Source organism: Helianthus annuus, chromosome 2, assembly GCF_002127325.2.
Source record: "Helianthus annuus cultivar XRQ/B chromosome 2, HanXRQr2.0-SUNRISE, whole genome shotgun sequence".
In the NCBI taxonomy this organism is placed as follows: Eukaryota; Viridiplantae; Streptophyta; class Magnoliopsida; order Asterales; family Asteraceae; genus Helianthus; species Helianthus annuus.
In genome coordinates this window covers 108,357,384-108,429,472 of record NC_035434.2, presented here as the reverse complement: position 1 = coordinate 108,429,472, position 72,089 = coordinate 108,357,384, and the positions used below count along the sequence as shown (strand labels likewise).

The window sequence follows — 72,089 nt, the reverse complement described above, 5'->3', positions numbered from 1 at the left end:
ACCGGAATCGAGAGAAATCTGAGAAAAGGTGAAGAACACGAGTTGGTCGGTCAGAGGATTTCCAAAAGTGGAAATGATGACAATGACAGGGGTATTTATAGAGTTCCAAATGAGGAAAGTGTTGTCCGATCGGCCAGGCAGCTCGATCGGGCAGCCTGTCCAATCGGACAGCAGTCCGATCGGCCGGTTGGTCGATCGGCTGGTAGCCTGATCGATCAGTTGCCTGATTCGAGTGTTCGGTGCCACGATTTTTGATATTTTGATTTCGATTGCGCGCGTTGCTATGTGATAGAGTTTCCTATTCAAATTACTTTTAATCCCAACTACTCATATTGTAGGACCGGTTTTGACTGCGAAACGAACGTATGACGTGTGGAATCCGTACACGAACGCGACCTAACACACACGATGTAATATAAACGTGATTCTATATAAGATTTGATAAAGTACAGCACCTTGAATCACTTTCTCTCTCTAGATTAGAGCTCTCCTAAACACAAATGAGCCAAAAGTCTAAATTCTAATACTAAAGCCCTTATTTATAGGCCAAGGGGAATTAATGAGATTTCTCATTAATTATAGAACTGCCACCTTGCCTTTTGACTAGCTATCTCTAATATTTCAATATAAAGCTCGTTTTGAACGGTTTCTCGCTACGGCTCGGATTGACGAAGGCGATAGACATAAATGCACTAACAGACTCCCCCTTGGATATTGCCGCAGTCAATCTTGTAGCGTCTTGTCTTTCTCTCTCTCTCTTTGAGTCTTCTTGAAGCTTTAACACGTTTTCATCAACGTAGACTCTCTCTTGCTTGAACAAAATCCCCGAGGATCTGTCTTCAGCTTCAGCTTCTCCTTTCTGTAGACTCTTTTCTTCATCAGGCTCCCCTTTTCGTCAAGCTTCCATGCTTTGGGATCGACACCTTGCTTTCCGTATACAATGTCACACCCCTTTCTACGGCGGAAGCACGAGGTGTGATCATGAAAGGTTCTCATTGCATACGAAAGGTAAACATACTACATGCTCAAAAATAACTTCAAACATTACATTACTGAAAACATAAGTCAAGTGTTTACAACACGTGATAGCATATTGTCTTAACAGTTACAACTTTATTCAAAGATAAACAAAAGCGACATCCAAGAGCATGAGTAAAACCGCGCGCACATCCATCTTAGTTACCTGAAATACATGTGAGTTTTTGGAAAAAACGTCAACATAATGTTGGTGTGAATTCATGCAGTTTATGTATTGAACGTTTGTATACTTTGTATGAAAAACATGGTATGTATTTTGTTTCGAGTCACGTATTCATGTATGAGTCAAGTATCTCTATATGTATCAAGTGTTAATGGGTTGCAAAGCCATTAACACGTGACATGACATAGGAAGTCACCAAACCATAGGCATTTTTCTATAGTCGATTCACGACTGAGACACAAAAACACTGCTTGGTTCTAGTTGTCACCAAGAGTGGGGCTGCCCTAGAACCCATTAGATCTAACCTTTTGTTCTGCGGTCTTAGTATGTACACGATTAATGGTGCTTATGGTACCCTACTCGTGACACGATTTCTCGTATCAATTCTTGGCACTAGTTTTTGCCAAGAGTACTTCTCGTTTCAGTACACAACATACCAATTTGTAAATATTGAAGTATTTGTAACATGTATTTCACCCCCAAGTTATAAAACAATAAAAAAAGTAAAAAGAAAAGGGGGAGCATGAACTCACAACTTTGCGTTCCTTGCATCGTAAACTTCACCAGATTTGCTTATCTAGCGTCGTGACCTAAACGTGTTTTTATTAACGTTAGTCACTGAACTTGTATCGCACAAGTACAAGTCACTATCTTTTGTGTACGTATTCTTGTGTTAAAAATAATTTATATTTTTAACTAAGTGTCTTACTTATATTATTTTCTCAAAAACAGATATAAGTTCCTTGTATTTTGCTCCCGAATTATGCATCTTGTATGTTGTATGTGTATTTTGTTACAAAAATTATGGCGAGGTTTGTATTCGAAAAGCATAGTTTAGAACACACTAGCAAACATTTGTCTAGAAAATATTTACTAAGTGTTAGGATTTTTAGAAAATTTCGCCATAGTCTCCTTTGTAAATGGAGGTGTCCATGCTTAATTGCATATCATTTTCTTTTACAAATATCCCGTAGCTCGTTTGCACATAACCAACCCGACAATTAGACATGCAATATATTACTTATGTCTTTTCAGCTTTATTACTCAAAACTGGACTGTTTTTGAGTATTTTAATAAAATAGTTAACCTTTTCCAAAAATTCCCAAATTTTTACAGAATATCATATACGATCCAAATTTTATTGTGTAAAAATATCGGGGTCCAGTTCGTTACAATATTTTATAGAAATTTATTTACCGGACTGCAATCAGATTTGTCACTTTCTGACTGCAGTCTACGGAATAATTCACTAAAAGTTTATCATAAGTCCGATTGACGAAATTCTAGTTGGAGGATCACTGCGAAAACAGTGACCATCTACAGTAAAAATTCCATGAGCTGTTTCTACTCAGTTTTTAAGTTATGACTCCGAATGCAACACACTTTTTCTGCAGTAAAAACACAGCTTGAGCTGCTGTCCAAAAACAGTTATTTAAAAATAGTAAACGACCTCGAAAAATTACGATTCCAGTGCCATTTGGTCTGTTTTTCGAAATTACATAATTTAGACTCCAGAAAATCAGTTTTTCGAGTTATAATGATCAGTTTACAGCCGTTTGAAGTTGGCTGAAAATGTAATTCAGCATGTTTATTTTTAGTTTAGACTTTACTAACTCGCATCAACTAATGTCCGAACAACGGGTTTATCAAGGAACCAACGATCAAATATCATGTATGATTTAACCCAACCCTCACCCAACAAGATTTCATCTTTGAATAATCTTTTATGTTCGAGTTTCATGTAAAGTTTCATATTCATCATCTTAGTGTTCTTGTTCTTGTGATTTAAACTTAAACATCAAACTACAATTTTTGATCACCAAAAACAAGATGAACAAAGGTGTATAAGTAACTTACTACTAGCACAAGTATAGGGTAGGATCTAGTGATGAAGATGATGAGAGAAAGATGAAGGATAAGCAAGAAACAAAGCTCCTTTGAAAGCCCTTCAAGATGCAACCTCCATGGATCAACTTTGAAGCTTGAATGGAGCTTGTTATTGAAGAAGATGAAGATGTAAAAACGGTGGTGGTGGGTTCGGTTTGGGGAGAGCCGAAAGGGGGAGAGAGAGAGAGTGAAGTTTGGATTGTGAAATGATGAATATCTAGGCAACCATACATATATAGATCACTTCATATATTATGGCAAGATCTTCAAGCAACAATCTACTAAATAATTGAAATATAATCTAAGGTAAGATTGTGAGTATGGTAGGGTGATTTTGTGGGTCCATGGGGACCGATTTTATTAAGTTGTAGGGAGGTGTCTAAGTGTAACTTTTGGTTATAAAATCATCTTGTAATCCAAATCTAAGATTGTGATCTTTAGGAGATCTTGGTAGATCATATGGAATCCAAGAAGATCATGTAGGAGATTTGGGAAGGTTTATAAAAATCTTATGGTGGGGCCATGCTTGGTCGGAAATTCAGCAAAAGGGGGGGGGGGTAATGTGTAAAATTTGGTAGTTAGTAGGTAAATAATTAGGAGGTTACGGGTATTTTTTAGAATAGTGGGTGTATGTCATGTTTCTTTAGTGTGCGGGGATTTTTGTGACCATGATTACTTAAGAATAATAAAATAATGTTTCTGACAAAATTTTGGTGTCCCGGGTAATGTCTGGTTGTTCGGTTACGTATCGTTCCGTTAAAGTGTTAAATTGTACCGTATAGTGTCTTTTATGCATCTTTTTGTGACCCTTTTTATTCCCAACACTTAGGAGGGTATTCTGGATAAATAAACATGAATCCCGTATAATATTTATATATTAAAAAGCTGATTATAGCTGAATCATGCCGATTTCTGCATTTAAAGTGCGTTTCGGGTGCTTTTTAGTGCATATTCTAGCTTCCGGAAAGTCTATATGTTAACCCTTGTATGTACTCTTGGGTTTTAATGCATTCTTGTCGTTGGACCTACACCTAGGCCTCAGTTCTAGTGCCTGACTGCTTTCTGCAGAGTTGTTGGCGTATTGTGTTTTACCGGTGAGTTTACTAGTATTTTTGACGCAACGCTCTAGTTAATGCATAAAGCAATATTTTGTAGTATTAAACGTGCATGAATTCACCTGTATATAATGTAATCAATCAATGTTGACATTTAAGCACATAATTGCAGTCATTAAATAATTATTAAAATGTACGGAAATTACCGGTTTTGTGCTAGTTGTCACATACAAACTCTTCTGGGATAGTTACATGGCTTCTAGAATCCACGCTTCCTCTTGCGTTGAGCTCGTCTTCAGACTCCCCCTTAGACTCGGCTTCGGGATCGTAGTCTGGTATAACATCTGCAACACTCAAACATTTATAAGTAACAACGTTTTGAACATTCAATTTTCTAGAAATCGTAATCTAGCTCTATTCAACTTTCTAAATCACTCCCCCTATCAACAATCTTTACATATTTGGCAGTGTTAAGTATCCAAAATCCCTCACAGTTAATCATCCAAGTCCAAACTAATGACCTTGGAGATATCACAAACTGTTTTTTATTTTTGATTTTTAATTCAAGTTTCAAATTAATGAACTTGTTTTATTTTCAGAAACACAATTAGCTTACTTAGATTTTGAAACTCAGCATTTCAGACATCGGTTATCGAAAATAAAGCAGAATCAAAAATCTTTTTGTATTTTTATGAAAATATAAAGCAGTAAAGAAATATGTACAAACATATTTACAGACAATATTTTTTTTTTCAGTATGCGTCAGAGGATCATAACAGTTTTTGACAAGTCACAAGTACCGTTGAGCTTAGTTACACAATAAGAATTAAACAATTCACTTAGATTGTCGATATACTTATCCACTTAAATTTTCACACAAATTTCAACTAATTTAGGATACGACTTAGATGTTTTAAGAACTTAAACTCATTCATGTGTCCCACCTCTTGAATATACTCCCGTATCCAGATCCCAATATTCAGTCTTACAAGTGAATATACCTAGATGATATCTATAAGGGGTTAGATGCGAAACTGTGAGAGCTCAGGTCAGAACTTCCGTTCAGCAGAGATATGACGGTTCGACTTTAGGTGTGTCCCCTTTAGAGGATCTTTTCTTCAACAGCAATGATTATCAATTTTATTGTTTCATCATTTTTGCTGAGGGCGACGCTGTATTTCAAGCAATGCGAAAAGTATTATTCGGGGACTAGGTCAGAACTTCCATTCAGCAGAAGTCCCGGAATAATACCCCAGATATCACTAAACATAAAGACCTAGTATCTCAGAAAGATGGACCTTTCAAACGAGATTTCAGGGGTTACCTATATATCCAAGTAGTGTTCCCCACAAAATAAGAAAGTTTGAATTTAGGTTTATATCCCGAAAAAGTTTACTAAATGTATAAAAACCTATCGACATATCATCAGTGGGACTGTTTAACGCTATTTAATCATTACATTTCTTTAGCATACTCTAACTGTCTACTGATGTACTATCATTTCCTCTTTTTACACAAAACTCAAATTTTGAATTTTATCATGTTTTTGGCTTTTTCTAATGTTTTTGGATTTTCTGACAATTTTTCTCCCCCTAAAATGCAAAATCATTAAAAGAAAATTTGACAACACGATACTGATAGCTTTGTCTCGCCATCCATTTTCTGCCTAATGAGCTCTGTTTTGCAGAAAATCTAATATAAAGTACCCCCATGATTTACAACCCATTGATTTTCGACAGTTTGAAAACCGTTTTTCAATCTTTTGAAAGTAATCATGTTTGTTCCTCCGTGAGGGTTTCGGCCTGTTCAATCAACACATATTTTTTTTGTAATTTTCTATTTTTGACAAAAATTAAAAACAAACATATTTTTGGTTTTTCAAGTTTTTAACAAACTAAAAACATATTTTTGGTTTTTAATTTTTCAAATTTTTAGGGTTTTTGAAAATATTGTTTATTTATGTACAGAAAAACAAATAAACTCCCTGTTTCAACCAACACAGGGTCCAGCAACCTCTTCCTCCTTTCCATGTGCCAAGCTGCTCCAACTTTCATTCTCACAATCTTTGGTTTTCTTGAGCACCTGCACATGCAACAATTTGATCATTTGAACAATGCAACCCAAGCCTGTTTAGACTCAGGTAGTTGAACATGAATCTTTCCAGGTAAACTGGATAATTTCTTTCATTTTTCTCAAAAACATTATCAATTTTAACTTCAACTTTTTCATCTTTTATCGAATCAACATATTTCTTAACACTCCGTGTTTGACCTTTTGGAGTACCTCGTTTGTAAAAATGTGATTTTTTTGAACACTTTGTTTTTGAACAACATTTGGTTTCCAAAACTGTTGGGGTTTTGTCATATCAACTGTTGTTTTCCAACTTTGTGTTGTTCTGAATCTGGGTGTGTGAGAATTCCAGGTCTGTCTTGAATCGAACCTGTTCGGGTTTGATTTCCAATTTTGATTTGAAGCAAAGTTGTTTGTATTGTACTTCCAAGTTTGTTTCGAATCAAATCTGGTTGACCTTTGTTTCACATCCTCAGATTTTTGTTTCTCAACATTATCAAATTTCTTTTTGTCAACATCAACAGGTTTCAGATTTGGACACTTTCGTGCAAGATGTCCAATTTGATCACATTTGAAACATGTTCTCTTGGACACATCTTTGACCTGTGGTTGTTGCTTTTTCTTTTGAGCTAAGAACTCATCATTAGACTGTCTCAATTTGAGTTCTTTTTCTTCTGCTAAACTTATTCCTTGAACAAAACTCATTTTAGCCTGAAAATTTTGTGTTCCATTTTTATTCCAACGTTGTTTCTTCTTATAACCCAAGCCATCCTTCATGTTTTTCTTTTTAAAACTAGGTTTGTTATAAAAAGTTTTGTGACCTTTACCAACAAGCTTTGAAATTTCAGACTTTCCAATTTCAACCATCTTGAAAACTTTATCAACCTTTTCTGAAATCACATTCTGAATCGGGAATACAACATCTAAGAACAATTTGTCCGATCCAATCATGGTATAAACCAATCCTTTTGAATCATCATTCAATTTTTTCTCGGATTTTGTGTTTTTCAAATATCCGTCATGAAAATTACCTTCATTTTCATCCTGTGATTCAGACTTACCTGATTCAACTGACTCTTCTTTCAACACACTTTCAACGACCTTACCTACCACCTCTGAATCACTAGAATCATCAGATTTTGAATAGGTTACGTCAATGTTGTCTGGCAATTGATCTACCATGTTGAAAGCTTTTTCGACCTTTTCATCATCATAAAACACAAACTTTTCCGGTGGTGGAACTTGATGAAACTCTGAGCCAATACCTTTCGTGTTTTGCTCAGAATCTTTCCCATCCAGTTTTATGTTGAAAATATGTTCAAGCACATATGACGACGCGTGAAACTTTTTAATTTGTTGTTATCCTGTTCTAAATCAGCAATCTTACGCTTAAGTTTAGCAACATCTTCAATATAAGAATTTACAACTTGTTTTTTTATTTCATACATTCGTTTTAGTTCATTTGATGTTTTAGAACAATATTTCAATGTTGATTGAACAAGTTTCATTTCACTTTTTACTTTTTCATATGATTCTTTTGTAATGTGATAAGCCAATTTTATTGAATCATACTCCTTTTTCATTTCTTGGCAAATATTTTCTTTTTGAAAACATTCTTCTGTCATTTTAGAAACATTTTCTTTCAAAACTTCATTCTCTTTTTCTAATTTTTTATATTTTTCTGTAAGCGTTTCATTATTTTCTTTTAAAACCTTTTCATTTTCAAACATTTCTTTGCACTGGTTTTTTAAAACTTCTTCAAGTTTTGTGAAATCAAGATCTCTTGTTCTGATCTTTTCGTCTTTTTTAGTACAAGAACTGCACGTTTCCATGCATTTCTTGCACTGTTCAACAGTTTCAGTCAAGATGTTAGAATCAGAATTTACCTTAGTGATTGGCACCTTGGTGTTTGCTTCAACTTCAGTCTGATTCTGGTCAGCATCATTCTTCTTATCTTCACTAGCACCAGCATCACCAACAACAACTGTTGAACTCTCAATCTTCACCTCTATCGAACTTTCCTTCTTCTTCTTGGCTTCTTCAACTTGCTGTTCTTCAGTAACAACCTTTTCTTTCTCAACTACCTTCTCTTCAACTTTCTCAACTCCATCTTTCATTTTTTTCTTCAACCTTGACCTCCTCAGCAGCTTTCTTCAAATCATCAACTAAATTCTCAATATTCTTCTTCATTCTTTCTTCATTCCTCTTCCTTAGTTTTGTTGTCATAGCATCCCTGATGATTTTATCCAGCCTTTTTACATATGTCTTTTCTTTTGCAACATTAGAATAATATTCGCCGGATCGACGAATAACAAGGAGAACATCATCATGAACTATGTCACTTCTTGGAACAACTGGTTCACCTTGTTTGTTGACATAACATTCTTGTTTCTTATCCCATCTTTTGTTCGCAACAGCATTCTCATATTCTTCCTGCATTTTCTCCATTCTGCACCCCACAATGAATCTTTCTCTCTCAGTTTTCTCACTTAGAATCTCTTCTCGAGTTTTCTCTTTTATCTCTGTATCTTTTTCTTTGTTTTCTTCACGAATTTCAGCAACAAGAACATGATGCTGGGCTTTTGATGCTTTTCTGCCATGAGCTATTACAGGACGATCTTCATCTGGAAGAATCTGACTCCAGTCAAAACCTTCATCGTCATGAATTACTGCATAAGCTCTGGACTTCTCTTTTGGAATATTTTCAATCCTCTTTGGTTCTTCTTTACTACGATGATAAATCACCTTTCGGTAATAGTCATCGTTGAAAGGTCTCTCAGATTCAGCAACTTCAGAATTTCTACATTCTCTTTTGAAATGACCCTTTTGCTTGCATCTGAAGCAGGTCACTTTGGATTTGTCGAATCCAAGCGTCGTTGACGGACCACCTAACGATTGCTTCCCAGTAATCTCCATATATCTTTGAGCTCTACGAATGCAACTTGCCAAACACCAGCGAATGTCTATGAGCTCCATTTCTTCTGGATCAATCTGGTCGTAGTCTTCTTTGGTTAATTCTGAGTTTCCAATTTTACCAGCTACAAGACCTTCATACGATTCCAGAATAGATGCTAGAAAAATCATTTGTTGTTTAGCTACATTGATGCTCATCGACGGAGAATTCTTCAGTTTGAGAGCAATGTTGCACAGAATCTCCTCTGCGTTATCAAAACTTGATTTTGAAGATGAATGATATCCAGAATGATAACTTGATGAGGTTGTGTGTGGTTCCTTCATCTTCTCACCACTGAATGTTGTCTTTGGTGAACTGACAACTTTCTCCGAAGGTACATTGCTTTTGTAGTATAGACCAACATTCTGATGATGCGATGAACCACTCATCTTGTTTTGCTTTTGTAGCTCCAGATCATGACTTTCAATTTTTTAGAACAAAACATCAAGAGTAATCGTATCATATAAAGCATCATTTTTCAAGATAAAAACAAACGTTTGCCACTGATCAGCTCGTGGTAACGCTTCAATTACTTTATCAACAACTTCTTCTCTAGTTTTCACAATTTTAAATCTTTCTAGTTCAATCTTTAAATGACAAAACCTCTCAATCATTTTCCTCACTGTTTCTCCTTTTAAACTACCAAATAAATCAAATTCTTTTTTCAATAACGCGATTTTGTTTTTCTGAATTTGTTTACCCCCCTTAGATTTCGCCTTCAAAGCTTTCCACACAGATTTCGATGACCCATCATGTATTAACAATGAAAAAATGTCATCTCGAACTGATTGCTGGATCAAAGCAATCATCTTTTGTTCGTATGAAAATTTCTTTTTGTCTTCCTCTGAAAAATCTTTGATCAGAATTTCTTCTCCTTTGTCATTTACTGGGCTATCATATCCAAACTTCAAACAAAACCAACTCTCATGTGCATATGCTTTCGTCCAATTGACAAACCTCTCCTTCCACCAAACATAATCCTCAATATTATCCAGCTTCGGTGGTTTTGAATAGGTTCCATAAAAGTTGTCATGTTTAATGTTGTCTTTGATTGTTTTTATTATCGCTTTGGGTGTAGCATCTGAAGCATCCACTGTATCTGAGGTAAACGCGTTGTAGAAAGTATTGAAAAATTCTTCAGCCATGGTTTGAACTTCTTGAATTACCTTGAATCAACAAACAAACAAACACTTATCAGTTTAAACACTATCAAATAACTGAATCAAAATAATACTCGAACTGGTGAATATTCTGTGCGGACTGAAGGTTGACAAACTGTGCGGACTGCTATGACCCGGATCAAATTCAAAGACCTGTTCCAATGACCTGGCTAAACCACACGACCTGGAACGGTTTGAATTCAAACGGACTGAACCACCTCTTGTGAACTGATTTGATACGATCTTTCAATTGAACTTTTGATTAAAAAAAACTTTGAACTTGGGCCGAGAATATATCACATGGGCTGACACTTTTGATTTATTGGGCCAAGATAAAATTCACAAACCGTTAAATGGGGCCTCAACAACACAACTAAACCTTTTAGACAAGAGCCGACAAAAACAATTACCAACTAAAATCGTATTGGGCCTTATTTTTTTATTAAATTTTCCGACAACTTCAAGTGTTAACCAAATATGACATGGCCAATTAATGTCTAAGCCAAACACAATCACATGTAAACACTTCAAATCAACGAATTCTATTGGACCTTTAATCAAAAGCTTTAAATGGAATGACACAATACTACCACATACACACTATTTTCAATGTTGGGCCGACAAATTAGTTTTCAAAGTTCATTGATTGGGCCGTAATGTTAGTGGATCTGGTTGTTTTAAATCTTGATGTATGAGCCCGACAAAAACTGTTGTACTATTAAATGTGATTGGGCCAATGTTATTGAACAATTAATGACCAAACAATTTTGATTGGGTCGAACAATTGGTGCAATTGATTGTATCACGTGAACTACTCACTTGTATCAAGACTCGATTTATGATCTAGTAAGTTGGTGCTTTTAATGTTTCACATGGGCCAATGTATATTGTGTATCACTGTACCGATGTTTTATAATGGCCGACAACAATTAATGTTTCATAACTTGAAATCTCATGTTTTCATTTATAAAGTCTGACAATCGGTTTTATTGTCAAATTATAACTGGGCCGATGATCTTTAATCACGTGAACTGACTAGATACTTTCAAACGAGAATATGCCTTTTCAAGCGGAATACTTGTTCAAGCGAAATCAGGCAATAATCTTTCAAGCGGAATAAGGTGTATTTCAAGCGAAATAAGGCACTTTCAAGCAGAATCAGATTTCAGGCTGATTTCGCTTGAAATTACACACTAGTTCAAGCGGAATATGCTTTTTCAAGCGGAATCAAGGTGAACTTTCAAGCGGAATCAGTCTGTTAACGCAAAATCGGACCTAAAAACTCAGATTTCTCCTAAACGGCTTTGAATTAGGATTTGAAACTTTGTAGGATTGTAGATCAGGTGTTTTCGCACAACATATTAAAAAATCAGCTGATTTGGACCATAAAAACTCGTTCAATTTGACGAAAATCAGTTAAAACCGTGAAAAATATGAAAAATATGAAAAAGATGAAGAAATAGATGAAATCCGGATCTGAAATCGATGAAATCACGAGCGGAAATGTGTGTTGGATCAGTGCAATCGAGCTCCTGCTCTGATACCACTTGTAGGACCGGTTTGACTCCGAAACGATTGCGAAACGAACGTATGACGTGCGGAAACCGTACATGAACGCGACTAACACACACGATGTAATATAAATGTGATTCTATATAAGATTTGATAAAGTACAGCACCTCGAATCACTTTCTCTCTCTAGAATCTCTCTCTAGATCTAGAGCTCTCCTAAACACAAATGATCCAAAATTCTCAATTCTAATACTAAAGCCCCTATTTATAGGCCAAGGGGAATTAATGATATTTCTCATTAATTACAGAACTGCCACCTTGCCTTTTGACTAGCTATCTCTAATATTACAATATAAAGCTCGTTTTGAACTGTTTCTCGCTACGGCTCGGATTGACGAAGGCGATAGACATAAATGCACTAACACATATCGCGCGCTGTCTCTTCACTAATCATCATATAATATCTACATACAATCGTCCTTGTTTTGTATTCGGTTTGCGAGTTCGATTCGATTGCGATTGTGTTCGATTGCGATTCGATTGATTACCACATATAACATAAATAAACATGCACAAGTAACACATAGGCGCACACACACGTAATATAAACACCAAAATGCGTAATTCGAGTTTGCGAGCGATGTTGATTAGATTAGTTCAATTTGCGTTTAATTAAATTTATCGCATTGTTACTTCCTATTATTCACAGTCGTAAAGCGGTTCGTAGCGATAAACAATTCGATTACTTCGATTTTAACTGATTACTCCACATAATACAACTAACGGAAAAACATAAAATAGACTATCTACAGTCAAAGAAGTCAAAACAGGGATTGAGCAAGGAGTGACAGATCGCAATTAGCGGTCTTTTCTTCCTTGACTTCAGTCTTGACTTTGACTTTGACTTTCGAAACACGGGGTGTTACAGCCTCCCCTTGTTTAGGGAATTTCGTCCTGAAATTAAGTTGAAAGTTGCACAACACCGTGAATCACCTTGGAGAACTTTCTCTTTCTAGACTTTCACTCTCTAGAACAAGTTCTTTCAAATAACTGCGGGTACTTCGCCTTCATGTCGCTTTCGAGTTCCCAAGTGAACTCTGCGCCTCGTTTGCCTTCCCATCGGACTTTCACAATAGGAATGCGCGAGCGTCTGAGCTGCTTGGTTTGGCGATCCATGATTTCAACAGGCTTCTCCACGAAGTGTAGTGTTTCGTTTATTTGGAGGTCGTCAAGAGGTACAATTAAATCATGCTCAGCCAGGCACTTTCGGAGGTTCGACACATGGAAAGTCGGGTGGACGTTACTAAGTTCCTCCGGTAGTTCGAGTCTGTAGGCGACTTTTCTGATCCTTTCCCGAATCTTAAAAGGTCCAACATATCAAGGCGCTAGTTTCCCCTTTTTGCCGAATCTGACCACACCCTTCCAAGGTGATACCTTTAGGAGTACGTAGTCACCAACGTCAAATTCGAGGGGCTTGCGTCGTCTATCGGCATAACTTTTCTGTCTACTTCGAGCTTTCAACAAGTTGTCTCAAATTTGGAGGACTTTTTCAGTCGTTTCTTGCAATAGCTCCGGACCAGTTAATTGCGAGTGACCGATCTCGTGCCATACAATAGGCGATCGACATCTTCTTCCATATAAAGCCTCGAATGGTGCCATTTGGATGCTGGTATGATAATTGTTGTTATACGAGAAGTCGACTAACGGCGGGTATTTGTCCCAATTACCACCGAAGTCTATGACACACGAACAGAGCATGTCCTCAAGAGTATGAATCGCTCTCTCAGTCTGGCCATCGGTTTGAGGATGGAATGCGGTACTCAGGTTAAGCGTAGTACCAAGAGCAGCTTGAAGCGTTTCCCACAATCGCGAGGTAAACCAAGCATCACGGTCAGAGATGATGTCATGAGGCGTCCCATGATTACAAATGATCTCGTCGGTGTAGATTCGGGCTAATCGTTCCACCTTGTAGTCTTCCCGTATCGGCAGAAAGTGGGCTGATTTGGTTAAACGATCAACAACAACCCAAATGCTGTCGTGACTTGATGACGTGTGCGGAAGCTTTGTTATGAAGTCCATAGCTATACTCTCCCATTTCCACATAGGGATTGGGGGTTGCTCGAGTAAGCCAGAGGGCCTTTGATGTTCAGCCTTGACCCTTGCATAAGTCAGGCACTTCCCAACGTAGAGAGCGATATCCCTTTTCATGCCCGGCCACCAGTACTTGTAACGAAGATCCTGGTACATTTTATCAGCACCGGGATGAGTAGAATACCGGGATTTATGGGCTTCGTCCATCAAAATCTTTCGCAATTCGGTCCGCTTAGGGATCCAAATCCGGTCCCGAAAATAGAAAATCCCATTCGACTTATTTACCAATTGAGCTCCATCGTGATAGATTCGTTCCCTCTTCAAAGTGTGTTCATTAAAACAGGCATGCTGGGCTTCGCGGATGAGGGCTTTGAGATTGTATTGGGCTTGGGTATCGCAAATGCTGAGCAAATAACTCCGTCTGCTGAGGGCGTCGGCAACGACATTTGCTTTGCCTGGGTGATAACGAATCTCACAGTCGTAATCCTTGAGAAGTTCTACCCATCGGTGTTGACGCATATTGAGTTCCTTCTGATCAAAGATATGTTGTAGGCTCCTATGATTGGTGAAGATCGTACACTTTGTACCATACAGGTAGTGTCACCAAATCTTTAACGCAAAAACAACCGCGCCTAGCTCGAGATCATGGGTTGTATAGTTCTTCTCGTGGATTTTGAGCTGACGAGAAGCGTAAGTTATAACCTTGTCTCGTTGCATAAGAACACAACCAAGACCGAGGTTGGAAGCATCACAATAGACAATGAAACCATCGTTTCCATCGGGCAATGTGAGAACAGGAGCATTGCAGAGCATATGCTTGAGGGTTTGGAATGCAGACTCTTGTTCGGTTCCCCAAACAAAAGACTTGTCTTTATGCGTAAGAGCGGTAAGCGGCACAGCAATCTTTGAGAATCCTTCGATAAAGCGTCGATAATAGCCCGCTAGTCCGAGAAAAGAACGGACTTCAGACAGATTCTTTGGCGTAATCGAACTCTTAACTGCTTCAATCTTCGCAGGATCGACATGGATACCCTGACTATTACTAATGTGACCCAGAAACTGAACCTCCTCTAACCAAAATTCGCACTTGGAGAACTTGGCATAGAGTTGATTCCCCTGGAGTAGTTCGAGCACCAAACGTAGATGTTGCGCGTGTTTGGCTTTCGATTTAGAATAGATCAAGACATCGTCGATAAATACGATGACGAAACGGTCGAGATATGGCTTACACACGCGATTCATCAGATCCATAAAAACCACGGGTGCATTGGTTAAACCAAAAGGCATAACAACGAACTCGTAGTGACCGTAGCGGGTGCAAAAAGCGGTTTTGGGTATATCCTCCTCTTGAATACGTAGCTGGTGATAGCCTGAACGGAGATCGATCTTTGAGAAACACGTAGCACCTTGCAGCTGATCAAACAAATCGTCGATGCGAGGTAGGGGATAGCGGTTCTTGATGGTTTGCTTATTCAATTCCCGGTAGTCGATGCACATCCGGAACGACCCATCCTTCTTTTTCGACGAAGAGGACTGGCGCACCCCAAGGAGAGGTGCTCGGGCGAATAAAGCCTTTCTCAAGTAATTCCTGGAGTTGGTTCGAGAGTTCACGCATTTCGGACGGCGCGAGTCGCTATGGGGCTTTGGCAACAGGGTTGGCTCCAGGAATGAGGTTGATACGAAAGTCGATATCACGACTTGGCGGTAGTCCAGAAAGATCATCAGGGAACACCAGAGGAAATTCACAGACCACAGGAACGTCTTTGAGTTTTGTCTTCCGTTTCTTTTCCTTCTCCGCTACTACAATGTTAGCCAAGAAAGCTCTGTATTCCTTGCGGAGATACTTGCTAGCTTGGACACACGACATGAGCTTGAGACCCTTCGAAGCAGTTTCGCCATAAACACAGAGTACATCACCATTCGCGAGCGAGAATCGAATCATCTTGTCGAAGCATACAACTTCAGCATCGTTTTCACGAAGAAAGTCCATGCCTACTATGACGTCGAAGCTTCCGAGTTGCATCGGAATAAGGTCGATCGGGAAGATGTGATTGTTGAGCTCAAGAGTACAATCATGGAGAACAGAATTGAGGGCGACAGTTCTTCCGGTAGTGACATCAACGTCGAATGACGAGGGCAGATAGGAGCGCTTACGACTAAGGAGCTTTTCAAATTCGAACGACACAAAGTAGTTATTGGCTCCAGTATCAAACAAACATGATGCATAAATACCATTCACAAGGAACGTACCATTGACCACGTTGTTGTCGGTCTGGGCTTGGCGCACGTTGATGTTGAAAGTTCTGGTGCGTGCGGCTTGTTGCTGCTGCTGAGGCTGTTGCTACTGCTGATGAAGCTGCTGCTGTTGGTGTTGCTGGGGCTCCTGCTTCACGACCCTGTTGGGGCACATGTTCGCAAAGTGGTTAGGGTCACCACATGCGAAGCAAACTCGGGCGTTGACCGCGGGAGCCTGAGTTGCTTGATGGCCTTGCGGAGCCGGGAGCAGAGCTTGATGAGCAGTGGCTTGAGCTGGGGTGTTGCGAGGACCAGTACGGCAGTTGGCAGTGAACTGGTCGTACATGTTGCATTGAGCGCAGAAATGACAGGCAAGACCCACCGGATGATGATAAGAGCATGTTGGGCAAACCGGGTGGGGGCCTGTGTATGCACGCTTTGCTGGTGGTGCATAGGTAGTTGGCGCTGGACGGTGATGATGCTGCTGCTGGGCCGGTACAGCCTGGAGAGGAGCAGCAGTGGTAGTGACTGCGCAGTTCTTGTTGCTGGAGCTGCTGTTTTTGTTCTTCTTCTTTCGACGTGAGGACTTCGACGGTTGAGCAGCGGCGGTTTCAGCAGTTGGAGCGGTGGTAGCTTGATGCAGGTGCTTCGAGGTTTTATCCCAGACACCAGCCTTGACCCGCTTATCGTTGATTTCAGCGGCCAGTAAGTAAGCCTCCTCGATCGTCTTAGTTTTAGCCGCTTACATGAAATATGCAACACAGTCAGGCAGGGCTCGGATATACTTCTTGATTGCCATGTCAGAAGTCTTCACCTGATCAGGGCAGATGATACTGAGCTGCTTGAATCGAGCAGTTAGAGCAGCGTTTTCGCCATCCTTTTGCTTTATGTGCCAGAATTCATCTTCCAAATTCTGGCGTTCATGAGGAGGGCATAATTCTTCCAGCATGACCTCCTTGAGTTCGTCCCACGATAGACCGTAGGCTGCATCGTTTGCTCGCTTGTTTCTCTCGGCCATCCACCAGTCTAGTGTGCGGGACTGTGATGTGTGTTAGGTGTAATATATATTAGGTGTATATTTTAAGCCCGTTTTACACTTTTTAGCCAAGTTTTAAATATATAAAACACGATATTTACTAACACTAAACACACATATGGGCAAGTGCACCCATCGTGGACGTAGTATAGTGTTGGTAAGATACCGAGGTCGTCCAAGGACACAAGAGCTTTTAGTACCGGTTTATCCTCAACGTCTAATCAAATCAAAAGTTAGAAAAAAGGTTTTAAACTAGAAAAATAAAACTAACTAAAATGCTGAAAATAAAAGTAAAAGTAAAAACAGATAGACAAGATGAATCACTTGGATCCGACTTGTGTGTAGTGTAACCTTTGATTATTTTCGCACTTTTGCACTTGTTTAAGAGATTATCTTAGTTATTGTAGTAGGCCCCTCTTTTGAAGGTGACGTTAGCCTCAACCAGTAGTTTGAGTCAGCAAGGATACAACCCTAAAGGGTCGGATTATTGAAAGATAATTAATTAAGTTATTAATGCATTATGTGGTAGGCCCCTCTTTTGAAGGCGACGTGACCCTCGGCTAAGTAGTCTGAGTCAGCAGGAATACAGTCCTAAGTAGTTGGGTTAAAGTTTTAATAGTAGTTTAACTTATGAGGGGATCAAAGAGTTTGGACCCCCGCCATCTAATACCAATGGGTATTGAAGGAGGTCCTACTAAATTTGACCCAGGTCCTTTGCAGGATCTATACACTGAACAATAGCAAGACTCTTACCAAACCGTTCCCTTAACCCCCGACCAGGTAGCCAACATATCTCCATATAGACGGTGGAGATATGAATGGTGAAAATCTTTTATTTTATATAGACAGTAAAATAATGCCAAGACACCACGGACAAACGATAAGGAAGAATCACCTTCAACATAAGAAACTAGTTATTAAAGTCATTTATACATAACCAAATAAAAAGTGCAAAAGATTAAAATTAAAAAGTATTACACTAAACACTTGTCTTCACCAAGTGATGTAAGAGACTTAGGCAAACATGGCCTTTGATTGTCAAGAACTCTTACGATCAATCTTGGATCCTGAGACGACTCACACACTCTATGATGGACAATGGATGATGGTGGTGGATGATGGTGTTGTGATGGTGGTGGGTGGTGGGTGAAGTGTGAGAGAGGTGGTGTGCCAAGGGATGAGTTGCAAGTGAACCAAGCACTCCTATTTATAGGCTGAATAGAAGCTCGGGCACGGCCCCGTGTCCGTTGGGCACGGCCCCGTGTTCATCCATCTCTCTTTCTTCATTAATTGCAGTTTGTCTGCATTAGTTGACCACGCCCCCGTGTCCGATGAGCATGACCCCGTGTGCAGAAGCATATCTGTACTATCAAGATTTGCCTGGATTTCGCAAATCTTATAGTTGACCACGGCCCCGTGTCCGCTGAGCACGGCCCCGTGGTGGCGATGGAAGCTTCAACAACTTTGTCTTTTCTGCTGACATTTGGGCACGCCCCCGTGCTTACTGAGCACGAGGCGTGTTCAGCCTTCTGTTCTTTTGTTTTGCTTGGGAAGATGTTGTCAGGGGCTCGGGCATGCCACGTTTGTTCCTTTTCTTGTATTTGTGTTAGATTTAGCTGCCTTTTTGATTCTTTTGTTTATTTGAGCTCATTTAATCCTGAAAATACAAAAGGAAGACAAAAACACACTTTTTCCAACATTAGTACTAAAAAAGGGTTAGTTTTATGCCACAATTGATGTAATTTATATGTTGCATTTTGTGCACATCAGACTGGAAGACGCCAGTAGCGTTGAGAGTGCGAAGATCGTCGGGGCAACCGCTCTGTCGTAGAGTAACCTCAATGGAATCAAACCATTGGAACAACGCTGTAGGGCCTTCCTCGCTAGTGAATTCCTTTGGCCCACAAGCTTTGAACTGCTTGAAACTGAAAGCAGCTTTGGGGGCAGCTTTAGGAGCTTCGGTTCTCGACTCCTCAGATGATTTGTTGACGTTCTCGTAGACATCACTCACAGCTTTTGCTACTTGTTTGGCGATGATAGCAGCAAGAAGTTTGTCTCTCTTTTCTTGGCGAGAAAGTGATGGGCGACGGGATCCCGATGACGGTCCAGTTGACATTGTCTGCAATAGACATTGTCATAGATCTCAGACACGTCATAGTCGAATCTCACCTCACACGTCTAGTACTTACTAAAGCTCAGAAACGTAGTCGTATAGTCACATAATCACATAAGCACGAAATCACAGGTTCACATAAACACGGTAGCACATAAGCACATAAGCACGTAAGCACATAGGGCTCAGAAGCATAGAAACACAGAAACACAGAAGCACATACGCATTTAGTCACAGAGGCAGACAAGTACGCAATCTTCCTAGGAGCACATAGAGTATTCTGACTGCCTTTAGAGTTTGCGAGTGCTCGAATATAGCGATCGCGTTTAGCATATCGATTAGTATGGTATAAGCGTATAGTATAGCGAGCATCACTGCGTACAGCGTTTCCTTATAGTAGTAACGATTTGTTAACGTTTTGAGATAGAGAAGCAATGCAGGTTGTGTGTGTCGATCGAAGTGAAAGCAAAAATCGAATAAGTTTTCCAAAATTTTAAACACGTAAACAGTTAAACACATGTAAACACATAAAATCAACGAGTCATCAGAGTCAGCTGTTGCGGGCTCAGAATCGAAACACATAAAAATCGAGAAATAGATTGTCTGCAGCTATTAGACCTTGACTACCCAAAGCAATTCGACTATCCTCAAGGACTTGGTGTGCACATTTTAACCTTCAGGATTGGGCCTCTGCCTCGAGTCTTGGGCATCCGACGCACATCCCTCTAGTCATACTGTGAGTTTAGGTCGTTGGAGTCAGTCGAGACTTTGGTGAGAGTTTTGTAAAACCATGGACAAGCCGTCAAGGTTAGGGTTTCACCCCGTGGCTTGACAACTTCCCTTCGATCTTAATAAAGTAGAGGAGATTACTCATCAAAATATGGATTTCACTCCTGATTTGGTATAATTCTCCCTGTTGGTAAATAAAATGTTGGTCGATTAGGCAGATTTTAGTCGAGAGTTTGCGGTTTTCACACCTAATCTCGACAAAATCGCTTCTTCATTATTGAAAATTCAAGTGCAGTAATAGTGTAGTATAGGTGAGAACGGCGAAGATTAGCAATAGGCTCATACAAAATCCCTAATGGACATGCACGAGTCGGTCTATTGGGTCCTAACTATAGTCTAGGTCTCTAAGACATCAACCCGGACTAGGTCGAGTCTTGCCTAATTCCCTATAGTTATGGCTCTGATACCAATCTGTCACACCCCAACCAATGGCGGAATCATCGGGGCGCGTCACTGAGCGAAACAGATTGTCCAGAAGTTTCCATAACAATTATCACTACTATTCAATTTAAAAATAACATGTCCTATACCATGTCTCATACAGTAAACAAATTATTACATACAGAATCTAGGCAAATAGTTCTATTCCGACAACTCAGATTTAAATAGAGCAATTGTTTATCTGCTTCTAGAGACGCCTGATTACATTAGTACTGACAACTATTTGTTGGCCTCTAGAAACTTATTATAGCCTCGCTTTCCTAGCAGCTAAGCATCCTAAATACATGTCAAATACGTTAAAATAAAAGTCAATACACATAGTGTAAAGGTGAGTATACAAGTTTGATGATAGCATATAGAGTTCGAAATAGTTTACGCATAACTAGCACGTACACGGAGAAAAACGAAGCATGTTAATTATCGACATGAATCTATCGATACCAATGACTGCGGGTTTCGTAATACAGGATCACCACTGTAATCCATGCAAATAATTGTCCTTAACAACCCCCGAGTGAACGGGTGCTGAGTCCAAACTATAGTACTATCGTCGTTAAGGCAGGTAGACAACATTCCATGTGTAAACATAACAAACAAGCATTCATTAAGTCACGTATAACATGCGGTAACGGTTAGCGTTTTAAATATTGCGTAGTGTGTTCGATGTGATTTCGTATAAGTAACGTATGTAACACCTAAATGTGCTTAAAGCAAAAAGGGATCGAGTATACTCACAGCGGTTGGATGGATTGAAGGGAGCGCTTGGGAGTACTGTTAGCCTGAATAGTTCAATAGTATAACGATAAGCAATGCGTAAAACGGAAACAGGTGTCGATGGATCGGACAGCTGGTCGATCGGTCGGTAGTCCGATCGGACGGCTGACCGTGCGGTTGACAGTCCGTCCGGACAGTTGTCCGGTTGGACGGAAGTCCGATCGGATGGCTGTTCGATTGGATTGTTTCTTCCTTTGAGAAGGATGTGTTTGTGTATGATGGTTGACTTTTGAAGTTTTCGTTGTAGTATTTGAAAACATTGAAGTATCTTTACCTTCAGGTCGATCGGACGGTCGTTCGATCGGCCGGCAACCCGATCGGCTGGTACTTCAGTGAAGAACATGTCCTTAGCAAGAGGTCACTCGATCGGACAGTAGTTCGATCGGGCGGCATTTCCCGTGCATTGAACATGTTGAAAAATCGATTAAGTATTTAAAGTCAAGTACCTCATGATCCGAAGAGTAATCCGATCGGATGGCAGTCCTATCGGATAGCAGTTCATTCAATACTCAAACTTCAATTAGGTTGATTAAGTGTGGGACCCATGTGCTAGCCGATCGGCTGGCCAGTCGTTCGGCTGGCTGTCCGTTCAGACAGCAGTCCGATCGGGCAGTGCCTTGTCCTGGTCGGCTTGTTCGTCTAACACTTGGTTGTTTTGAATGTTTATTGTTTTATCGAGGCGTTTTGATAACGAGTTAAGCAACGGAAACCTCGTCATTACTTGGTTCTCCTGATCGGACAGGAATCACCCAACCCGATTAGGGAACTATTCGAGACGGAGTTCTTGTTTAACCCGAAACCGATGAACCTCGTGGATAGGATCGGATCTTGAGCTAACGTAACAACTGATCGGGTAGTAAGTCGGCACAAGTCCTGATTCTATTGGTTTTGAGCGTTTTGAGTGTAAAAGAGTTGAAAGAAAGTTGGGAAAACCATCTTTCAATCCCTTCAACTGTGAATATGTTTAGATTTATGAAAGATCTTTGTTTATTGATGTGGAAATCGGTTAGATCCAAGTTATTCTTGGTGGATTGAAGCCAAAGCATGAAGTTCTTCAAGAACACATGATGACGTCATCCTATAATACCTTGAATCTTGATGATTTCACGGTTAAAAGTTAAGTTTTAAAAGATAGAAAGGTGTAGGAGTGCGTGTAGATCGAGAAAGTACAAGATTTAGGACGAGATCTTACCGGAATCGCGAGAAATCTGAGAAAATGTGAAGAACACAAGCTGGTCGGTCAGAGGATTTCCAAAAGTGGAAATGATGACAATGACAGGGGTATTTATAGAGTTCCAACTGAGGAAAGTGCTGGCCAATCGGCCAGGCAGCTCGATCGGGCAGCCTGTCCGATCGGCCGGCTGGTAGCCTGATCAATCAGTTGCTTGATTCGAGTGTTCGGTGCGACGATTTTGGATATTTCGATTTCGATTGCGCGCGTTGCTATGCGATAGAGTTTCCTATTCAAATTACTTTTAATCCCAACTACTCATATCGCGCGCTGTCTCTTCACTAATCATCATAGTATATCTACATACAATCGTCCTTGTTTCGTATTCGGTTTGCGAGTTCGATTCGATTGTGATTATGTTCGATTGTGTTTCGATTGATTACCACATATAACATAAATAAACATGCACAAGTAATACATAGGGAACACACACACGTAATATAAACACCAAAATGCGTAATGTGAGTTTGCGAGCGCGATGTTGATTAGATTAGTTCGATTTGTGTTTAATTAACTTTATCGCATTGTTACTTCCTATTATTCACAGTCGTAAAGCGGTTCGTAGCGATAAACAATTCAATTACTTCGATTTTAACTGATTACTCCACATAATACAACTAACGTAAAAACATAAAATAGACTATCTACAGTCAAAGAAGTCAAAACAGGGATTGAGCAAGGAGTGACAGATCGCAATTAGCGGTCTTTTCTTCCTTTGACTTCAATCTTGACTTTGACTTTGACTTTCGAAACACGGGGTATTACAGTTTGAGGGGGTGCAACCTCCACCAGGACTTCTCGTAGCTCTTCAAGAGGGGGCTCCGCTGGAATGTCGTCCCATCCGGTAGGATTGTTGACTCCAAGTGCTAGGTTCCAATCCTCTTGAAGGAGGATTGGTTCCATAGGAGGTGTTACAAGAATGTTCAATCTTTGGTGCAAGAGGTTGATTTCTTGAAAACTGTTTTCCAACCCCACCGTAAGATAATTTATAGGGTCTATGAGGAACTCCTCTACCGAAGTCATCTCTTCAAGAGCTTCACGTAATGCCATTACGTAGCGTACGAGAGTTGCTTCAATTAACGACCTTCTCTCCCTTCGACTATTTCTAGAATGTGCAGAAGAGGTTCCACTATTTTGACTTGACATTCTACGAAAACAAACCAAAAAGAGTTCATTTTAATGAAACAACAGCTTCGGACACGGCCCCGTGCTCAATGAGCACGGCCCCGTGTTCACCTTTCTGCAGAATTTTTGAATAAGGAATCTTGCAGTTTCAAATTATTTTTCCAACTTATGAAGCGTGTTTGAGCAGAAATAACTTAAAACAATGTTGTATAACTTATTTTTAACAAGATTCCTTAAACAAAAAACTAACAAACATCACAATAAAGCTTGGAATCATGGTGATCTCAAGCTTCAATGGAGATGTTGAGGTGAGAAAGATGAAGAAGAAGGTAATGGACAAAAGTGGAAAGGACAAGATGGTTGTTAGAACCTTCGTTTAGAAAATACCTAGGATGGTATGTGGGAAGATTCTCTCAAATCTCTGTCCCTGGATGGTCCAAATGTACGAGAGTTGCTTCAATTAACGACCTTCTCTCCCTTCGACTATTTCTAGAATGTGCAGAAGAGGTTCCACTGTTTTGACTTGACATTCTACGAAAACAAACCAAAAAGAGTTCATTTTAATGAAACAACAGCTTCGGACACGGCCCCGTGCTCAATGAGCACGGCCCCGTGTTCACCTTTCTGCAGAATTTTTGAATAAGGAATCTTGCAGTTTCAAATTATTTTTCCAACTTACGAAGCGTGTTTGAGCAGAAATAACTTAAAACAATGTTGTAAAACTTATTTTTAACAAGATTCCTTAAACAAAAAACTAACAAACATCACAATAAAGCTTGGAATCATGGTGATCTCAAGCTTCAATGGAGATGTTGAGGTGAGAAAGATGAAGAAGAAGGTAATGGACAAAAGTGGAAAGGACAAGATGGTTGTTAGAACCTTCTTTTAGAAAATACCTAGGATGGTATGTGGGAAGATTCTCTCAAATCTCTGTCCCTGGATGGTCCAAATGTGCAGGATTCTTGGCTGCATTTATAGAAAACGACATCATGCTGCACACGGCCCCGTGTCCGCTGGACACGGCCCCGTGTGCAGACAGGATCCTGACACATTTTGTCTGTATTCTGACAAAAAGTCAGAAAGGAATCTTTTGGTTGACACGGGGGCGTGTTGACTTGGGCACGACCCCGTGACTAGAGGCTGTTTATGAAGTGTTGGCTATTTTTAAGGAACTTATCCGGATTGGGTGGTTCCTTACTGGATGGAACAACCCCAAAGTGCCTAAGATACCTTAATTGCTCTAGACTAAGACGAGAACGCAAGAGGATGTCGGTGAGGGTGATTCCTATGCTAAATGTAGGTGGACAAGTCCAACCCTTTCCCGGGCTCTCGTTAAAGAAGGTGTATGCCGAATCGCTCGGGTCTATGTATGCACCGAACGAAGTCGATGGAGAGTCCTTCATGGCACAATCGACACAGGGACGACTATCGCTCAAGTCTTTGCTAGAGTTAGAGGTAGCATCGGGAACAATGAAGTTGTTTTTATTCTAATGCGATCCCAACAATTCTTCTTGGGTATCGTCTTGAGATGAATTAATAAAATCCATCCTAAGTTCTTTAACCAATTACGAATTAGATCTTCTAATTGAAATAATTCATCAAGAAGCATTTCTCCTAGAAGGTCCGGTTGAGAGCATTCGAGGGAGAGATAGGGATTATTTTTACATTCGCCCCTCTTAAGGCTACAGGAAAACAATGGGTCTATATAATGGGGCTTATAATTTAGAAAATAACATTCTAATTCTTTATGCGAGCCACCACATATTTGACACCACGTACCATAAGAGTGCCGAAAGTAAAAAATATCAGTATCACTCATGTTTGTGTCAGAAATTACCAACCGTCGGGATCTTAAGGTCCTGTTTTCAGTAACTGAAACTTGGGCACCGGGCGTGTTGAGTGGGCACGGCCCCGTGTTCAGCTTACTGTCTGACTTAAAACAGGATTGTTAGTTCCAAAAAGTGGGCACGGGGCGTGTTCAGCGGGCACGGCCCGTGCTGAGTTCTGCAGAAGCGGAAAAATCTAAGAAAATCCTAAAAAAAACCGAAAAATAAAAAAAAACGATTAGGCCTTTGATTTCTAACATTCTTAAAATCCTTGTGTCCCCGGCAACGACGCCAAAAACTTGATGCGTGTGAAGTGTTGTATAATTTTTTATGTATATTTTAAGCCCTTTAACACTTTTTTAGCCAAGTTTTTAATTTATAAAACACGATATTTACTAACACTAAACACATATATGGGCAAGTGCACCCATCGTGAGCGTAGTATAGTGTTGGTAAGATACCGAGGTTGTCCAAGGACACAAGAGCTTTTAGTACCGGTTTATCCTCAACGTCTAATCAAATCAAAAAGTTAGAAAAAGGTTTTTAAACTAGAAAAATAAAACTAACTAAAATGCTGAAAAATAAAAGTAAAAACAGATAGACAAGATGAAATACTTAGATCTGACTCGCCTTTAGTGTAACCTTTGATTATTTCCGCACTTTTTCACTTTTTAAGAGATTGTCTTAGTTATTGTAGTAGGCCCCTCTTTTGAAGGTGACGTTACCCTCAACCCAGTAGTTTAAGTCAGCAAGGATACAATCCTAAAGGGTCGGATTATTGAAAGATAATTAATTAAGTTATTAATGCATAATGTGGTAGGCCCCTCTTTTGAAGGTGACGTTACCCTCGGCTAAGTAGTCTGAGCCAGCAGAGATACAGTCCTAAGTAGCCGGGTTAAAGTTTTAATAGTAGTTTATATATGAGGGGATCAAAGAATTTGGACCCCCGCCATCCAATACCGTTGGGTATTGAAGGAGGTCCTACTAAATTTGACACAGGTCCTTTGCAGGATCTATACACTGAACAATTGCAACACTCTTACCAAACCATTCCCTTAACCCTCGACCAGGTAGCCAACATATCTCCATATTGACCGTGGAGATATGAATGGTGAAAATCTTTTATTTTATATAGACAGTAAAATAATGCCAAGACACCACAGACAAATGATAAGGAAGAATCACCTTCAACATATAAAACTAGTTATTAAAGTCATTAATACATAACCAAATAAAAAGTGCGAAAAGATTAAAAATAAAAAGTATTACACTAAATGCTTGTCTTCACCAAGTGATGTAAGAGACTTAGGCAAACATGGCCTTTGATTGTCAAGAACTCTTACAATCAATCTTGGATCCCAAGACGACTCACACACTCTATGATGGACAATAGATGATGGTGGTGGATGATGGTGTTGTGATGGTGGTGGGTGGTGGGTGAAGTGTGAGAGAGGTGGTGTGCCAAGTGATGAGTTGCAAGTGAGCCAAGCACTCCTATTTATAGGCTGAACAGAAGCTCTGGCACGGCCCCGTGTCCATCCCTCTCTCTTTCTTCATTAATTGCAGTTTGGCTGCATTAGTTAACCACGCCCCCGTGTCCGCTGGGCACGACCCCGTGTGCAGAAGCGTATTTGTACTATCAAGATTTCCTCAGATTCTGCGAATCTAAGAGTTGACCGCAGCCCCGTGTCCGCTGGGCACGCCCCCGTGCTGAGTGATAGAAGCTTCTACAACTTTGTCTTTTCTGCAGACACTTGGGCACGCCCCCGTGCTCATTGAGCATGGGGCGTGTTCAGCCTTCTGTTTTCTTGTTTTGCTTGGAAAGATGCTGTCGGGGGGTCGGGCATGCCACGTTTGTTCCTTTTCTTGTATTTATGTTAGATTTAGCTGCCTTTTTGCTTCTTTTGTTCATTTGAGCTCATTTATTACTGAAAATACAAAAGGAAGACAAAAACACACTTTTTCCAACATTAGTACTAAAAAGGGTTAGTTTTATGCCTCATTTGATGAAATTTATATGTTGCATTTTGTGCACATCAGATATCGTAGATCGAAGAAGAAGAAGAAGAAATCGCGTTGGCTACATCTTGGCTCGCAACCCATAATGACAAGTGCGTCTTAATGCAAGGGCTTCATTTTGGAACTGGGTTTTTCAACAATTTTATATTCATTTTTGTGAGACCAACCGAACCGTGGATGAACTTAATTCACGTTTCATGATTATTCATGTGAAAAGTGCAAGATTTCACTCCATGTTCAACAATGTGGAAAACCCCGACAATGACCTCACGGAATAAGACGTCATTCAAGCGGCCCTGACTACAAACATACATACGGCCGTGACTTTGAACATGTTTTGGTGTGGATCATTTGGGATGTTTGTTTAGGGCGAGAATTCGTTCGGTATCGGTTTCGTGCGTTACAGTATCGGCACTCGCTATAGCAATCGAAAGAGAAAAAATATAATAAAAAGTAAAGTCATGATGTGTCCAAAAACATTTTGAAATATGTTTTACATCGATTGAACACAACGAAAAAGAATAGCGGTATTGATGTTGTTAGGTAGGAATCATTTTAGTTCGTTACGACATTGAAGCGTCACCAGTAAAAAATAAATTATCAACCAAATTTATATCGTGATTTCGAAACAAAATAAGAACAATTCTGGAGTTAGATTTTTTTTTATTATGTTAATGTACGCAAGTTAAAACAGTTCATTACGACATCAAGATAGTATCCATTTTCAATCAAATTTATATCGTAATTTTGAAACAAAATAAGAACAATTCTGGAATTAGATTTTTTTTTTAATATGTTAACGTACACAAGTTAAAACAGTTCATTACGACATCAATATGTCACCATTTAAAACTTATAAATTACCATTCGTCATCGGTTTTGATTCGGTATTATCATTCATTATTGGTTAAGGTCCGGTATGATACGAAAGCAGCACAATATATATTTTCATTAAATTTTATATCGTAATATTACCCAACCCTATCGCCGCACCAGCCACCATCACGTATTGACTCACGAGTTTTGAACTTTTAAATGTCATTTTGTGAGTTATGGCTACTTTAAGATCTATATTTGATGTTAACGTTATGATTTTGATAGTTTTTTTTACGTATTTTAAATGAATTTATATGAATTCGATTCGAATTCAAAATTTTAATCGAATTTGAATCGAAGTTTTTATTCGAATACGAATTCGAATCGAATTGGCCAGTTTTTAATCGAATACGAATTCAAGCAAAAATAAAAAATATTTGAAAATTTTGATTTGAGTAATTCGAAAATTCATTATTTGATTCGATAAACACCCCTAGCGCCTCGGGTGACAAAACACGATGAAGCCTGCGCCTAGCACCTGGGCGCGCTTTTTAAAACCTAGTCACTTTGATCATCATCGTCATCACCACCACCTCCTCTACTAAAGCCTCCACCACCGCAACCAATACCCATCACCATAGCCGCCATTAAATTAAAATAAAATAAATATAAAAGATGAACCTATTTTAAAACAATTTATTTGTAAAACGTCATTTCATCCCAAACTAATTTTAGCTTGACCAACTCTGAACCCAAGAACCGAATCAAAGTGATACTACTTTAAATCGACTTGTTCTAACCTAAACTCATTCTCACTCAAAACTATTCCAACCCGAACTCGTTCTAACCCGACCTACACATTTTGTTAACCATAGTTCTATCTCACGCCTCTATACTATAGATCCACGGTTTGAAACATGTGCCCAACTTGTAGCTTATTATTTTTAGTATCGTTGAATTCCAAACTGTAAAACAAACGAAAAAAAAGTAGTACAGAACTCCAACTATGGTTCTTTTAATAGATAGCAGCAACATGATAGGGTCATTGTCCGATAAACTACGAGTCAAACAATTTTCAGTAACATATAAAGAATGAAAAGTGTGGGTCACTTGACAACGGTACCCAAAAGGCGGGTCCGTTTGTGCGTGAATTTTTGCGCCTCGCGCTCAGGCGACATGCAAGCACAATATACTTGGTAAATTACACGGGACTTACCCGAGTTTGATATGTAAACAATTGTTCCTTATTTGCAGAACATGCTGGAACAGATGATCTATTCCGGCTTGATAGAACTAATAATCGAATTAACCGGACTTGCCTAGGTACACAGTGTATCACCAAATGATTCAACTCTGTATCATGTTAAAAAATCATTTATAAAAAGTCCATATGGGAATAACTACAATGTCAAGTTGGGTATTTTCCTTAGCTTATAGTCCAGCCCAGCACTCAAAAGTTCTAACAAGATCATGCAGCTCAAGAACAACAACTACAATCAATGTTTAAACAACCCATTTAGATTGTATAACAATCAACAGATGCATGATTACTCACCTGAAGCAAGATAGCTAACTACCGATTGATGATCTCTTGATCAAACTATCATACAAATGATCAGGCAATTCTTCCCTATGCCGCTGCACAACATTCTTCACAAAATCCGCTTCAGAATAACACATCAACGTATGCAGTTCCCTAGCCATCAACCCTTTCTCCTTCAAAACGACATAAACCCGGTACCTCGGTTTAACCCTCTTCTCCAAACTATACATCAAAAGACTCCCACGACTCGACAACCACTCCGACGTATACCCAAGCTCCCCCATAAAAAAACTCAACCCTCTCCTCAACCTCTCCTCCGAATGCGTAAGACACAACGGCTGACTCTTAACAACCGCAAGCACATCCGCCTCACACCACCCGAACCCCTTAAAAACCTCAAACTTGCGCCTCAAATTCAACTTATTCATCGAACAAAACGCCGAAAGCCCGTATGAAAACATCGACGACCCAGGCGATATCCCAAACTCTTGCTCGACTTCAACGAGCTTCTCCTCCAACCTCACGGGACTCTGGGTAACCAGCCGAGGGTTTCTAAGTATCAACCTTTCAATATCCTTATTACAAACCCCATATCTCTTCAACAACTCCACATTAGTCCTGAAACTCTTCCCATAAAAAGGCCAATGAGACCTCAAAACAGCTTTAACAATCTTCTCTTTACTCCCTAAAACTTTCATCAACAGGTTTATGGTAGGTACAATAGCTGTATCTAAACTTCTAAGTAACAAATTAGGGTCTCTAGTAATAACAGTGACTAAATCCTGTACGGAGAAACCTAGTTCGGACAAAACATTAAATTTGGGTTTGAGGGTTTTGTCGACATTTCTTAGGAGGATGTGGGGGTGGGTGAGGATTAGTGATATGATTTGGGGTGTGGAAAGGTTGTAAGTTGTTAAGAAGTTGATGACGGATTGAGGGTTTTTTGGGGATTTTAAGTGGTGTATTTTTGATGTGACAAAGATGGCGTCTGGTTTGGAGAGATTGAGGGTGGTTGTTAGGTAATTTACCATGAAGTGAGGTTGGGTGGGTGAGGATGAGGTTGAGAAGTGGTGGATGGAAATGGAATAGATTGTATGGAGTGAACGGTGAAACATGGTGCGGTGGTCGGGGAAACTTGTTTCCAGTGGGGCGGCGGTCGTGAAAATGTGTAGCCGTAGGAAACTGTGATTTAGGGGGTGTTTGGTTTCCTTTTAGCTTGTGACTTTTTAAAAGTCCTTCTCAGAAGTCATAATTTGTTACTTCTCAATTTCTCCTTTTTGAAGACATAAAAGGACTTCTCAGAAAGTGTTTGGGGTTTCTTTTAACCATAAAAGAACTTCTCAGGAAGTGTTTGGAATTCCTTTTAACTTCTAAGAAGTTAATAAGTCAAAAAGAGCTCCAAAATAAGTTAATCCAAACACCCACTTAGGTCAGTAGTAGTGAGTGACTCGGCCGTGAAAATGTGTCTCGGGTGGCTCTTGATGTCTTGAGTCAGCCTCGCTAATTTTCGCGTTGAAGATCGGCTCGTATTGAGCTCGGGTTCTTAAAACTTTTTTTTTATAAGTTTGGGCTTAACTAGGGCTGTTCACGAGCCGAACCGATCAAACCTTTGCTTGTGCTCGGTTCATTTACAAACCGAACAGAACCGAACCGAGCGTTTTTTCAACCGAGCCAAAGTCGAACGAGCGCCTTTCGATACGAGTATCTTTCGAACGAACGTCGAGCGAGTATTGAGTGTCACATAACAAATAAAAAAGTGACGACGAGGTTATTAGTTTTTAGAGTAAAGTGCAGTTTTCGTCCCTAATTTTCGTTCAATTAGAACACAAGTATAAATTTACGAAATAACAAGGAATAGAAAAAACACTTAACTGGTTCTACCGAGATCATTTGAGCGGAAAGATGAATCGTCGATCGACTGAAGCAGACCTTTGATCTATGAGAAGTTTGAAATCGAATGAACCGATTGAAGCAAAACCATAGGGAGTTGGAGTCTTGGCGAAAAAGAATTTTAATAATGATGGTTGATGCGGGGTTTTAATTAGGTTATGTACTTCTGAATTGAATGGCGGGTTGACACTTGAGTATCGATTGACGCTTCTCATATCAGTATTTTGACATTTTGACTCACTTATTCTTGATTATTAGATAATGGACTATTGGTGATGCCTTCAATTCTAAAATTAAATGGGTTCTAGTTGGATCTTGGACCAAACATCGTTACTATGCGCATCTAGTTATTTATTAATATATACATATATGTATATTAAAAAGTAATACGAGCCAACCGAGTCGATCCGAACTGAGCGAACCTTTGCTCATGCTCAGTTCGTTTCAAACCTAACCGATCCGAACCGAGCGCCTTTTTCAATCGATCAGAATCGAACGAGCAAATTACGAACATTTTTCGATCGAGCATCGAACGAGTCTCGAGGTTCGAGCAATTTGAACAGCCCTAGGCTTAACTTTATTATTATTTATTAATGGAAATGGATTTTAACACCCCCAACTAATCAATTTTGGCCGTTGTCACTTCCAACTTTCACTTTAGCTCCCATCACCCCCAACTTATAAAATTTGTGTGTTATGTCACCCCGTCGTTAACTAGCCACTAACTTTGTTAGTTTTATTGTCCTACGTGTCAAATTATAATCCCATGTGGCATGGTGATGTGGAAATGGATCCCTTATAAGAATAGTTTTGATTTCTATAAAAATAAATAAATAAACAAATAATCCCATACAGTAATTTACAAAACTATTCTCACTCTTCAGCAATCCTATCAAGCCTAACATCCGCCCTTTACCACCATCATTACGGTGGCCTCCACCTCCATGATGACCATGGTTTTCGACATCAATCACAAAACACCAACGGATCACCTCGTTTAACCCGACACCCACATCTCACCTTACCACCATAAACCAAAAGTGCCTTACCGGCTTTAGCCGCCAGCAAAGCCATATCTTCCGCCATCAACCACCGCTTTTGTAACTGTCACACCCCGATATTTCCACATATTACCGGTGGGCCCGGCGGGGAGTACCGTGACGTAGTTGATATCATCATTGTCAATACACACTATATAATAGCACAGCGGAAGGCTTGGTGAATAATTACTATTACAAACTATAATGTCTGAGTGTCCAAATGAAAGAATATACAGACTTGGTTGTAATAAAGATCCACGGGCGGATCATAAATAAAATACAAGAAACGGAAATAACAGACTCCAGGTTTCTAGGGATTTGCAAGATCCTCTTATATGACACCTAGTAGCTCCAGCCTATTTACGTGAGGTACCTGTCAATCACTCTTTGAAAAATACGTCAGTTTACACTGGTAAATACAATTAACCGACTCATTTGAAAAACATTTATGAAAATTGATTTAAGTGCACAAGGCACAAATCATTTATAACTTGGGACAATTATTTAAGATAATCATGTATAAAGATTTATATGTTTGTCATACAATTGGGGCCGGTTTGGAAGCCGGTCATGATTAACCGAATCACCACTTATAGAACCCACAAAGGAGTTATCCCCAACATGTGGGTTTATATTTTAGCATTTGCATCTGTCAGGTGTATGCCTACACCCCGTGCATAGGTCGTGGCCATTTTCAAATGAAATGAGCCGAGGATATCCAGGACACGGTCGTATTAACCCCCAATGTTTATGTTATCAAACAAGACAGATTAAAACGGGTTATGTAAATATATTAATCACAATCCAATTAAATGATTTCATACCCGACCAAGCGGTATTATAATAATACCGTATCCCAAGCCCGTATAAGGGAAAATAAGTTAAACATATTTACCTGAGCTAGATGTGAAGAAGTAACTCAGCCGTATATTCCTAAAGCCTTATGAATACCTTCTATTAAAGCTACTCAATCTGTATGGAAGGTTTAATAACCTATTAGGATACTAACGGGTCTTTATTTAAGTCAAGGATTTAGACCGACTAGCTTGAAAGAAACTTTACGGGACTAAACGCAAGATTAAGCGGAGACCGGAATAGAATGTGGTTTAGACCTGACAAGTTTGGATACTTGTATAATATGGGTAGACTAAACACATTCTGGAATTTGAGGATTTAATGATAAGGTTAAACCCGTTTCGGCTATTTTACGTAAACTAGTCACGTCCGAACGCATAAATGCATAACGGGTAACCAAATGAATTATATATAGGGCTCAAATGTTATTATGATTAAAATATGTTAATACATCAGTAGGATGTTAACATATATGCCCAAAAAGTATTTAAAACCAATTTAAGTCCCGTAGGGGCATTTTGGTCATTTTAATGATTATAAAAGAGATTTTATAATAAACTGAGGTTCTGGTCTTTGATAATCAGTAAAAATATTTATTTTATCACATTACATCAGTAAGATATTACATATATGTGAGGTTTGCCATTTATGGCCAAACTATGCCCTGAAAGGGCATTTTGGTCATTTCACATATGCTTTTAACGACATTTTTGGAAGTCTAAGTTCATGACTTATACTTACTTTAATAATATTTAAATTTGTTTAAAAATTCAGTAGATAATAAGTCTTAGGTGTTAAATATGGTTTTAAACCATACTATGCACCTAATTAGTGTAAAACTCGCTAATTGACGATAATTAAGATGTTTATGTAAATCTGAGATTTTGATCAATTTTAAATGCTAAAAATAATTTATTTAATGTATGAAATCAGTAGTAAAAGGTTTGGCATTCAAATCATTTGTTAATCTCATTTTATACATAAAAAGGGTATTATCGTCATTTTGTCGAATTACACAAGAACTCTATGATATGATCAGATTATAATCTGGTCAAAAATTCCAAAAATCCTTAAAAATAATATCTTAACAGTAGGCAGTGTTGCAGAAATCGGCCTAGGCGGCCGATTAATCGGCGCCTAGGCGCTAGGCGGTCACTTACTGCCTAATTTTGAGCTAGTCGGTCAATTAATCGGCCATGGTCAAAGTCGGTCCTAGGCGGTACCTAGGCGGTCCTAGGCGGTCAAAAATCGGATTAATCGGACTATATTAATCGGTCAAAATCGGTCCTAGGCGGTCAAAATTGGTCAAAATCGGTCAAAATCGAACCATACTATCTGAAACTTGAAGTATTTATGTGAATTTTGAAGTATTATTTTTATATTATTGGGTATATATATATAATTTTGAAAAAATACATATAAAAATCCCATTCCGATTAATCCCGATTAATCCCGGTTAATCCCGATTAATCCCTAGGCGGTACCTCACCGCCCGACTAGCGCCTAGCAAGATATCGCATTTTAATTAATAAAAAGCTTCAATTTACGATATCGAGCATAACTTCTGTTTGAGAGCAAGAACTGATGTCAAATTTTTGGGACATGCTTATATATCAGTAGCAAAGGTTTTTGTCCACTCACATTTCTAAAAATCTCATTTATATCTCAAAAGGGCAAATATGGCATTTATAAGCACAATAACAAACAAGAGCATATAATTCAAACTACTAAGGACCAAGTAATATAACTCCAGGGGGTTATACTACTGCATAAGGTGGTCCTAATGGAAGCTCAAAACATGGAAGAATTAAGCTCAATCGAGTCAGAACTGAAAGTCAAAGCAAAAGTCAAGCTTTTACGACTTTCGGTTATGAACCGACCTTAAACTGATACTTGTCGGGTTAGACATGATTAAACATGTTCTAATATTAATTACCAAGTTATTTGTATGATAAAATATGACTTACAACCTCTGCATTGTTAAATATAATTGGTATTTAAATTTCTGGTCAGTTTGACTTTTTATGCAAATAGTTTGACCCGACAATTAACTAGGCAAACGAAATAATTAGGAGGTGCCATTTTAAGGGTTAATCACCTACCTTAATATGGTCACATAACCACTTTCAATTCGGACAGTGGCTGGACCATTTGTGATTAAACCGAAAGTCAAAGTCAAACTATGATATCTTTGACTTTTTGGTTTTTAAAACTAAAACTGAACTAAAGAAAGGAACTAAGACACTTACAAAGGGTCCTAGCTATCTTTTCTACAAAAATAATCTTCCTCCTGATCCAAGAACCTCCAGAGATGTCCAGAACTCAAGCTTGGAGAGTTGATAGTGAAATATGAGTGAATGAGCACTTGAATTGTTGAACATAAGGTTCTTTATATAGGGAATTCAAGTGGCTCCAGATGATAACAGGTGTTAGGAAATGAAACCAGGTCTCTACAGGTGTGTTGGTGGTTTCTAAAAACCATGTACAAGTCCCTTGAGTCGAATTAACTTGTTTGGCACCCAAGGAAGAGAACAAACCTGCACCTGGCAACATTAAACTGTCGAAACAGTGCCGTCACGTCACGCGACGGCAGAGAGATGTTGGGATTGAACCCTATCAGAGGAACAGATAATGAGAGCCAAAACCGGATCACAACAGTGGATTCATCATAAGTAGCTGTTTGCATTAAACTTTCCCCTTGAAAGTGATTATAACATCTGATGGCCCTCATCCACTGTTTGTATACTACAACTGTTGTCCACTAAGTACTGCTTGTGTACAACAACTGCTGAAGACAAAAGTACTGCTATCTACTGTCCTAAGTCAAGTGCTGCCAAAGACCAAAGCCCTGCTTGGAATGAAGCAGTGGAATGAAGAAACAGTTGTTTACTTTGTCTATTGTAATAGTATCAGTGTTTAGCTAGCAGTAGTTATCTGTATCAGTGGTTACAGGTTGTTAGGTTGTTAGATGTCACTTTCATGGTGACGTCAGCTTAGATGCTTCAATGGTTTGATTTGCCTATAAATGGAACAGTACCCTGTACTGTTACATTCGATTGACTGAGTGAGTTCTTCTCCTCCAATCCTTTCATCTTGTGCAATCAACCATGGAGCATCAGGCTGAGGGGGAGTTTAGTTTGTAAGCATGCTTTGTAACCTTTTTATTTGATATGTAATATTTAGACTAATGGAAAGCATGTGTTTATCAAAACTATTTTCTTCTTCGATTGTATTTACAAAGTTTGTGTTCATTTCCGCTGCATAAATCATTGAATCATGGCTATTCATTGTCCATCTATTACAAACAAACACAATCATGAGAGCCTCAGATCCTAACAATTGGTATCAGAGCTTGGACAATCAAATTCGATTTAACAATCAATTTGACATAACAGTTCAGCTCAAAATTCATTGATGCCAAAGTTGATTGTATTTTGTTGAAAAACAGAGTAACGAGTGAGCACGTTCAAAGTTGATATTCAAAAACTCTGTAAAACAACCAAGATGTCATAAGACACACAAACTTCTCATAACAAGTGATATCATGCATAAACCACCTATAGTCTTTGTTGGTCCCTCGGATAGGATCTACTTCTTCGGAAACTTAGTTGAATCGGATATGATTAATGCGCGGAATTCATTGAATCACACAACAGATATACGAGAATAAATTCAACTCTGGATTACTGTCTGATCTTCTATTGATTGAATAAGAAAGTGTACAAGCTCCTTAGAGAGTTCAGACGGACATGAGTTTGCCAGAGAGTGAAAGTATCAAAAGTTACAAATGAGTTGATCGAACAGCTATTTATAGGCACAGTCAGGATAGAGTGAGTGCTGGCCGATCGGCTGGGCTAGCCGATCGGCTGACATTGCTGACCGATCGAACAGCCTGTTCGATCAGTTGGGCTGTCCGATCGGCTGGGCTAGCCGATCGGCTGGCATAGTCAACAAAAGTCAGCACTTAACAAAATAACGCGCCATATCCTGACTTGCTTTACAAACATACATACAAACATAAACTATTCACAAATATACAAAACATGACTACATGCTAACGGAAGCTACAGACGTTATTGTACTAACAGACTCCCCCTCGGATGTAGCTGTAGTTCCTTACAGCATAGTCTTCAGTTCTTCCTGTTTCTCCTTCGCTCTTTAGCCTTTTGCCTCCTCTTTTCTTCTCTTTCTTCTAACATTCTTTGTCTTATGTGTCTACCTTCAGTCATCCACCATTTCCTGTACACTGGGTCACCATCACGCTTTAGATCCCATTTTGGAATTTTGTTTTCTTCAGATTCAATTGGCGTCTGATCTGTTGGTGGCACAAACCCCATTCTTCGTCTACCCAACTCAGCTGCTCTCTTTGCTATCTCTTTGGATCTTTGGCTTCGCTTGTATCTTTTCAAGAACTCATCAATTTCTATATTTCTCCAATTGCTCTTCCAATATCTGCTAGAATTTATGTCTTGAGCAAAGCAAACATCCACAATTGATTGATATTGCATTGCTTGAGCTTTGTCTTTCTTCTCATAAACAATCTTGTTTAGGAACAAGCAATCAATGTCTTTCTTCGAGCAATTAACAAGCCACATTGGATCCAATATACTGATTCTTCTAGATTCTCCAGTGGACTTGTCAAAAAGAGATATCACTGCCTCTGCCGTTGTTTCATTGTAAAACCAACCTTGAAATATATCATGAAAATCTTGCTTGATGGCTCTAAGAGGCATGTTCTTTAGACACTTGGGTAGCTTTACATCCAGAGTTATATCTTTCTCTCCGTTTTCCAAAATTCTGACAATCTGCTTCGGATACTGTGGCTTCCAATCAGGATAACCATTCTTTGCTTGCAACTTGATGTAGTTCCACAGATCTTGATCATGTAGACGAACTTCAGGACCAAAGTAGAACTGTTTAATGTTCTTTGTCTTTACCAATTCATCCACATCCCACCACAGTAGAGAAGCAATATCAGATAAGAACTCGAAGTATTGAACTCCTTCTTCTCTCCTGATAGCATACACTTTGAGATCTTCTAGGTATCCCCAAGATAGAATATCTCCCCATGATAGATTTTTATTGTGAGTGAAGTACTGAAGGGCTCTGAGAGTCTTTCTTTCTTTAGGCATATTCTTGAACCATTTCCTTCTTTCTTCTACAAGTATCTCTCTTGGAACAGTTTCAGGAACACCTTCAGTGGAGATCTTTTCAACAATCTTTCTTTTGATCTCGTCCTCATTTTTGTCTTTGAACATCTCAGCAAATGAAGGGAATGTCTCATCAATCCCGGCATAATGAAAATCAATTTCATCTTCAGATGAATCTGAAGCGTCTTCAATAATCACATCATCATAATGATCTGCTTCAAATGCATATCTGGGCTCGAAGTCTTTAGCTGGTGACTGAGGAATTTCATCCTTAATATCAAACTTGAACTTTCCTTCTTCCAACCCCAATTCCTCTAGCATTTCAGCTCTGGTTCTTCTAACCTCAACCTCACCTTCTTGTGAACATTCAAGTAAATAACAGTTGGATTTGAGAGGAATACCTGATCAACATGTTGTTTTCCAGATGATGATGCTTCATTTTGTACGTCATCCTCTTGCTCATTAATCTCATCATTCAATAGCTCTTCAATTCTTTCTTGAACAATTGGATCTTTGACTAATAACCCAGAAGCACCTTGATCATTGTCATCATCACCTTTATCATCTTTATCATTGCTATCATCAGATTTATCATCCATTTTATCATCAACATTATCTTCATCTTCCTCTTCTTCATCTCCAAACATCTCTACATCTGAATCCTCATCAACTATTTCTCCACGAGCTATCTTTCCCTTTCTTTTTAGATCATAAAACTTTAGTAGTCGAGCCACTTCTTTCGCATTGTATGGCACTGGGTAGGCATTACCAACAAGTACAAATTGTTGTGTCTTCCATTCTAGTAGCAACACTTCTCTTGCTTTTCTCTTTCTTTGAATAACCTCAACCTTTCGAAGAATATTATCAATATCAACAGGCTCAGAAGACTCACCAACAATCATGAAGTCTGGTTCCTGAACTTCTTCAGCTTCAACCATTTCTTGTTCATCTTCAACTATTTCTTGTTCCTGAACTTCTACAACTTCAACCATTTCAATATCTTGTTGTGATGATGAACCACCAATATCAGGTTGACTTGATGATCCCCCAGCTTCTTGAGTGTCATCAATCACACCTTTGTTCTTTTGAGTGGCTTCTTCAGCTAAATGTCTTTATCGTTCTAACCTTCTCTCTTCAGCTCTTTTCACTTCTATCTCATTAAATGCAATATGAACATCCATCTTCAAATGACTTTCCATGACAGAGTATAGCATATGAAGTTGTTCATCTTTCACCACCTTGTCTGCCTTCATGGCTTCCATCTCTAACTTCATCGCCTTCATTTCATTTGATGACGCTTCACTCATTTCACTGAGAAGCTGATTGAGTGTTTGATTCACATCTTCCAAGTTCTTTATCTTGACATTCAATGAAGAGATCTCTAATGTCAACAATTCAAACAACTTAGAATTATCATGAGCTTCATCCTTCATTTTGTTCATTGTTTCTTCTTGCTCTATCAACGCCTCTCTAACTTGATCATGAGCTTTCATCAGTTGATCAAATTGCTTCTTCAAAATTTCACGTTCTAATTCAGTCTTGGCTTTTTCTTTCTCCAACTTGTTGACCTTTTGTACCAATTCTTTGACTGCTTGATCGTTGAACATGTCATAGTCTTCTTCAGGAATATCTTCTGTGTATATTCCCGTGGCTTCTGGAAATCCTTCAAACATGTAATCAACTTTTTCTTTCTGTTGAGATGATTCTTGTTTGTCTTGTGGAGGAGGACGTGGACTAGCAGCTTTGAACCCAGTGACTTCTACGTAATCATCATCACCGGTTTCTTTTTCAGCTACTGGTTCTTTTATTGATTCCACTTCAGGTTCTTTTGGTACCTCAACACCTTGTGTCTTCTGAATGTGTTTCTCTTTCTTTCCACCTTTATCTTTTTGTGGTTCAGCTCCAGATTTCTTAGCTCTGACATTCCTTGGAATTACTCCAGCTTGAGCTGCTTTTCGTTTCTTTACTTGTTTCTTTGGCTGATCCAGTTCATAAGGTGAATCTTCTTCATCTGATGCTTTTTGCTTCTTTGTAGGCTTTTTCTTCAGTTGAGCTCTCCCTCTTCCAAGAGTCGTTGGATCCAATTCAGATTCAGATTGAGTTGCTTCTGAATCATTTTCACTTGAACTTCCCTGAGCTTCAATCTCTGGTTCAACCCTTGTAACCTTCTCAACATGAGCACTTGATCCTTGAGCTTGTTGTGTTGCTGCTTCCTCATTCCTTTTTAGATAACTCTCAAAAGATTGATTTAGAAGATCAGCTCCTTGTTCAATCACCACAGATGGCTCCAAAACAGTTTCATCAATCAATCTCTGCTGTGGTTCTCCAGAAGACCGTACAAAACAGACATTAACAGAGACATTAGAAACAATTAATAAGCATAAATTCCAACTGTCTTAAGGCTCCCCCTTTCACTATACCCTTATCTCCATCCTTCGGGATAGAAACTGCAGGGGATGACTTCGGTGTTCTCTTTCGTTTTCCGTCTCTCACACACCACGTTTCGGTCTTCTTCTCAGTCATATCGCTCATCTTTGTGTCTTCATTGTCGGAATCACTATTGTCATGTCTCCATTTCTCATTCTCAGGAGCAACATACTCTTTATCCTTGATTCTGCCTATCATTTGCTTTGTTTTTGCATCAGCTTCTTTAGTAACTCTCAAAATTGTTTCATGTGTAATGTTTCTAACATCCATAATGTCACTTCTGATCTTTGGAAGATCCTTGATCTTATCATTTATCAACATCATGACAAATCTAGGATACATGATATACTTATCTCCTCTTTCCTGGCAATTCTCTTTCATATACTCAAATATCACTTGAGAAATGTTATACTTTCTGTTCAATACCAAGCTTGTGACTATGTTCATAATATAATCAGAAACTTATCATAGGCTCCTTTCCTGTGTGACAATGAATGAACCATGCAATGCAGCAAGTATCTATAAGCCTTTGAAAAACTTGTCTTAGTCATCTTTCCATTGATATGACCAGTAAATCCCATTCTGCACCACAAGCCTTTAGCAAGACGTTCAGACATGATTGTTGGATCATTGTCAGAATCTTGTAAGTCTAGAACTCTCCTAACATCTCCTACACCAAACTCAAACTCCACATCTATGTCTTTTCCAGCTTGGTCCTTCTTTCTCAAGACTACATGTATTATCTTGTCTGATTCTTCATATCTAGCTGTGTTCCAGAAAGCTCTAACGTGCGATTCATAAATAACTGTTTTATCAGATAGAGCCTTGGCTACTCTGCTTTCTCTCAAGAGTTTGGCCATCTTTTCAACCACCGTACCATTTGTGTTTCAGAATCAATTGCACAATAAACATTGTGGCCTTTATCTGTGTCCTTTCCTCTTCCCTCTAAATATATATATCATCAATAATGTGTACAGGTCTTGATCCTTGAGGATGAAAAAAAAATGAGAGTTTATGAAAATTTTTCGAACACTTGAAAATTTCACTAACACTAGAGAATCCTATGTGATAATACTAGAGGATCGAATGGCCTGTCCGATCGGTTAGCATTGCTGTCCGATCGGTTGGCAATGCAGTGAGACTTCATTATGTGAGACTGATCAATCGGTTAGCATGTCCGATCGGTTAGCAATGCTGTTCGATCGGCTGGTAAATACTGTCCGATCAACTGGCATGTGCTGTTCAATCGGCTGGTAAATGATGTCCGATCGGCTGGTATTTCAGCAATGAAGTAACAAGAATTCTGTCCGATCGGCTTGCAATGCTGACCGATCGGTTAGCAATGAAAATTACAAATGATGTCCGATCGGTTGGCAAATGCTGTCCGACCGATTAACAATTTGCACAGAAGTTAATGTAATGATGAGGATGCTGTCCGATCGGCTTGCAATGCTGACCGATCGGCTAGCAATGCTGTTCGATCGGCTAGCAATGCTGACCGATCGGTTGGCACACTACATAACATTTCCAAACACTTAACACATCAAGGCACAATTTTCAAGGCATAAACTACCCTATGTAACAACAAGTAAAACACACTATAATTGCTATCCGATCGGCTGGGATAGCCGATCGGCTGGCACCTTCAATGAAGAACAGTTAAGAACACAAACAGATGATTCAAAAATTTTATGCTAATTACTACAAATTGAGCACAGATCCATGTTCCTAATGTTGCCGCGATCAAAACCCTATGTTTATCTTTGTCTAATTCATCCTAAACAGAGTCTAATTTCACAAAGAACACGCCGACTGCCGAACACATGTAATCCTAGATCAATCAAGTTAGAGCAAGATTTTACACAAATTGAACCGGTAAACTTGTAGATCTCAACATTCCGAACAAAACCCTATGCTTAAAATTCATCACAACTTCCTAAATCTTCTTAAATCTAAGATCTAAGAACCGACAGTGAAGAACACGAAGAACATGATGAAATTTAACAGATTTGGATGTGAAATCATACCTTTGCCATTGAGAATGATGAGCAAACCAACAATCCAATGTAATAATGCAAAGAGAATCAAGAATCAAGAGAAATCAGTGAATAGTTTGAGAGAGAATAAGTTAGTTCGATCGAACTGTGTAACCGTTTGACTGTCCCTTGACCACCTATTTATAGGTGTCCTTGAAACGGCTTGGCTGTTCGATCAGCTAGCAATGCTGGCCGATCAGCTAGCCTGTTCGAACCAAGTAACCTTTTGACTTTCAAACAGTTTGACTTTTTGACCCTTTGATTTTATCAGTGTTTAAGAAATCCACTTAAGTATCTAGGTCCAAGTGAATGACCCTAGGTACTTAATTTGCCTACCAAGTTCAACTTAATGACCTTGGTTGATTCGAGACAAAACATACTGATATTTTGAACAAACTTTTTCTGAAAATTTACAAGTTTCAAATTAATGAACTTGCATGAACTTTTCATTTTCTCTATTTTTTTTTATCAAGATTAGCTCCCAACTCATTTTCCAGTTCAGAACAACTTCCTGCATCTGCATCAGACTACGAATCAGAAGATCAACTCTCTGCTTTGGTTTGTCGTAAAATAAAGCAGAAAAGGAAAATCTTTTTGGCTTTTCAAAATGTACAATCTAAAGTAGAAATTAATGATCAGAAACTAAAATACAGAATGTAATGAAAGTAAACTATTTACAAACATATTTTTGGTGAGCGTGTTAGGGAATCATATCAACTGCCGACAAGTTACAAGTACCATTAAGCTTAAATTCATACTCAGAATTAAACAATTCACATAGATTGTGATATACTAGTCCACTTTAAATTTTCACACAAATTTCAATTTATTCAGGATACGATTTAGATATCTTAGGAACTTAACTCATTCATGTGTCCCACCTCTTGAATATACTCCCGTATCCAGATCCCACTATTCAGTCTTACAGGTGAGCATACCACATATGATATCTATAAGGGTTTAAATGCGAGGGCTGTGAGAGCTCAGGTCGATACTTCCGTATACGCAAAGAGATGACGGCTTCGACTTTTCGGTGTGTCCCCTTTAGAGGATCTTTTGTTACAACAGCAATGACTATCAATTTTATTGTTTCATCAATTTGCTGAGGGCGATGCTATGTCTCAAGCATTTTGCGGAAAGTATTATTCGGGGACTAGGTCAGAACTTCCATTCAGCAGAAGTCCCGGAATAATACCCCAGATATCACTGAGTATAAAGACCTAGTATCTCAGAAAGAGGGACCTTTCAAATGAGATTTCAGGGGTTACCTATACATCCAAGTAGTGTTCCCCACGAATTACGCAAGTTTGAAATTTTAGGTTTATATCCCGAATAAATCTACTAGATGTGTAAAAACCTATCGACACATCATCAGTGAGACTGTTTAATTTTTTTTAAAACTTTACAAATCTTTAGCATACCATAACAGTCTAGCTGATGTACTATCATTTTCCCTTTTTACACAAGCTCTTTTTCATTTTTCTACTGTTTTTGGATTTTGAAATTTTCTCATGTTTTTGGGTTTTTCAATTTTTATTGTTTTTGTATTTTCTGAAAGTATATACACATATACCTATCTCCCCCTAAAGACCAAAACAGGTAAAAAATCCACAAACCATTGCAGATTGTTTTTCAACATCATCTACAGTGGTATCCTCATCAATGCCAATGATTCCATCCGACACCGATAAAAGCATCATACCATTTAGTTTTAAAAGATATTTAAAACATGTTTTATCAAATGCTTTGGTATGTAAATCAGCTTTTTGCTCATCAGTGTGGATTTTCTCAATTCGTATCAACTTTTTCTCGAAACAATCGCGAATAAAGTGATAACGAATTTCTATATGTTTAGTTTTAGCATGATGTACTGGATTCTTTGTTATATTAATTGCGGACTCATTATCAACAAAAAGAGGCGTGTTAAGAAACTGCAAACCGTAGTCGCGCATCTGTTGCTGTATCCACAGGATTTGAGAGCAGCAACTGCTGGCAGACGCGTACTCTGCTTCACATGTGGATAGTGCCACAGACGTTTGTTTCTTACACTGCCAGGTAACCAAGCGAGGTCCAAAGAACTGGCATCCTGCAGTTGTTGATTTTGCATTGACTTTGCAGCATCCGAAATCCTAGTCAGAATACCCTTCGAGCGTAAAGTCCCCTTTTCTAGGATACCACAACCCCAACGATGGAGTTCCCTTCAGGTAGCGTAATATCCTTTTCACAATGATCAAGTGCGAAGCTCTCGGGTTAGATTGAAATCTTGCTGCGAGGCACGTTGGGTACATAATATCGGGTCTTGAAGCAGTTAAGTACATCAATGAGCCGATCATGGAACGATAAAGCGTTTCATCTGCCCTGTCTCCGGTGAGATCTGTGTGAATCCCATGATTTGTTGCTAAAGGGGTTGCAGCAGGAGTAGAACTTGACATTCCAAATTTCTCTAGAATATCATGAACGTACTGTCACACCCCCAAAATCCACTCGCGGAGTATCACCGCTTGGGAGCGTGACTGACCAGGGTCAAGCCACCAATCATATTGAACGAGTAAGTAATAAGTAAAAGTAAATGTAATTCATCACAATTCAATTGGTGTTCATTTCAAAACATAGTATAAGTAGCGGAAGCATAGTATGAAAAATCCAACACAAGTGTTAAGTTTAAAGAGTCATAATGTTTTCATCGAAACACCCACAATCTATGCCCACAACGACCGCGCCTCCCGTGCAAGCTCCATGAGTACCTATGGTCCTGCAAGGCATGTAACAGAGGGTCAACAACTGGTTGAGCAAGTTCACAGTAAGTAAGTTCGTAATAGTAAGTTTGTTTCGTAACGTGTGGCTCTACTAGGCCGATAGTATGTTCTAATAGTGGGGGCTTCCCATATTTGTATATACACTAGACTATTTGTAACCATAAGTGTTCTTCTTAACCCGAGAACAGTATTACGTACAAGGTATACGTAGGTTTTATGTAAGTGCCCTTCTTTACCCAAGGACAGTGGTACGCGCGGGGTTTACGTAGGTTTTACGTAAGTGTCCTTCCTAACCCGGAAGACAGCAGCATGTGTGAGTTTACGTAGGTTTTACGTAAGTGTCCCTCGAAACCTGAGGACAGTGGTAAGTACTTGTTTACGTAGGTTTTACGTAAGTGCCCTGCTTAACCCGAGGACGATGGTAGATAGTCTAGTGGCCGTGTAAGTACGAGTAATTGTTCAATCCCATCATTCAACCCATTCCCAATCCCCGAGAATCCCATGCCTTGGTAAGAGTGTGAACTCACCTTGGTTTGCTCGGTTTGTTATTGTGCCTCTAGTGTTAATTACTGGTTCGGTCCGTTACACACGACCTAAGGTACATTGCACATAAACTCAATGTAAGTGTTTACGTTCAATTAAGGTTTACAATTCCTTGGTGTCCAAACAACTGCGTTCCGTGTGATAATTGTTTACAGATTAGCATGACATAGATTGCACATACATACAATAACATGCAGTAACATGCAGTAACATGCAGTGGCATACAGTGGCATACAGTAATATACAGTAACACTTATGAACCAAACAACAACCTCGGACCCCTTTAATGTTTGAAAACTCAGACCATATGTTTTGTTTACAAAACTCGGACCCTTCATGCATCATAAAACTCGGACAATACAAGCTTCTTAAAACTCGGACCATACAAGCATCTTAAAACTCGGACCATATAAGCTTCTTAAAACTCGGACCATACAAGCATCTTAAAACTCGGACCATATAAGCTTCATAAAAGTCGGACCATATATACATCATAAAAGTCGGACCATATATACATCATAAAACTCGGACCATATATTTTTCTACAAAAATTCGGACCTTGAGTGCATTACAAAATTCGGACCAACATCCTTAACCAAAATTCGGACCATGTTTCATTTACAAAACTCGGATCAAGCATTCAATCAAAACTCAGACTTTGTGACTTCACAAAACCCTGACACAAATCTCCGGACTAACAATCAATCATACGAAATACTCAAAACCTAATCACAGTTTCCAATGGAACAGTTACAGGTTACGATCAAAACCCTACTTTTCATTCATTGGCAAATGCTGCAACCTAATCAACAATCAACCAATTCTAACATATCAGGCATCCTATTGTCAGGCATTTGATTACACAATTACCCACAAACTATTGTAGAAACAATCAGGATTTTCAATAAACAAAGAGTCATTGTTTGGAGAACTAGGGTTTTGCATGAATCAAATAATCAAGGATTAACAACAAATAATCATTAAAAATTTACCTTAGATTGATTCTAGATGAAGAGGGAGATCAAAAGTGATGATTGAGAGCTTGTGCCACCAAGAATGATGAAGAAGATGATTGTAGGAGATGATTGTAGAGGAAGATTGAAATACGTATAATGATTTTGTGAGAGAGATTAGGGTTAGGGGTTATTAAGGTTTCACTAACTACCCTTCTCACCCCTAAGTATCATCTTTTACATAAGACACACACACCACATATAATTTACAGTTTCATCATCAAGTTCATGTATTTGTCAGATCATTCGTAAAATAACACATAACCATGCAACAATCGCAATACACTTTATCATATCACAACGTATACAGTTACAAAGCAAACAAATTGTGTAAGTAAAAAACTAGACAAATAGTTAATGTGCAATAAATGCGAAAGTGGAATCTCGGAAACTCGAGTTGTCACATTATCCCCAACTTGAAAGAAATTTCGTCCCGAAATTTAGCATGCGGTTACTGAGGAAGCTAGTTAAGTTGTATCGTTTACTGGTTTTCCTGGGGTGTCACATCATCCCCCCGTTGATTTGGAATTTCGTCCCGAAATTCTATAGTAGCTTCAGCCTCAGTAGTAGTTGCATTGTTCTGAAATAACTGGGGATATTTGAGTTCCATTTGGTCTTCTCGTTCCCAGGTATACTCTGGGCCACGACGGGAGTTCCAACGAACTCGTACAAGAGGTATTCTAGTGTTCTTGAGGACCTTAACATCCCGGTCCGTGATTTCAACAGGTTCCTCGACGAAATGCAACTTTTCGTCGATAGTGAGTTCCTTCAAAGGAACTATGAGGGTCTCATCTAACAGACACTTCTTCAGATTCGACACGTGGAAAACGTTATGAACTGCACCGAGTTCTGCTGGTAAGTTCAGTTTGTAGGCCACCTTGCCTATTCTTTCAATGATTTCGAACGGTCCAACATACCGCGGATTGAGCTTGCTTCGTTTACCAAAACGAACCACACCCTTCCAGGGTGAGACTTTGAGTAGCACTCGATCCCCAACTTGGAACTCGAGCGGTTTTCTGTGTTTATCAGCGTAGCTTTTCTGAAGGTCACGAGCTGCGCCATGCGTTGTCGTATCTGTGCAATCCGTTCAGTAGCATCAACTACCATTTCTAGACCTGTGATCTGACTATCACCCACCTCTGCCCAACAAAGAGGTGATCGGCATTTACGTCCGTATAATGCCTCGAATGGAGCGGCTTGAATGCTGGTGTGGTAACTGTTATTGTACGAAAACTCCACTAACGGGAGATGTTTTTCTCAGCTGTTGCCGAAGTCGATAACACATGCCCGAAGCATGTCTTCTAGAGTCTGGATAGTGTGCTCAGACTGCCCATCCGTCTGAGGGTGATAAGCTGTGCTCATGTCTAACCGTGAGCCAAAAGATTTGTGCATGGCTTGCCACAGTTTTGAAGTAAATCGTGCATCACGATCTGAGATAATAGAGGTTGGCACTCCATGCCTCGAAAAAACTTCTTTCAAGTATACATATGCTAATGTAGAGAACTTGTCAGTTTCCTTGATAGCCAAGAAGTGAGCAGACTTTGTGAGTCGATCCACGATTACCCAAATAGTATCGTTCCCACGCTGGGATCTATGCAGGCCAGTAACAAAATCCATGGAAATTTCTTCCCATTTCCATTGTGGTATCTTTGGTTGCTGAAGTAAGCCTGATGGTTTCTGGTATTCCGTCTTGACCCTCGCACAGGTCAAACACTTGCCGAAGTAAGTTGCTATGCGGGCCTTCATGCTAGGCCACCAGTACGTAGTTCTAAGATCGTGGTACATCTTATCCGAACCTGGATGTACCGAGTAGCGGGACTTATGAGCTTCATCCATTACCAGCTCGCGTAAGTTGCCATAATGTGGAACCCAAATGCGTCCTGTTACATAGTAGGCGCCGTCTTCCCTTTGTTCTAACCGTTGCCTTGAGCCGCGTAGGGCTTCAGTCCTGACGTTTTCTGGTTTCAATGCTTCTACCTGAGCATCTCGTATCTGTGCAGGAAGACTAGACTGACTAGTAAGTTGTAATGCTCGCACGCGTCTAGGCATAGTGTCTTTCCGACTGAGGGCGCCAGCCACAACATTGGCTTTGCCTGGATGGTACTTGATAGCGCATTCGTAATCATTAAGCAGCTCGACCCATCGATGTTGTCGCATGTTTAATTCCTTCTGCTTGAAAATATGCTTGAGACTCCTGTGATCGGTGTAGATAGTGCACTTGGTACCGTACAGGTAGTGTCGCCATATCTTAAGCGCGAAAACAACAGCTCCAAGTTCTAAATCATGTGTAGTGTAGTTCCGCTAGTGAACTTTAAGTTGCCGCGAAGCATAGGCAATGACTTTATCCCTTTGCATCAATACACAACCAAGACCCTAAATCGACGCGTCGCAGTAGACCACAAAATCGTCCGTGCCCTCTGGCAATGAGAGAATAGGTGCGCTGCAGAGCCTATCCTTTAGGTGTTGAAAAGCCGTTTCCTGTGTACTACCCCAACGATGTGACACATGTGTCACCGCGACCATCAAACAAATACCAAGCCAATGAAATATTGTATTTCATACTTGGGATCTTGTATAAATATGTGTATCTTTTGCACATATCAATTCTGGTTCAATTTCAAACTCTACGTCACTTTCTAGAGAATTATACGCAAACTGGTGCGTAAACGTACTCAGTTTAATGCGACAAATACTCCGGAACATCAACATATACTTAACATACCCTAAATAACCTTTACATAACTTAGAAATAAGTTTTGAAGGCTTTGGTATGGCAAAAACAAGTTATTTCGCTTACAGGGACTAAACTTGACAAACTGCAAAAGTATGCCAATTCGAACTGTAACGAACATTCCGGAACGTGTACATAAGTTAAACATACCCTAAATATCCTTTACATAGCTTAGAAATAGGCTTTGAGGGGTTTGGTATGCTAAAACAAACTTTTGGATCATTCAGGGACTAAAAGTGTCAAAAAGTGCATAAGTTTGCACTTTCGCGCATAACTTACGTTCTGAATACATCTGGACATCCAAAAATTTAGTAAGCATCCTTATATTATGCCTTAGTGTTTGGCATGAGAAAAATCCATTCGTCACGCATTTTGGATCGTTTTTCGCGCTTATGCGCATTCCATCGTAATTAAGCGAACATCGCGTTCGTACGACCAAACGAACCGACATCCGGGATATTTTCAAGCATATTTCATGTTCCCTATGTCTTAACATCATTGCGGAGCTTGAAATTGGGTTTGACGGGTGTTTGAAGTGCCGTTACGCAACGAAACATGTGCAGGGACCATTTCTGCAAATTCTGCAGAAATAAGGGCTAGGCGTGACGCGACGGGTCTAGGCGTCACGCGAGGCCCCTTCTGATCAGCAAAGGTCATTTTCAGCAGTTAACAGCCCTTAGAAACCTCCAAAGGGCAATGCCACTTGTCAAATCCCTATGGTGGGGGCAAAATAAGCCACCACAACAATTCGACAAGTGTACGCTCAAGATCGTGGCACGATATTCAAGAAACGATCCTAACGGCTTTACTTTTCCTATAAATACCCCCCCTTTGATGTAAAACCCACACAAATCTGATCAAAATGCTCTAAGTTGATGCCATTGCTTCATACCTGAGCTCTTTGATCTAGATTAGCATTCGGGGACCCTCCGTAAGTGTTCTTTCGTTCTTTTATTCGCTTTTCGAGTCCGAAAGTCAACGTTTTGTTGACTTTCTGCATTGACCAGCCTATGGTCAACACGAAGTTCTTTGAACTTCATAACGTGAGCGTGATCACGATGGTTATAGTCCGTAGTGACTATACCTACTGATTACCACGTTATCTAGGCTCAGTGACGAGTCGTAGTTTCGGCCAAAATGCGCATTCTTGCGTATTTTGTAACCAAACTACTCGTGAGCATCAAAGCCGTTTGTTTTGATGCCAAACCTGTTTTCTAAACTTAGTTAAGCATGTCCTAACATGCTTAGCTCGTCACTTTTAGTATAGTGCTTATATAGGGTCGTAAGGTAAGCGATCTAAACCATTGCTTATACTTTCGAACCCGACCCATTTGGTCGATCATTAGGATCCGACCAAACATATTAGGTGACCATAGCTGTAACCTTCCGAGGTTATACCTTGTGGTCACGATGTTAGGCGTTCCAAACGCGTTCTACGCGAACGACGCGTTAAGGGAGCATAAGCTACCTAAACGGGTCGTAATGGGCCGTAAGCACTTAGGTTAGGTTTCATTGTAGTATGTAGGCTTTGTTAAACCATATTACACGAGACTCCATACTCATTTGGTTTACGAACCCGCATACTATCCGATCCTTCCGATTTAGGTCCGGTATATTAACATAGCTACCTATTAGGTGCCATTTGATATTCCGTGATCTCTAGCATTGTTTGGTTATTATACAAGAACTTCAAAGCAATCTCAGGTGAGTACATTGAACCCCTCTTTTACTGTTTTCCAAACTGTTTTGGGGTGAAACACATGTGCCTACTTGTTACTTTCGTGCTTTCTTGTTTCACATCATATACTTGCTATGTTCGATAGTACATATATAGTACATGATTTCATTGTGTTTATGCTTTGTATGTCCATTGTGTGCATACTTAGCACATCACTTTACAATACATTTCATGCTATGTATGCCCATTGTGTGCGTACTTAGTACATTGCTTTACATTACATGCTATGTATGCTCATTGTCTGCGTACTTAGTACATTGTTATACATTACATTTCATGCTATATATGCCCATTGTGTGCATACTTAGTACGTGGTTTTACATTGCATTTCTGTTGCATATGCTCATCCAGCATATGAACACATTATGCTACATTTTGAACCGTTGTAACCATTTGACTATGTGAACCGTCTTACCCCTTTGATTTCATGAACCGTCTGTAACCATTGAACCGTGTGAACCAGTTGTATCTGTTGACATGATTTACATTTGAAAATAGACATTTGACTATACATGAACATTTCTACAATTGTTAAACACTTCATCTTGATGGTTTGGTTTGAGTAAGTGATTAAGTAACGAGGCCTGTGTAATATGATACAAGCATGGTGGATACGCCGCTGGTACTTCCTATATATAAGTGTTTGTATGGTATTACATATCGTAATGTTATTTGAATCATTTCAATTTGAGACATATGACATTTTATACAAATAACACACTTTTCACGAGACATTGTTTTACAAACGACTTATCTTATACAAACACATTTTACATGGTTATCCGTTTAACCATACAGTGTTCTCTTATTTATACATATCATCTGATCTTATCGTTTTTCAAATGATTTACAAGACAAAGCAAAACACAAGGATCATGACTAAACATTTTCTCAAAACATAAGTCATGAATTCCGTTTTCACAAAACCAATGTATCTCACAGGCATTTTTATGCTGACGTACCTATTTTTCACATGGGTTTTCAGGAGATGATGCATAGGACTTATCAAGACATACTTAGGCAGACCTGTGCCTTAGTGCCTTAAAACGGGACAAGAACTAGTTAATTTATGTTATGTACTCTTTGGTTCCTGTTTAAACAATGTAAACATTCATGTTTGATTAATAAAACGAAACTTCAATTGCCATGGATTTGAAACAATTGATTCTGTTACAACACTCCCCGACGTTTCCGCCACGTTCTGTATGTTCTACGTGGTCGGGGTGTGACAAACGATAAGTAACACCTTTCTGTGTCAGTAATGTAAGCGGCTGTGCGATCTTTGAGAAATCCTTGATAAACCGTCTGTAATAACCCGCCAAACCCAAGAATTGGCGTATCTCCGTTGGTGTACGTGGTGCAGGCCAGTTCCTGATCGAGTCTACCTTGGATGGATCAACATGAATCCCATCCTTGTTTATAACATGGCCTAGAAAATGGACTTCACGAAGCCAGAAGTCGCATTTTAAAAACTTGGCGTACAGTTGTTCCTTTCGAAGAAGTTCCAAGATAAGTCGTAGATGCTGCTCGTGTTCCTCCTGACTCTTGGAATAGATCAGGATGTCGTCGATGAAGATAATCACAAACTTGTCTATGTAAGGCTTGCACACTCTGTTCATAAGATCCATGAAAACTACCAGTGCGTTCGTTAGCCCGAATGGCATAACTAGAAACTCGTAGTGGCCGTAGCGAGTTCTGAATGTTGTCTTAGAGACGTCCTCATCCCGGACTCTCATCTGATGGTAACCTGACCTCAGGTCAATCTTGGAGTAGTAGCTTGACCCTTGCAACTGGTCGAATAAGTCATCAATACGCGGCAGAGGGTAGCGGTTCTTCACTGTCACCTTGTTTAGTTCGCGGTAATCTATGCACATCCTGAAAGTACCGTCCTTCTTTTTCACGAATAACACTGGAGCTCCCCAAGGCGAAGAGCTAGGATGAATAAAGCCCTTATCCAAGAGCTCTTGCAATTGCTTTGACAGTTCTTCCAGTTCGGTTGGAGCTAATCGATACGGTGCGCGAGCTACTGGTGCTGCTCCAGAAGCTAGTTCAATCTGGAATTCGACCTGGCGATGAGGCGGTAGCCCAGGTAAATCTTCAGGAAACACTTGAGGAAAATCGCGTACAACTGGGATATCCTCTATTCTTTTCTCTTTCGATGATGCATCAGTAACTAGTGCCAAAATGGCAGTGTGACCCTTTCGTAAACATTTCTGAGCCTTCAGGAAGGAGATGATGCCAACCACAGCACCATTCTTGTCGCCTTGAACTTCGAGAGGTTCTTTACCAGAACGGGCAATACGAATGATCTTCTCCTTACATAGGATCTCTGCGTGATGTTGGGATAACCAGTCCATACCAATGACGATGTCGAAACTACCCAGAACTATAGGAATGAGGTCGATGGAGAAAGTCTGACCAGCGAGGATAAGATTACAACCCTGAACTATGTACGTGGCCTCTAGACTCTTACCATTAGCTAATTCTACAACATGCTTGGTGTTTAAGGGAGTTGGTGCACGTTTTAACATTTGGCTAACTTTTAGAGACATATAACTTGTATCCGCACCCGAATCAAACAATACAATAACATAAAAGTCGTCAAGAAGAAACTTACCCATAACTACGTTGGGATCATTCCTGGCATCACCATGCCCCAGCACAAATGCACGTCCCCTAACTTCATTGCCGTTGTTGTTCCCACCGTTGTTTCCGTTGCCTTGGTTATTGTTGTTGTTGTTGTTGTTGTTGTTGTTCTGGTTTCGGTTTAACTGAGGGCAGTGTCTTTTGAAGTGACCTTCAACGCCACAATGAAAACATCCCTTGTTGCCCTGTTGCTGATTCTGCGGTGTTTGCTGCTGCTGCTGATCCTGAGTTACAGGCCGTGGGCTCCTACAATCCTTGGCCTCATGACCCATCTTGAGACACCTCTGACAACGACCCTTGTTGCACTGGCCACTGTGGTGTCTGTTACAGTTGTTGCACCTGGGGTGATTTCCGCGATAAACTCTCTGCCCGCGACTACCAGAAGACTGTTGACTGGGACTCTGGTAGTGGTCAGTCTTTTGCTGCTGAACCTGAGACTGAACTGAAGCTGAACCTTTGCTGGAATCCCCCTCCCATTTTCTCTTGTTGTCACTAGGAGTAGCAGGAGTAGCAGAAGTGGTAGCGGTAGTAGCAGCGCTGATACGCTTAGGCAGCCTGTTGTGTTCCACTGCCTGATCTGTGAGGTGATGAGCAAGAAGCTGAACATCCTGGATATTACCAAGGTTAGCCGATGTCACATGGCTCTGAATTTCTGGTGCTAGCCCCTTGAGGTACAACTCAATACGCTTGACTGGAGGGTCCACCATAGTTGGGCACAAGATGGCCAACTCGTTTGACCGTTTCGTATAAGCTTCAATTTCCGACCCTGTCATTTTCAGATGGTAGAGCTCCACTTCCAACTTGTGGATGTCATCACGTGTGCAGTATTCTCGTTTGATGAGTTCCTTGAAATCGTTCCAAGGGGTGGCGTTAGCAGCTGCCAGCCCTAAAATCTGAACTTGCGTGTTCCACCAAGTTAGCGCAATTCCTTCTAGGGAACCAGTGGCGTACTTCACCCTGCGAGCCTCAGGGCATTCACACATCTCGAACACCGACTCGAGCTTTTCAAACCAATGGAGGAGTCCAACTGCTCCTTCAGTGCCACTGAATGTGCTTGGACGACAGTCCATGAAGTTCTTGAAAGTGCAAACAGGTTGCTAAGCGTGTTGACCTATTGTGTAAGAATAGGACAAGGTTAAACACAAGAGTTGGTTTAGGAATGTAGGATCTAAAGATCCTAGTGTGAGTGTGACTGTAGGGTATACCTCCTGCGTGTGCAGCTGCAAGTGCCGCAGCAACTTGTTCGTTGATGAGAGCCGTCAACTGGGCTTGAGTCAAGTTAATACGTCCGGCCATGATCTTCATAGCAAATGTAACATAAGTGAGAGAGGTTCGCGAATAGTGCGATGACAGAAGAGAGTAAGCACACAAGTTTTCCTCAAGCAATAACGAATATTAGGCAATGTAATCTGGGTATACCACGAGCAAAGTTCTATGTAATTCTAGCATGTAGGCAATAAACATAAACCATATTACCTAGGATGTTGAGTCTTGCACGTGGAGCGAGGCGTCGTTGTGGATCGTTGAGCACTGTACTGATTATAGTCTGGTTTTAATAAAAACGTTTTCCCCATATTAAAACCAAGTTTGCTATAACCAATGGCTCTGATACCAATCTGTCACACCCCCAAAATCCACTCACGGAGTATCACCGCTTGGGAGCATGACTGACCAGGATCAAGCCACCAATCATATTGAACAAGTAAGTAATAAGTAAAAGTAAATGTAATTCATCACAATTCAATTGGTGTTCATTTCAAAACATAGCATAAGTAGCGGAAGCATAGTATGAAAAATCCAACACAAGTGTTAGGTTTAAAGAGTCATAATGTTTTCATCGAAACACCCACAATCTATGCCCACAACGACCGCGCCTCCCGTGCAAGCTCCATGAGTACCTATGGTCCTGCAAGGCATGTAACAGAGGGTCAACAACTGGTTGAGCGAGTTCACAGTAAGTAGGTTCGTAATAGTAAGTCTGTTTCGTAACGTGTGGCTCTACTAGGCCGATAGTATGTTCTAATAGTGGGGGCTTCCCATATTTGTATATACACTAGACTATTTGTAACCATAAGTGTTCTTCAAAACCCGAGAACAGTAGTACGTACAAGGTATACGTAGGTTTTACGTAAGTGCCCTTCTTTACCCGAGGACAGTGGTACGCGCGGGGTTTACGTAGGTTTTACGTAAGTATCCTTCCTAACCCGGAAGACAGTAGCATGTGTGAGTTTACGTAGGTTTTACGTAAGTGTTCCTCGAAACCTGAGGACAGTGGTAAGTACTTGTTTACGTAGGTTTTACGTAAGTGCCCTGCTTAACCCGAGGACGATGGTAGATAGTCTAGTGGCCGTGTAAGTACGAGTAATTGTTCAATCCCATCATTCAACCCATTCCCAATCCCCGGGAATCCCATGCCTTGGTAAGAGTGTGAACTCACCTTGGTTTGCTCGGTTTGTTATTGTGCCTCTAGTGTTAATTAATGGTTAGGTCCGTTACACACGACCTAAGGTACATTGCACATAAACTCAATGTAAGTGTTTACGTTCAATTAAGGTTTACAATTCCTTGGTGTCCAAACAACTGTGTTCCGTGTGATAATTGTTTATAGATTAGCATGACATAGATTGCACATACATACAGTAACTTGCAGTAACATGCAGTGGCATATAGTGGCATACAGTAATATACAGTAACACTTATGAACCAAACAACAACCTCGGACCCCTTTAATGTTTGAAAACTCAGACCATATGTTTTGTTTACAAAACTCGGACCCTTCATGCATGACCATACAAGCTTCTTAAAACTCGGACCACACAAGCATCTTAAAACTCGGACCATACAAGCTTCTTAAAACTCGGACCATACAAGCATCTTAAAACTCGGACCATATAAGCTTCATAAAAGTCGGAGCATATATACATCATAAAAGTCGGACCATATATACATCATAAAACTCGGACCATATATTTTTCTACAAAAATTCGGACCTTGAGTGCATTACAAAATTCGGACCAACATCCTTATCCAAAATTCGGACCATGTTTCATTTACAAAAGTCGGATCAAGCATTCAATCAAAACTCAGACTTTGTGACTTCACAAAACCCTGACACAAATCTCCGGACTAACAATCAATCATACGAAATACTCAAAACCTAATCACAGTTTCTAATGGAACAGTTACAGGTTACGATCAAAACCCTACTTTTCATTCATTGGCAAATGCTGCAACCTAATCAACAATCAACCAATTCTAACATATCAGGCATCCTATTGTCAGGCATTTGATTACACAATTACCCACAAACTATTGCAGAAACAATCAGGATTTTCAATAAACACAGAGTCATTGTTTGGAGAACTAGGGTTTTGCATGAATCAAATAATCAAGGATTAACAACAAATAATCATTAAACATTTACTTAGATTGATTCTAGATGAAGAGGGAGATCAAAAGTGATGATTGAGAGCTTGTGCCACCAAGAATGATGAAGAAGATGATTGTAGGAGATGATTGTAGAGGAAGATTGAAACACGTATAATGATTTTGTGAGAGAGATTAGGGTTAGGGGTTATTAAGGTTTCACTAACTACCCTTCTCACCCCTAAGTATCATCTTTTACATAAAACACACACACCACATATAATTTACAGTTTCATCATCAAGTTCATGTATTTGTCAAATCATTCGTAAAATAACACATAACCATGCAACAATCGCAATACACTTTATCATATCACAACGTATACAGTTACAAAGCAAACAAATTGTGTAAGTAAACAACTAGACAAACAGTTAACGTGCAACAAATGCGAAAGTGGAATCTCGGAAACTCGAGTTGTCACACGTACTTCGTCTGGTGAATGAAAATTCCCTCAGGTCGTTGATCAACTTGGAGCCCTAACAAGAACTTCATTTCCCCCATCGATGACATTTTGAATTTTTGCTTCATAACTTGTTCAAAATCTTTGCACAAGTTCTCGTTCGTTGACCCAAAGATTATGTCATCCACATATATTTGAACTATCAAAAGATGTCCGTCGACCTCTTTAGTGAAGAGAGTGGCATCCACTGTTCCACGAGTTAACCTGTTGGCTAGAAGATGTTGAGACAATGTCTCGTACCAAGCTCCCGGGGCCTGGTGTAAGCCATACAGTGCTTTGTCCAGCAAATAAACCTTGTTCTTGTGGATTGGGTCGGTAAAGCCCGGTGGCTGTCCGACATAAACCTCCTCTTTGACCTTCCCATAAAGAAACGCCGATTTAACATCTAATTGATATACTTTGAAATTTTTCCAAGATGCAAATGCCGGGAAAATTCTGATTGCTTCTAGTCGTGCCACAGGAGCGTACACTTCAGTAAAATCGATTCCCTCCTGTTGACTAAAGCCCTGGACCACGAGTCAAGCTTTGTTTCGCACAACAACTCCTATGTCGTCTCTTTTACACTTGAACACCCATTTGGTGTTTATTTTCCTGTGACCATCAGGCAGATCCACCAGTTTCCAGACACCCAATTTTTCAAACTGGTTCAACTCTTCTTGCATCGCATTGACCCAAGAATCTTCAGTAAGCGCCTCTTTGTAAGTTCGTGGTTCGATCTGCGAAATAAAACAACTCAATGAAAATTCAGTTTGTAAAGGTGCTACTGTAGAATAAAAACTTGTAAGCCCTTGGTCAATTTGATGTCTAATGCGAACGCCTGATTGCAGCTCTCCAATGATCAGCTCCTCTGGATGATATGAAAGAGTTCTTGGCATTACTTCACTCGGAACATCTACTTTGCCTTCCAGATTAGTAACATTTTGATTTGCACCTTGTTCACTGATAGGATTTGTTTGATCTAAAATCTGGATCTGCTCCCCCTCAGACTCTGAATCACCATGATCAAATGTTGGACCGATATCAGATGTTAAATCATCATTTGTTGCCGTCTGAATATCGGGAGTTTGTGGAGTATCATCATGTTCTCCAGCATTACTAGGACCTGCTTCATTGTCATTTGAAGTTTGATGTGATCGCCTAGAATACTTAGCTGGAAATCTTTCCTCAGATGACTCATAATCTCTAAGAATATCCAACTCGTCAAAGAAATCTTCTTCATCTTTAGGTTCTTCCATCACGTCAAACGAATCCCATAGAGTGTCGTAGTGATAATGCCATGAATCTCCGGGGTTCTGCGGCGGCATCGTATGACCTTGACATTCAACATTTGCAGCTTTAATAATCCGCTTTTCACTTGGAACAAAGACACGTCGCATAGGACTTGCATAACCAACAAATATACCCTCAATGCACTTCGGACCAAACTTTCCAAAAGGTTCTATTACCATACAGGGTGACCCGAACGGTTCAAGATACTTCAAATTAGGCTTGCGGTTATTGATCAACTCAAAGCATGTTTTGTTAAACTTCTTGATAGTGAGAACTCTGTTGAGCGTATAGCATGCGGTGGAAACAACTTCTGCCAAAAAATTTATCGGAAGTTTTGAATCAGTAAGCATAGTTCGAGCCATCTCGATTAGTGTCCGGTTTTTGTGTTCTGCGACTCCATTCTGCCGCGGAGTGTACGGAGCACTAAACTCATGCAGTATACCTTGTTCTTCACAAAATTCTTCCATCTTGTTGTTCTTGAATTCAGTACCATTATCACTTCTAATTCTTCGGATACGCCTCTGGTACAGATTCTCAATCTTCTTGAACAACGCCATCAAACTATCAAACGTTTCATCCTTCGACTTCAGGAAAGATACCCAAGAAAATCTGGAATAATCATCAGTAACGACCAAACAGTAGTAATCTCCTGTAATGCTTTTGACATTCACAGGACCAAACAAATCCATGTGAAGTCTTTCTAGTGGTCTTGAGACTGAATTGACTTGCTTTTTGGGGTGTGACTTTTTCTTCTGCTTGCCTTTAATACAGCTAATGCACTCCCCTTCCAGATGAAAACCTTTGATGTGAACTCCTGTAACCAAATCATTGTGCACCAAGTGATTCATTTTTCTTAGATGTATATGCCCCATCTTGCGGTGCCACAATCTCGATTCTTTCTCAGTCGCTCTCGACACAAAACAATGAGCCTCACCCGTGGTTGTCGTTGCTACACTCATATCCAACATGTACAGATCATTGACACTTGGTGCCCTCATGATGATCCATTCCTTAGGGACAACAAATCCTGGCTTCTAGATCAAACACTCTTTGTCAGTGAAGTGAGTGGTATACATCCTGTCACAAATCTGCGAGATACTTAGCAAATTATTCTCCAGCTCAGCAATGTAGTTAACTCTTTCAAACGTCACAATCCATTGGATAGCGTTCCTTCACCAATAATCCTACCACCTTGATTACACGCGAATCCAACATAACCTCCATTGATATTCTTCACATCGTACAGCAATGCTGTCTTTCCTGTCATGTGCCGAGAAGCTCCACTATCCATAATCCAACGTGAAACGGATCTAGGAAGCCCCTGCATATTTCAAAAGTATTTAATTAGATTTTGATGCTACCCAAGCTTCCTTTGACTCGGGTAACTTGACATTGATGCGAGTTGTTTTTGTGTAGAGCGGTGGAAAATTTTTGTCATTTATCTTCAAACTCTCCTCAGACCCAATCTCAACCTCTTTGTATAAAGGAGCATCCTTTTTCGGAGGTTGACCAGATGATTGGTCTTTCTTCACCACATACTTCTTTACAAAGTTGATTTTTGTTTCTGAAGTTTCTCAAACAAATCCAAAGGTACATACATCTTCTTGGTCGAAGATGATGATTTTTCAGTCTCAGAAACCTTTGGTTTTGGAGAACTTGCTTTCTGCTCAACACCTTTTGGCTTTCAAGTTTGTTGAGATGAGGCAACTCTTTTGTAAAATCTGTCGTTTTTAGTTACCACATTTTTAGTAGGTTCAGTTTTGAATTTAGCGTTTTCATTTTTCAAAACATTTTTCTCAACAAACATTGGTGCTTTCCCTTTCACATCATCTTTCCTTTTCTGACTCTCAACAACTTCAGTCTTAGGCTTCAAATTGGTACACTTTCGTGCAATATGTCCAACTTGATTGCATTTGAAACATGTTCGGGTGTCAACTACCCTGCTTGTACCTTCAGACTGAGATTGTGAGGCCTTCTCCTCAAAGAACTCTTTGTTTGATTTTGAAAAGATTTTAGGTTCTTCATCAGAAAGTGAATTCGAACTCAACGTTTCACAAAATACTTTCTTCTCTATAAATCTTTTGCTTTGAACATTCTTTCTTGGATAATTCTTACCCCCTGATAACCATTCGACCATCTGTTTTGATTTTTGTTATGAAAATGCGAAGGTACAACAGGTTTTGTGTAGTAAGATTTATCTTTTTCAAACTTCATTTTCCTCTTTGTCTGGTTCAAACTTTTCACCTCAGACAGATTAATTTCTGTCAATTTGAACACATTTGTCAATTTATCAACATTTACATTCTCCAGTGGAAACTCGGAATCCGAATACAACTTATCCGATCCCAACATCTTGTACATGACAAGATTAGGTTCGTCATTTAAGTTGTTTTTGGTTTTGAGTTTCGGAATGTAATTATTCAAGAAACACTCATCATCTTCATTTGAATCAGACTCCAAAACACTTTCAGCCATGCTTTTAACAATATCAGTCTGAACACTATCATCAGATGATGATGACGAAAATGTGAGATCAATTGACTCTGGAAGTTTTATTTCATTTAAATCTTCTTCACCATTAACCAGCCCGGATTTTTTCTTTGGATAATTGTTTAAAACTGGTGGTGGAACTTGATGATATCCCACCCCTGTTCCATCTGAAAATACATCTTCGCCTGCTTTGTTTTTCCCGATGGGTTTGGGAACAATGTGCTGCAAAACAAAGCTTGCGGAGTTGTAACTGGTTAACTTCAATTGGATGCGTTCATTTTCAGTTTTTGCTTCTTGGAACTGAAGCTTCAATTTAGCAATTTCATCCAATTGTTGATTGATTAACTCTTCTTTCACCCTAAGCACTCCCGACAGTTGAAGATTTTCTTTTGTTGTTTTACCATTTCGTTCATCAGAATCTTTAACCGTTCGTTTAAGCTTCTCAAAATTTTCGGTGATGTGACGATTTTCATGAATTAGTTTTTCATTTTCTTTCCTAGTTCTTTCTATGTCGCTTTTATCACTTTCAATTTTTTCAGTTAACTCTTTTGCTCGATCGTTTGAAGCTTTCAACATTTTATCCCGGTTTAAGATCTGATTTTCAACCTCTCTGACTCTTTTTGTCAGATCTTCAACCTTTTTGTTGTTAAGGTAAGCAATAGTGCTACAATCTTTGCAGTTTTTCATGCAATTCTTGCAGTCACTTTCAATTTGAACTTTCTTACCTGACACTTTGTTTGTATCAATCTGACTGACCTGGCTTTTTGACTCAGTTCCAGAACTAGAATCTACCTCCAGTTCCTTTGCAGCAAGAACTTTGTCAGCCATCCTCATCAGGTTTTCAGCTGTAAGCTCCTGTGATGTATCAATCAACCCATCATCAATCTTCTTAGTTTGCTGCTTCTTTTCTGCCATCTTCTCTTTTTCTTCTTTCTCTTCCACTTTCTCTTCACCACCTCCCCACCATTCTTTCTGTCTGGCTTCTTCTTCTTCAGCGAATTGCTGAATGAGTGCATCAATACTAATGGAATCAGGACCAACTGCGATATTTCCTTGTGGATCAAGGTAGCATTCTCTATCGGCATCCCATCTCTTTGCCCTTTTGGCTTCTTTGTAAGTGTTGTAGCTGCTCATTCTTGTTTGGGCTTTCATTCTTCTGTTCACAAACTTTTCTTCTTCCGTTCTGTTGTCTTTAAACTGAACAATCTTTGTTGCTGCAAACGCATAACCAACTGCGTCTTCCTCTGGCAATAGCTCACTCCAGTCATATCCTTCATCGTCATGAATGACTGCAAGAGCTCTAGACTTCTCTTTGTCTTCAATCTGCTTCATCCTGGGATGTTCCGATTTATTCTGATGACAGATTACTTTCTTGTAGTAATCTTCTCGGAACGGATTAGCGGAATCGTCAGCATAATCGTTTCTGCACTCGCGTTTAAAGTGACCTTTATGTTTACATTTGAAACATGTCACCTTTGTCTTGTCAAAGCCTAACTTGGTGGTTGGTCCACCAATAGACTTTCTCCCAGTTATCTCCATGAAACGTTGAGTCCTTCTAACAGCACTGGCCATACACCACCTTATGTCGATCAATTCCATCTCCTCTGGATCGATTTGATCATAGTCTTCTTTCGTAAGGTTGGTGTTGCATATCTTTCCAGCCACAAGACTCTCATAAGACTCTAGCACAGAGGCTAAGAACACCATCTGTTGCTTTGCTGACTCCTCACTGAAATTTTTGACCATTTTTCAAATCTACAGCGATGTTGCATTGAAATACATTCTTTGGTGCTGATTGCTGTTGACTTGAAGTACTAGAAGATGATCCTTGGCTTGAAGCATCGGATGACATTGCTCCATGAAAACCACTGTTTAAGCTTTCTTGATTCGTTGGTTGTGAACTCTCTACTGTGAAGGCTGTTTTGGGAGACACGGTTTTTGGAATCATGCTCTTTGGATAATATAATTCCACATTTTGCTGATAAAAAGAATGATTGACTTTATTTGTTTTCTTTATCTCCAGCTCATGACTCTCTAGCCTTTCAATTAGCAAATCAACTGTTAGCTCTTCAGACTTGATTGTATTCTTGATCATCAAAGCAAAGTATTGCCAGTCCATTTCATCTGGCAAAGAGTCAAACAACTTGTCAACTAGCTCTTCTTGAGAATATATCACTCCATGTCTTGCCAGCTCTAGCTTTAGATGCCCAAATCGCTCAATAATTTTAGAAACAGACTCATTTTTTAGACATCTGAACAGATCAAATTCTTTTCTCAGTAATTTCTTTTTGTTTTTGATTATTTCAGCAGTACCAACACATTTAACTTTTAATTTTTCCCAAAGATCTTTTGCGTTTGAATATTCAATCAATGAGATTATGTCTTCTCTCACTGACTGATGTATCAATGCTATGCACTTCTGCTCAGCCACAAAATTTTCTATGACTTCACTTTCTGTCAAATTTTCAAAGTCTACTCTTCCATTGTTGAACCCGTTCTTTAAACTTTTCCAACTCGGGTACGCGAAAGCTTTCAGCCATTCATCGAATCTTTTGGCCCACCTGTTATACTCTTCGATCGCCATCAGCTTTGGTGGTTTGTTATATGTACCAGACACGCTTTCCACACTTAAGGCGTCGGATAACGTTTTCTTCGCGCTAGGATAGTTTTCATTAGTTCGATTTGACGTGTCATCTCCAGAGTTTCCAGCGAATGCATACATCTCACTAAAAGGATTCATTAATTCATCCATTTTTAAGTACCTGAAACAATTTATCAAACACTTAGAAAAATTTTCTGTGATTTTCAAAAATCTAACACAAATGCACTTGGATCGAATGACTTGTTCGATCGAACAGTATACACTCAATCGGTTAGCTTGTTCGATCGATCGGCTTGTTCAATCGAACGACCTGTTCGATTGAATGTCGAATGAATGTAACAGCAATCAATTACTGTCCAATCGGTCGGCTTGTCCGATCGGCTAGCAATATGTCGTCAGCAAAAGATATCAAATATCAATAATGTTGTCCGATCGATTAGCTTGTTCGATCGGCTAACACTAATGATGTCAGCAACACTCTTCTAAATGCAATCTAACTGAAATTGTCCGAACGGTTATACAATCAAGTTGATGATGTCAGCAAGTCTAAGAACAGCTAGGTAGTCCAAACGACTGACATCAGCAAACAAGAAAAGTTTTTCATAGTGTTTGATGAATTTGAACAAGTTTTTGGACGAATTTCGTTATGAAAATTTAAAGGATTATATTTCTGATGATTGCGAATTGATCTATTGCAGATTTATCAAATTTTAACCATAAAATCACTCTCAATTTTAAGTTTTTCCGATTTTATGGTGACAAAATGAAAAATAAAACTAGATCTGAGTAGAAAGTAGAAGAATCTGTCAAATTTCCGGTGAAATTTGAGTCAAATCGGCAGAAATGACAAATCTCCGGTGAAATTTGTCTTCAAATCAGCAAGCACAGCTCGAATTCCGGTGAATTCGTCTTCGTAGATCTCGATTCAGCTCCCTGAATGCTCTGATACCATTTGTTGGTCCCTCGGATAGGATCTTCTTCTTCGGAAACTTAGTTGAATCAGATATGATTAACGCGCGAAATTCATTGAATCACACAACAGATATACGAGAACAAATTCAACTCTGAATTACTGTCTGATCTTCTATTGATTGAATATGAAAGTGTACAAGCTCCTTATAGTGTTCAGACGGACATGAGTTTGCCAGAGAGTGAAAGTATCAAAAGTTACAAATGAGCTGATCGAACAGCTATTTATAGGTACAGTCAGGATAGAGTGAGTGCTGGCCGATCGGCTGACATTGCTGACCGATCGAACAGCCTGTTCGATCGGTTGGGCTGTCCGATCAGCTGGGCTAGCCGATCGGCTGGCATAGTCAACAAAAGTCAGCACTTAACAAAATAACGCGCCATATCCTGACTTGCTTTACAAACATACATTCAAACATAAACTATTCACAAATATACAAAACATGACTACATGCTGACGGAAGCTACAGACGTTATTGTACTAACAGTCTTCAGATCTGAAAATGTATCTGATAACTATGGTATAATCATTATCTATACAAAATTGATTTCAAGTGTTGATATGGAGTTTGTGTTGTTTCCATCATATTTGATACTAAGGTGTGAACCTCTGGTCAACAAAAACCTAGTTTCGTAAAAACATTAGTGTTTTTGTTAGTATAAAAGGATGGAAATTAAAACTTTAGTTATCAAATCTTATGTGTTGAAAAACAGGTTGGGAATCCTGTTAAAAAGGATCAAATCAGCTTTGTTAAGAACACATTAAGAAAATCAGGTGTTAAGACAGACCAAATCATAGGTAATGTGAGATTTGACAAGCATGTGCAAAAATGTCCAAGTCTCTCCAAACATTGTTGTAAAATGATTCTGGTCTAAGTATTTCTTCAATAAAACCTCCCAGTAAGTATTTTAGTACTTATGAATGGGAAGGGTAAAAAGGGGAAAAGAAATATCACAAAATCTAAAAAGTGTATTTATCTCAAAACTTTTGAAGTCAAAAGAAAAGAGTATAAATGAAAAACACTTAAGAGTCCAAAATTGGGTGAACAATGGTCATCAAGCAGTTGTGTGCAATCATTGATTCAGGGAAGTTCAGGTAACAATAGTATCTCCAGTGATTAAGCTTAAAAGAGGACTAGGAAAGTTTTTCAGTGTCATCACATGGTAACAAAGTCTATAACAGGACTTTCAAAACCTATGTGTACATGTCTCCTCATTTTTGCAATCAATTGACAAGGAAATGGTCTCAAATAGTGGTTATTATAATCTATTTCAAATCATTGACCATTTTTTAAAACTTGAGAATGATGTGACTATGTGTTTTTGTCACACCCCAACGGATGGTGGAATCATCGGGGCATGGCACTGAGCGAAACAGATTGTCCAGAAGTTTCCATAACAATTATTATCACTATTCAATTTATATAATACGTCCCATACCGTACCTTAAATAGTAAACAAATTATTACAGATAACATCAAGTCAAATATTCTATTCCGACAACTCAGATTTTAAATATAAAAATTGCCTGTCACATACGTTAAAATAAAGTCAATACATAAAATGTAAAGGTGAACATACAAGTTTGATAATAGCATAATAGAGTTCGAAATAGTTTACGCATAACCAGCACGTACACAGAGGAAAACGAAGCATGTTAATTATCGACATGTATTTATCGATACCAATGACTGCGGGTTGACTGCCCAAGGCAGTTCGCAATACATGATTACCACCGTAATCCATGCAAGTAATTGTCCTTAATAACCCCCGTGTGAACGGGTGCTGAGTCCAAACTATAGTACTATCGTCGTTAAGGCAGGTAGAGAGCATTTCACGTGTAAACATAACAACAAGCATTCATTTAGTCACGTAATACATGTAGAACGGTTAGTGTTTGAAGTAATTGAGTATTGTGTTCGATTGTGATTTAGATAAGTAACGTATGTAACACCCAAAAGTGCTAAAGCAAAAAAAAAAGGGTTCAAGTATACTCATAGCGATGGATGGATTGAAGGGAGCGCTTGAGAGTAGGGTTAGCCTGAATAGTCCGATAGCATAACGATAAGCAACGCGTAAGACGAATACAAGTGGTGATGGGTCGAACAGCCTGGTCGATCGAACGGTAGGTTCGATCGGACGGGTTGTTCGTTCAGTTTGACAGGCCGTTCGGACAGCCTGTTCGGTCGGCCCGTAGGCTCGATCGGTTGGGCTGTTCGAGTGGATTGTTTCTTCCTTTGAGTAGGATGTGTTTGTGTATGATGGCTTATCCTTTTGAAGTTTTCGTTGTAGTATTTGAGAACATTGAAGTGTCCTTACTTTTCAGGTCGATCGATCGATCGAACGGGCCGTTCGATCGGCCAGCTTAACCGATCGGTTAGGTACCTCAGTAATAAGTCCTCAGTAGGATGTCACCTGATCGGACGACATGTTCGATCGGGTGGCACTCCAATACATCGAACGAGTTGAAAATCGATTAAGTGTTGAAGCATAGTATCTCATGATCCGAAGAGTAATTCAAATCAAACCGTAGTTCGATCGAACCGCACTTCGTTCAACACTAGACTTCATGAAATTGTTAAAGTGTGGAGCCATGTGCTAGCCGATCGGCTGACCTGGTCGATCGGTTGACATGTCCGATCGGTTGGGCCGTTCGTTCGAACAGCCTGTTCGATCGGTCAGCATCCTGACCTGGTCGGCCTGTTTGTCTAACACTTGGCTGTGCTGATTGTTTGACGTTATATCGAGGTATTTTGACAACGAGCTGAACCGTGGAACCTTCGTTCTTACTTGTTTCCCCTGCTCGGACATGAATCACCCAAGTCCGGCCGGTGAATGGTTTGGAGCAGAGTTTAAAGTTTAACCCGAAATCAGTGAACCTTGTAGATAGAATCCCGAATCTCGAACCGCACAACTACTAAAGTGATTAGTGAGTGGGTTCAAGCTCCGTTTCTACCGGTTTGAAGGCATTGAGTGTAAAAGAGTTGAAAGAAAGTTGGAAAATCCATATTTCAATCTTTTCCATCGTGTAAATGTTTAGATCTAGGATAGATCTTTGTTTGTTTATGTGGAAATCGGCTACATCCAAGTGATTCTTGGTGGATTGAGGCCAAAACATGAAGTTCTTCAAGAACACCATGATGACATCATCCTAGAACACTTAGATCTTGATGATTTTGTGACAACCGTCAATTTTGCATGCATTCGTACAATTAATTAATTTTAATTATGAGCTTAATGACTGTGCTTGATTACAACTGACACTTTAAACTGCTTACTGATTTAGATTACAAACATACATGTGCATTCTTACATACAGTCACTTCAATTATTTCATACAGACTCTTAGTGACAACCTGATGCACAAAGCACAGTTAGTACAGTGAGCGAATAACTCAGACACATGCTGACAATGCCAGCACATAGAAAGACACTATTTTTAGGCCAGTATGGGCCAGGGATAAAACACTACACCAGTATGGAGTGTAGGGAAGTGAGGACAATAAGACTATGTCACTAGATGATAGTTTGAGTGCCGGAAAGTGCCTAAAACGCAATTTAATTACAGAATTCCGCATTTTCAGTAACAATTCAGCTTTTAACACACTCATATTATACAGAGTATTGACTAAATGGTCCTGGACACTTTCCTAAGTGTTGGAATTAAATTCGTTACAAAAAGATGCACAAAAGACGCTTTACGGGTCAATTAAACGCTTTAACGGAACGATGCGAAACCGAACAACCAGACATTACCCGGGACATGAAAATGTTGTTAGAAATATTATTTTATTATTTTAAATTAATCATGGTCACAAAAATCCCCATGCACCATGCAAACATGACATACACCCACTATACTTGTAAATACCCTTAACCCTTTTATAATTACCTCATAATTAACAAAAATTTACACTTTGCCCCCCCCCCATAACCGAAAATCTGCCCTAATCATTAAGATATATTTTGTTCAAATCTTTTGTAAAGAGAATCTTGAGTTCATTGGCCAAATTTCATGTCATAATTCTCCTACAAGCTAGATGCACATTTCCAAGAAATATTCATCATTTCCTCAAGATACACACCTCTCTCTCTCCTCCCTCTAAAATCGGCTCATACCCCCCCCCCCCCTCTCTCCACAACTGAATTCCATCACTACCATACATCAAACCTCCATTTCTTCTCCATCAAGCTCACATTCAAGTGGTAAAGATCCTCCGTAGAAGTGAGAAGTTGGAGTGCTCTCAAGAAGCCTTGTTCAAGCTTTTCTCACCATCATTCTTTATCATCTCATCCTAAGATTTCAACCCTAGCCTTGTGCTAGTAGTAAGTCCATTCATACTCTTGTTCCACTTTGATTCTTGTTCGATTGTTGAATGTTCTTCACACACAAAAGCTTAAACAGCTTGCTGAGTTGGATTTCCAGCCAACTTCAACAGGCTGTAACGGGATCATTTTAAAACGAAAAATGGAATTTCTAAAGCCTAAAATGAGTATTTTGGAATAACTAAACAAATGGCGCTGGAATCATAATTTTTCGAGACCGTTTACTATTTTTAAAAGGTTATTTTTGGACAGCAGCTCAAGCTTGCATTTTTACTGCAGAAAAAGTGGGTTATTTTCGGAGTCACAACTTAAAACCTGAGTAAAATCAACTCATGAAATTTTTACAGTAGATAGACACCATTGTCAGGACGACCCTCCAACTGGAATTTCGTCAAACGGACTTACGGTTGATTTTTAGTGAATATTTCCGTAAACTGCGATCAGAATGTAACAAATCTGATTGCAGTCGAGAAAATGATTTTCTATAAAGTATGGGTAACGAATTGGACTTTGATATTTTTACACAATAAACTTTGGAACATGTGTGACATTCTGTGAAAATTTGGTAATTTTTAGAAAAGGTTAACTATTTTATAAAAATCCTCAAAAACAGTCTGGTTTTGAGTAATAAAGCTGAAATAAAGTAAGTAACGTTTTGTTTGTCGATATGTCGGTTTGATGATTGAAAATGAACTATTGGATATATATAAAAGAAAATGATATGTTATTTAAGCATGGACACCTCTATTTACAGAGGAGACTCTGCCGAAATTTTCCGAGAATCCGAACACTTAGTAAAACATCCGAGAAAATAAATACGAAATAGTTGTCTAACTATTTTTCTAATAAAGTTAAAATAATTATTATTATTTTAACAACATAATGCCAATGTAACGTAACTCAAAACACTAAACTCTAAGCCAAGGCACGGCCCGTCCGTCTAATAGACGTTAGACCATTGTAGGTAGTCGTGTTTGCTGACGAGATTTGGGTTACGAGTACCGAAGACGCAATACTGTGAGTTCATGTCCCCCTTTTCTCTTAACCGTTTTCAGTTTTATACTTCGGGGGTGAAATACATGCTACAATTATTACAGACATTTACAGACTTTTACAGACATTTACAGACACTTACAGACATTTACAGACATTTACAGACATTTCTATGCATGGTATGATTAGCTAAGGAATTTACTGTTAGATCACGTGAATGGATAGGCTATTATCGTAAGACCATTAATCCTTGTATAAGGACCGAGAGGCATGAGTGATAGATCTATTGGGTGTTGCGAGCCCCACACATGGGCCAGCGTGTGGCTGCATGTGGTGACTATGTCGTTCCGCCGGAAGGACCGGTATGAAGTACGCGTTACAGGTTTGAGTGCTTCCTAGGCCATATCACTTATTAATGTATTAGCTACACATTAATTGATCTGTTTTTCCTTATTGCAACATACCAAGGACATACAGACACATTTTAACAATTTATGCAGACATATATTAACGATTTGTACAAACTCACATACACATGAACTCGCTCAACTTTTGTTGATGTTTTCCAAACTACATGTATTTCAGGAAATTAAGTATGGATCTGGCGGGCGTTGGAATTTCAAGTCATGTTAAGTATAAAGATGTCATCCATGGTTTTTGGGTTTGGCCAGTGTGTCTTAATCCTGGACGAGACACGTCTTCCAAACTTGGATTACAACTATTATCTTTGACGAGTCCTTAGCAAACTTTTACACAATTTATCTGGTTTGTAAAACTTAAATTTTGAAGTCTACGTTTTAGACAATGTTGTTATGTTTTAAACTCATTTTATGGATGACAAATCTTTGGTA

General features: G+C 39.4%; 2 protein-coding genes across 2 annotated transcripts; both read right to left on the bottom strand.

Moving 5' to 3' along the window:
- Window positions 1–29,379: 29,379 nt before the first annotated feature.
- Window positions 29,380–31,096, bottom strand: LOC110918338. Its single transcript, XM_035986286.1, has 2 exons — window positions 29,890–31,096; window positions 29,380–29,687 (listed from the first exon to the last, which is right to left on the bottom strand). The coding sequence occupies exon 1, from the start codon at window positions 30,990–30,992 to the stop codon at window positions 29,904–29,906; it is 1,089 nt and encodes a 362-aa protein (XP_035842179.1). The 5' UTR covers window positions 30,993–31,096; the 3' UTR covers window positions 29,380–29,687; window positions 29,890–29,903.
- An 8,828-nt stretch (window positions 31,097–39,924) lies between these two features.
- Window positions 39,925–41,620, bottom strand: LOC110893286 (ABC transporter F family member 4-like). Its single transcript, XM_022140400.1, has 2 exons — window positions 41,233–41,620; window positions 39,925–41,135 (listed from the first exon to the last, which is right to left on the bottom strand). Exons 1-2 carry the CDS (start codon window positions 41,618–41,620, stop codon window positions 39,925–39,927), a joined length of 1,599 nt encoding a protein of 532 aa, XP_021996092.1.
- Between the last annotated feature and the right edge of the window lie 30,469 nt (window positions 41,621–72,089).

Coding starts and splice junctions, on each gene's coding strand:
- LOC110918338 (XM_035986286.1), bottom strand. CDS start 30,992: ATGTTTCACCGTTCACTCCATACAATCTATTCCATTTCCATCCACCAC.
- LOC110893286 (XM_022140400.1), bottom strand. CDS start 41,620: ATGAAAGAGAATTGCCAGGAAAGAGGAGATAAGTATATCATGTATCCT. Junction 41,136..41,232: donor CCCGAAGGATGGAGATAAGG/GTATAGTGAAAG, acceptor GGTCTTCTGGAG/AACCACAGCAGAGATTGATT.